Genomic DNA, 72,089 nt, shown 5'->3' on the forward strand with positions numbered 1-72,089 from the left:
CCACCTTCACAAGTGCAGTCTCAGTGCTATGATGGGGTCTAAAACCGGACTGAAGCTTTTTGTATACATTGTTTGTCTTCAGGAAGGCAGTGAGTTGCTGTGCAACAGCTTTTTCAAAAATAATTGAGAGGAATGGGAGATTCGATATAGGCCGATAGTTTTTTATATTTTCTGGGTCTTTTTCTTTTTTTTTTTTCTCTTTCAGTAGTTTAGTTGGAATAGGGTCCAGTATGCAGCTTGAAGGTTTAGAGGCCATGATTATTTCCATCATTGTGTCAAGATATATAGTACTAAAACACTTGAGTGTCTCCCTTGATCCTAGGTCCTGGCAGAGTTGTGCAAACTCGGGACAACTGAGCTTTGGAGGAATACGCAGATTTAAAGAGGAGTCTGTAATTTGCTTTGTAATGATCATGATATTTTCCTCAAAGAAGTTCATGAATTTATCACTGGGTTGGAGGTGCTTTGTTCAGACGGAAGCCACTGCCTTGTTTGTACAGCACCGAATGGACTTTACCTGTGAAATCGGAATCAACAAGTGACGTTAATTGGAAATGTATAGTATTCAATGAATAAGACCTGTTCTGTATCATATTTGCAGTGTATTATCAGTATGCTAGTAAAATACTGACCACAGTCAGCAATGAGAATTCTTCCACCCTGTAACTCCTGTGAGGGCTTTGGTATATTACTCTCCTGTCCTGTACCCTGCTCCTTCTCGTCTGAGGAGGGCAGCCCACTGTCGATAAGGCAGAATAGCGCTGTGCAACCACTCCAGCGGATCTTGGAGGTCTCGTCCTTGCCAAGCCCCAGGAGCCGGTCCATCTTCCAGAAGGCTGTGGTGAAGGCTAGGTTCACCTGTTCCACTTTAGTCAGATTCTCCAGCTGCTTAGTGCCTAGGCCTAGTGCAATGTTCTGGGCTTGGCCTGGGTAAGGTCTGTTGTAGTATTCCTGGAACAGGGCCTCAAAGCGTGACAGTAGCTTCACCTGGTCCTTCTCCAAGGAGAGCAAGGGGTCCTGTTTGGAGAGTTGCTCCAGGACTAAAACAAGCATCTCCCTGGCTGCCGTAACTGCAGAAATTTGTCTGTGGAACCTGTCAAAGAACCCGAAAATGCTGGTCCCCTCTTTGCCTCCATACCCCTCATGGAAAACGGTCACACCCGCTGTTTTCTGTCATGCGCTGACAAAGTCCACACACTGGATCCTGACTCTGAAGCGGCTCTTACCTTTTTCCAGATTGGAAGATGGGATGCCATGTATATTGCTCCCACTGTGGTGGAGGGCATGGCGTAGGGAAGGATAGGGGCCTCCTGTGTCAGGACTGGAGTCAAAGGATTCCCCAGGGAGCTCCTCTATGGGAATACTGGAGTGAGAATTATTCAAAGAATGGGAATACAAACACAAACAAATCAGGGCTGAAATGTGTTGCCCTTTCATTTTCCATTTCACAAGTTTCATTATATTAGTAACAAAGAATTACTTATTTATCAAACTAGACTAGTGAATATTTCCAGATGTAATGTGAAGAGGTGTACCATGAGTCCATTTATGCTCGCCTCAAGTAATGGCAGTACTTTAGATTGGGTTCAGCTGTTTACTGGCCTTTCCACGGAAACAGTTTCCTTGGCAACTAAAGGCACTATGACAAAATTGTGCAGCTTGTGCAAGAGCCTTCCAAAGTTTTTTTCCCCCAGGGAATAAAATGAAGAAAGATGTTTGGTAGGCTTTTGGTCATTATGGACATTTAGAGTAAAGTAGGAGTCTTATTAATAGTGTTAAGGGGAAGGGGACAACAACAAAACAACAAAAATAGTACAGGCTTGTCAATTTACTTAAAGTACTTAAAGAGCTGGCTTTGTGCACCTGTATGCCCCTCTTTTATCCAACAGATGGCAGCAGTGGTACACTATCTCAAAGGGGACCATAAACCAATAAGAGTCAGTGTGAGCCAGCCTACCTTATAGGCTACTCTTGAAATGTTGACAAAATCTATAATTTCGTACTTGGAGTTTAATGAAATAATCCTTAAACAATTAGAATGAGAATTTCGCCTCCATACCATCGCTAAAGGCACCTTAAACACACTACATGACCAAAGTATGTGGACACCTGCTCGTTGAACATCTTAATCCAAAATTATGGGCATTAATATAGATTTGGTCCCGCCTTAGGGGCTATCTTCCACTCTTCTGTGAAGGATTTCCACTAGATTGTGGAACATTGCGGTGGGGACTTGCTTCCATTCAGCCACAAGAGCATTAGTGAGGTCGGGCACTGATGTTGGGCAATTAGGCCTGGTTAACATTCGGCGTTCCAATTCATCCCAAAGGCGTTAGATGGGGTTGAGGTCAGGGCTCTGTGCAGGCCAGTCAAGTTCTTCCACACTGATCACGACAAACCATTTCTGTTCAGACCTCGCTTTGTGCACAGGGGGCAATGTCATGCTGAAACATGAAAGGGCCTTCCCCAAACTGTTGCCACAAAGTTGGAAGCACAGAATCATCTAGAATGTCATTGTATGCTGTAATGTTAAGATTTTCCTTCACTGGAACTAAGGGCCAGACCAATATTCCTCCTCCTCCACCAAACTTGACCGTTGACACTATGCATTGGGGCAGGTAGAGTTCTCCTAGGATCCGCCAAACCCAGATTTGTCTGTCAGACTGACAGATTGGGAAGCGTGATTCATCACTCCAGAGAATGCGTTTCCACTGCTCCAGAGTCCAATGGCGGCGAGCGTTACACCACTCCAGCCGTCGCTTGACATTGCGCATGGGGATCTTAGGTTTTTGTGGGCGTGCTCGGCCATAGAAAGCCATTTCATGAAGCTCCCGACGAGCAGTTCTTGTGCTGACGTTGCTTCCAGAGGCAGTTTGGAACTCGGTGGTCCGTCCGAGAACGGACGATTTTTACACGCTGCACGCTTCAGCACTTGGCGATCCCGTTCTGTGAGCTTGTGTGGCCAACCACTTCACGGTTGAGCCGTTGTTGCTCCTAGACATTTCCACTTCACAATAACAGCACTTACAGTTGACCTGGCGCACCTCTAGCAGGGCAGAAATGTTACAAACTGACTTGTTGGAAAGGTGGCATCCTATGACGGTGCCATGTTGAAAGTCACTTCAAAAAGGCCATTCTACTAACAATGTTTGTCTATGCAGATTGCATGGCTGTGTGCTTGATTATTAAACACCTGTCAGCAACGGGTGTGGCTGAAATAGCCGAATCCACTAATTTGAAGTGATGTCCACATACTTTTGTATTTATAGTGTACCTTACAGAACATTTGTGAAAATGTTGCTATAACACACTGCTGCAATGTACAGACATTACTGCATGACACAGACTCGATAGATCATTAGGGAAGCAGTGGGATGCAAGAATGTGTTCACTTCCTTCTTACCTTTAGGGGCTCCTGAGTGGCGCAGCGGTCTAAGGCACTGCATCTCAGTGCTAAAGGTGTCACTACAGACCCTGGTTTGATACCAGGCTGTATCACAACTGGCTGTTATTGGGAGTCCCATAGGGCAGTGCACAATTGGCCGGGATAGTCCATCATTGTAAATAACAATTTGTTCTTAACTGACTTGCCTAGTTAAATAAAATAAAACTGCAGTTGACATGAAACAAGGTGACACTTCCTGAAAGTCACAGCTGCTACCTGGCGTGATCTCCTTGTTTGGCGGCATGCATCACCTGTCCTAGATGTCATCACCATAGCCCTGAGATGTCACCTCCCTGACAGTTCTATTACCATGGTAACTCTCCTGGCCCTGCATACATTAGTGCTACATTTCTATGTCAGCGTTCAGGTGATGTGAATTTGACAGCAACACTGGAACTAACACAAATACCCAACGATCAGAATCAGGCAGTTGCCTGCAGAGATATGTCATCTATAGTAAGTTGTTTTTTAAAAAATGACTAAGCAAAATGTGTCATTGGTAAACAGTTTACATTATCTCCATCTCCACTTTTAATAATAGCTTGAATATTTCCTGTCCACTAAATCTTAACAGGCACTTGACATTGATAGAGAACACTGAACACACACACACACACACACACACACACACACACACACACACACACACACACACACACACACACACACACACACACACACACACACACACACACACACACACACTTATACAAGCTTTCTGCAGACCTTAAACAACCTTACACTCAGCCCAGGGGCACTTGAATTTTCTTAAGCACTCTATAAAGTGCATAACCTTGCCTTCTATATCATACCCAGCTTGGTTCTTTGGAAGTTGTGGGAACGTACATTTTTGGTTTCCCATTGGTTCTGGGAATTAAGGCATAAGTTTCCTGGCCGGTAAAACTAAACGTTTTTTAAACATTCTGAGAACAGAAGTGGGCAGCATACCACCCTGCATCCCACTGCTGGCTTGCCTCAGAAACTAACCAGGGTTGACCATGGTCAGTCCCTAGATTGGAGACCAGATGCTGCTGGAAGTGGTGTTGGAGGGCCAGTAGGAGGCACTCTTTCCTCTGGTCTGAAAAAAAGCAAATATCCCAGGGCAGTGATTGAGGATAGTCCTGTATAGGGTGATGTCTTTCGGATGGGGCGTTGTGGTCACTAAAGCTCCCATTGCACTTATGATAAGAGTAGGGGTGTTAATCTAAATTCAAAATCATAGACATGTAATTATCCCCAGCTTCCAATTGGCTCATTCATCCTCTCCTCTGTAACTATTCCCCAGGTTGTTGCTCTACATGAGAATTTGTTCTCAGTCAACGTAATGGTTAAAATAAAATGTTCCTGTTTACTCATAAAAGGTTTTACATTTTTGTCTATTCAAAAAGACCCCATTTCAAAGGAAACACGCACTCATTAATATCAGGTGTGGCCAATTAGTGGGCACATCTGAACACACTTAACAAGACAGAGGATAGAGAGAGTTTTGTTGACCCGGAGAACGGAATGTATATTCTTAATTCTGAGAACATGGCTTCAAATAGAACCACGAGGAAACCTGCAGAAAACGTTATGCTGAAGTACTGAAATTCCCACAGAAGAACGTTGTTTCTTAACATTCTCAGAACAATTTGAGTACATTATTTTGAATAGAACCATGAGGAAACCTTTAAGAAATGTTATGCTGAAGTACTGAAATTCCCTCCTAAGAAGCATATGGTTCTCAGAATATTTCGCTCTAGCTGGGTAGTTACTGGTATCCTGCACCTTTCCTAGAATGTTGTATGCAAAATAATCATAAGACAACCACGCTCTCACCAAGCTCAAAGAAACATATGGTTCTCAGAACGTTATGTGCTAGCTGGGTAGTTACTGCACACCCAGTGCCCTTTTATAGGTAGGCTACTCCTCCCATATTGCCTCAGCCTTATTAATATGTTCTATTGGAACACTTATTTGGTTCCTAGAGGAGACATGGAGCAGTATAAGCATTTATAACCTCATACTGGCTGATATATCGGCCAGTCGCTGACATGGAACCCTTTTACTAGTTCTCTGTCCTTGTAATTTACAGCACCTCTCAGATCCGTTCAGTCCCGTCCAACACGTCCTCTGTGTGTTTATGTGCAGCAGGTTATTCATTAAGGTCACAGTCTCCGTCTCACTTGAGTGACATCTGTTTGAGCCAATAATGAATGGCTCAATAATTGATGTGGCCAAGGAGAGCAAGGCAAGGGCGGGTCATATAACTGAATATACTAATTTAGTATGAGGGGTCAGCCAGTAGTAATCTGAGCTAACAGAGTAAGGGTTTCTGTATGCATGCAATGAATCCATGACAACATTAGTAATCATGTAGACTAGTATTATTTCTTTATTTGTATACTAATTGAGCCAATTTGATATTGGACACGACAAAGCCTCGGGAAGAAGGGAGATTTGGCGCCAATGGGAGACGTCAACAATAGCTATCCTGTACAATGTGGAGAGCAGAGAACTTAGGTGGACTATTCGTTTGCCTCGGTGTTGCTTGTAAATGCTTTCCTTAAATTATGTTTGGATCTCAGTTCCATTCAAACAAACTAATTCCAACACATTTGGAGAAACCTGTTTGTAATGTTGTTGTGTCTTGGTCAATCTGAACTGCATGGTAACCATAGCCGAAGCTTGTTGGCTTTGTTCTCATTTTTAAAACGTTATTGTCAAGGTCAAAGGTACTGTATAGCTCTTTAAGACAGGAAAACAAAAGGTAAACTGTACATTTTGTTCTGTGTTCTGACCTATGTTTGACATTAGGGTCGGGAGGTATACATTTGAATGGATTGCAATTGTTGTTTTGAGCACTCCAATATTTCTACCTTCTCACAAAAGTATTTGACTGGGACTTCTAATCAAATCCCTATCCTAACTTGAACCACGAAAGGCATGAAAGCAGTCTGCTGAAACATGAAGAGACTGTAAGAACCAACTGGCATGTGATGCAGGTGTTCAGTCTAAGATAACAGCAACAGGTTTCAAAACTGTATAAAACCTGATGGAAGAAATATATCAACGTTCTCATGGACGGGGAATGTTAATTGAGGCATTTATCATAATGTGGAATCCGAGGTGAACACGGACAGACACGCTGTCTGAATCTGCCCTTGTGTCCCAAGGGTATCCGACTTCAGATCCTGTTCCTACTCTGTTACTACACATCTCCCTGCCTGTACATTAGTCCTCCAGCACGGCATTGCTTTCTACAGCCTTCAAGAGAGAAAGGGAAAACAACTCAATAGAAGCGATAGTGCAATGAACTTCTGTCTTTTTTTAAGATGACAGAAAACCACCAGCTATTCGTTCAGCAGTGTGTGCTACTGCATATAAACATGCCTGCGGTTATCAATCCACAGCCCACCAGATCAATTCTTCCCCTCTTTCAATCACAAAAGGAATGTTTTCTGTCGTCAGAGAAAAAGACAGGTTAACACCCCTCTAAATGAAGAGCAAAAGATATCTGAAGTTTGGTTGGCATCAAGTATGAAGCGATTCGTCAATCCAATCTGTGGTTTTCTCAGGAGATCTAGTAAAACGGGTGATAAATGTAAGGTGATAATATTTTGGAAATAAGTCCCTCTGTATGGTACTGTGTGGTACCAAGGAACCTCAATACCCATTTGTCACACACTCAATGGGCTCAGGCACATCAACTCACCTGTACCCCCTGCACACTGACTCGGTACCCGGTGCCCCCTGTATATAGCCTTCTTATTGTTATTCTTATTGTGTTACGTTTTATTTTAGTCTACTTGGTAAATACTTTCTTAACTCTTCTTGAACTGCACTGTTTGGTTAAGGGCTTGTAAGTAAGCATTTCATGGTAAAGTTTACACTTGTTGTATTCGGAGCATGTGACAAATCAAGTTTGATTTGATTTGAGTGGCGCGGCGGTCTAAGGCACTGCATCTCAGTGCAAGAAGCGACACTACAGTCTCTGGTTCGAATCCAGGCTGAATCACATCCGGCCGTGATTGGGAGTCCCATAGGGCGGGGCACAATTGACCCAGGGTCGTCCGGGTTTGACCGGGGTAGGCCGTCATTGTAAATGAGAATTTGTTCTTAACTGGCTTGACCTATTTAAATACATTTTAAAAAATTTCTCTCTGGTCATCAGGCAGCCTGCTGTATTGTTTTTGGAGCTGGATTAGGGTTGGAAGTAAGCTCTCTCTGGCTAGAGAGGGGAGTTGTGTATGTCAGGAATGTTGTCAGGAGTCATTTGGGCAGATATACTACAGACTGGGGATTGACGCACAGCCTTATGGGTTCATGGAAAGGACCACAGACAGACTGAACAACTGGCTACAATATGTACCTGATGACTTATAATGTTTTGGTGATATCAAATTGCTAGCGCCGAAACCTGTTTGACAACGATTTTAGGGGAAGCAAGCTGCAGGTTGACGTTTATTGTCATGAGTCTTGTCCTGGAGGCAGAACTGGATGATTTCCCCTTAGATAGTCCAGCCGCAATGTCCAAATTGTCTGTATTGTAAAAAAAAAAAGCATGTTTTTTATTTTTATTTTTTTGTTGTTGCTTTTAGGTCTTCATTTAACGTTAGGGTTAGGTAAAACATCAGATTGTATTACTTTGTGGCTGTGCCAGCTAGTGATCACTCTGCAGAGCTGCCTCCAGAACAAGATTCATGACAAAAAACTCAGCAAGCAAGCTGAGAGCTTTCAATTGTGGTGTATGTCTCTATGACACTATGCCATGCAGGAGAGTGTGCATTTGACATTTGAGTCATTTAGCAGACGCCCTTATCCAGAGTGACTTACGGTAGTGCATACACTCTTCTACATGCATGTGCAACGGTACAGTCCCATTGGTGAATTGTAGGATCAAGAAAGTTAACAAAGTAAGACTCTTTTATTTGAAATGGTTCATCTTTTACACATTAACAGATATTATACACAAGCCTTAGTGGTCCCTTGAGCCCATGACGTGGTCATTCAGAATGGTTATTGGGTGTCAGCTGGGATGGCTTTAAGGTGGAGGGTAAGGTCACACACAAACACCCATATACACTCACACACATACGCACACACACAAAGAAACAAACACTTACACACTAACAGACACCTACACGTAATGCAAGAGGAACTACAACACATACTCTAGCCATCTAATGCACTGTAGACATCAACAGAGAGGGGACTTAAAGTGCAAACAGCAAAAGAGGAGATCCTTACCAGTCTTTTTTTACAAACATGAGTGATAGCTACCTCCACTGAAGCAATGATCTTAGTGCGCCACTATCTTTACAAATATGATATCCCTATAGCACAATTATAGCTCAAACGGTGCCTTGTATTAGACAGAAATGACACTGCATAGTTCACCGGTTTGTCTTATACATTATTGCAGTACAATATAAGTCCTGTTCTTGGGTATGATTCATGGGTAAGAGAATGGCACATGAACGTGGGTGGCTGTGTGGGTACTACTAAGTATTAGCTACTATAGGAGGGGATTGTGATGAGTCAATGACTCAGTGAAGATGGGCGAGTAGATTCGACAGGGTGGTCCTACAGTAATGATGAGACCGGCCTGTAGTCCAGTTAAACAGGAGATGCAGGGTTAATGCTGTAGAGCAGTAGTAATCCAAATGGAATAGAGTGGGCAGTAGTCCAGATGTAATGCTTCAGGTTGACTGTAGTCCACATCTTTTGGTGAAGATGGTAGTCTTCAGAGGATACACACCAGGACGAATATCAGAATATCGGCTATTATTTCCCCACGATTCTACATGTTGGATCGTTCACACCCAGCAGGTGATCGCTAACACACCGCGGCCATCTGTTTATTTTAGCCGTTATTCGTTCCGGTGTGGTTCTTCTCTGAATGTAGGGGGAACAGCAGAGGGAAGGGGGACGCTGATCAATTCTGGGCCATTGATGGGATCCTTGTGAAATCCATAACGGGAGGTCTGGCCAGCCCAGTAGGGTTTATCTGTCAGTATGGGTTAAACAATTCCTCTGTGCCTATTATCCCCATATTCTGGTGAAGGTGGCCTGTGGTCCAAATGTATAGAGGGACAAGCAGAGGGAAGGGGACTCTGGTTCATAATAACTTCCGTGGCATGTCCGTCATGGGAAGTCCATAGAGTCTATAGGGTTGTGAGTCAGTAGGGGGCAAACAGTAACTGTGTATGGGAGGTCCTGACAGGCCCGGGGGCGGGGCGGAGCAGGGCAGCAGGGAGGGTCTGTGTCTGAAAAAGGGTGGGGCCACGGGAGGGAGCGTGGGTGGAGCGGAGGCCGGGGAAGGCCGAGCCCATAGCTGCTGCTGCTGATGCCAATGCTGCCAGGTGAGCGGGCATTATCTGGGTTATCTGAGGTTGGCACAACTCCTTCCCCACTGTCAGCTTCACCTGGAGAGTGAGAGTGAGAGAGATAGAGAAAGAGAGAGTGCGAGAGAGAGAGACAGAGAGAGAGAGGCAGAGAGAGAGAGCGAGAGCGAGAGAGACAGAGAGAGAGAGACAGAGTGAGTGAGAGGGAGAGCGAGAGAGAGAGAACAAAAACTAAATCAGTGTCTGAGAGTATGGGTTTGAAGGTCAGTGGAGCCCTTTGAAATCGTCTTCTGTATTAGCGATAGGGTAATGGAGCTTCCTCTGAACACCAAGATGGAAATTGTTATGTGCTGTCAATCAACTGACTCATGTATTCTAACCTACTGGGAGGAATCTTTGCTCTTTCCATATAAAAGTGTCTCCTCTGGGTTAATACAGTTGAAGATGGGATTTAGAGGAGTCATTTCCCACAGATTGTCAACCCCTGGGCCTGGTCGCAAGTTATCTCTGTCTGCCACTTTATGAGACCCATGATGGAAACTTGACTTTTCCCTCACTTTTTTCTGCCATTTGGCCCCAAATGAATCCCCAATACATTACACCTTTAGCATGCTGGTCTCAGACCTTCATTTTTACTAGGCCTGTAAAGTCACAAACCGTATCAACTTCATATCCAGGGGCTATTGAATAAACAAATCATGAAGAACACTGTTTTAGATGACAAAACAAGAGAAAGAGATACCCTCAATCGTGTCTCTCACATCTTGGTGACATAGATTTGTGTAGTAGAGACTTTCTGATTGTTTAGGTGATTCCTATGATTCTGTATTTTGTCAGTATTGAGACAAGGAGGGACTTACTGGTTGTGTGGCCTGGCCTTTCGGGAGTTTACTGTAGGGACTGTATTTGGGTTTGGCCGGTTTGCCTGCCGCTCGGTCTTTGTGACGTCTGCTGCTGATGTGCTGGAGGAGTGTTGGAGAGGACAGTAAGGTTATATAGTAAGAAAGAGAGTGACTACAAGTGATTTTTCCTAGATTTATTTAAACCTCTACAGGATCGGTGGGTCCCCTGCTTGGACGGTTGAGCTAACGTAGGCTAATGTGATTAGCATTGGTTGTAAGTAACAAGAACATTTCACAGGACACAGACATATCTGATATTGTCACAAAGCTTAAATTATTATTAATCAAACTGCACTGTCCAATTTACAGTAGCTATTACAGTGAAAGAATACCATGCTGTTGTTTGAGGAGAGTGCACAGTTATGAACTTGAAAATGTATTAATAAACCAATTATGCCCATTTGGGCAGTCCTGATACAACATTTTGAACAGAAATGCAGACATATTCTCCTACATTAATTTAACATTTCCACAAACGTCAAAGTGTTTCCTTTCAAACGGTAGCAAGAATATGCATACCCTTGCTTCAGGTCCCGAGCTACAGGCAGGTAGATTTGGGTATGTAATTTTAGGGGAAATTTGAAAAAAAGGACCAGATCCTTAAGAGTTAAGGGGGCTCTAAACGACCAAGGAGGACAGAACACCACTAATTGATTTGGAAGGGTTGTCAGCCGTAGAGGTACAAGAAAATTGCCAGTAAATGCAATATGTCAAAATTGCGTGATCAATGCGGCACTCTAAAAGTCCAAATATATATATAAAAAAACTTGAAGACATGTTCCATTCATCCAGTTTTGAAAGCCTACCTACTAATTTGTTTCTATTCATTTAGTGTAATCATTGCTTGAAAACTGTTTTCTGTCATTTCAAGGTTATATTACGTAGGCTTTGTAATCATTTCCAATTAGACACTACTTCAACAAACTCAAGAGAGACAGATACAGCTATACCACTGATAAGAAACATGACATTTTAAATATAGTGAATTCAAACAATTTCCATGAACCAAATTCACAATGTTCACTCATGGAACTGTGGTAATATACCATGGCTAATGTTCATGTAACACCCTGGTGTATCCCACCTGTTTTAGCTGTGTCTCGGAGTTGACGTGCACATCGCAGATCTCACAGTGAAATGTTTTGTTCTGCAGGCCCGTGGCTGCCTTGGTGGGCGGAGCTAGCTTGCTCTTGACCCCTGGCCGGGGGAAGGACTTGATGGAGCCCACACCACTCCTGGCCTCTAGCATGGTCTTGTGCTTCGTACCTGGATGATAAAATAGGAAAAAGTGAGCCACAATAAGGTCTTTCAAGCATTTGCATCCACAGTCCTTTGCCAATATTATGAAACAGTATTGAGAGGCACTGACATTATTTGCCAATGAATAGACCCTACCAATCAATTGATGGACATGATTGGCTGTGTTATTCACATTTACAGAAGAGTGAACTCTATTTAAGAGCTGCTATACAGGGTTAGCGATCGAGCCCCTCAGGGACAGGAGACCCTGAGAGGTGGGCAGATCTCTCACCGCTGTTATGAGCCTCCAGTTGGGATGCCGAGTTGACGGCCATCTTGCAGAGCGAGCAGTAGAGCAGACGCCTGGCTTTCTCTTCCTCCGTCTCCGGGTCTGTCTCAGCCTCTTGCTCCTCCTCCATGTCTGGTTCTATAGGTGAGCTGGGTTTGGGCGAGGCCCGGTCGTCCCATCCTGTAGCTGAGGTAGTCTCTGTCCCTGTGGATGAGTTGGGACTCGATGCCAGCGTAGGTGCCAGGGGTGGTAACATTGATGTCATGGGTGCCAGGGATGATGCCAGGGATCCCAGGGTTGGAGCCAGTGTGAGCACAGGAGATAGTGGTAGCGGCGATGCACCTGGAAAGCCATCTGCAGAGGGCGATAGATATGCTTTTTCAGCAGGGAAGGTAAATTAACATGTTACAAGACGACTACTGCACCAAAAATAATTGTCTCATGTAGAGAGATCAAAGTCATCCATGGATCAATAAGATCTGATGAGAGAAACAACACAAGTCGTTATAAAAAAAATACAGTGAACTGGCTCCTCATTTACCAAAATGACATTTTAGTCTCGGCAGCATCCCCTGATCGATGTCAATTCCTCTCAGTTCTCTCTACTGCAATGACACAGAGTGAAGATCGGCAGCCAAGGGAGCGAATCAATAGTGAATTATGTCGTGCTATTTTAGCGAACCACTATGTATGGCTCTTATTTATCCCAGTAGACGTGTCAGAGAAGCACAATAATGATGGGAGTTACAACATCACTAGACACACATTTATCACAGTCCAAGAACAAGCAATTCATTCACTTTCTGCTATTAAGGTGATTTTGAGAGCAGCCGTTAGTTTTGGTATGTAATTACAAACACAAAAAATGCTTTCATTTATTAGTGTTGATGAACGTAAAAGAATGAATGTGATTTGTGACAATTTAATGTCGTTGAGTATTGATCAATCTTCCAGTGCATGAATTATAATTGCTTATTCCATAAGATCTCAATTGAATTATTCGAAGACTTTGCATGAAGTTTCACATGACCATTGCTGAATCTTTTAACCATACCACGTGGTTAAACTCTTAGACTATCGATACCGACAGAAGAAGAACAAGTCTTTGAGATTAATTACTAGTCTGCAGCTAGGAATTCAGTATCATTGAACACGAAGAACGACAACCGCCGAAACATTCATTCTATAGCGAAACTAATGAATGTCACTCTGAACAATCCACTCTAACCACAACCGAGAGGGAGAGAGACAGACAATTCTACAAAAGAAACTTTTCACCAGCGATCAAGACGACACACTGAGCGTAAATATATATATTGATTGCAATTGTTCCCGAATGAGTGAGCAAGGATTAGCATTTCAGTTGTTATAATTATCACTCTGTAGTCGACCCCCACTTCCCTTTTGTCTAACAAGCCGCAATGCCGGTTTAGCCCACTAGGGCACATTCTTCTATAATTTCTTGTAACCACATTTACCTTGTTTGTTTGTTTGTTTATGCATTTCTGTGAATTACTTAGTTAGTAATAAATAAATGATTTAAGACAATTGATGTATGGATGACTCATAGTGAAGACTGGGTTCGTGCAGATAACCACCAATTTATGACGTTTGGAATGAGACTAATGTGAGGTAAAGTAAATAATTATTGATCAGATCAAATATCTGAAAAGTTATTTTAGGAAATTATAACTTTGTAATCTGAATATTTTTCCTTGGTGCCCCGACTTCCTAGTTAATTACAGTTACATGATTAATCAGTTGATCGCGTAATACTAATTACAGAGAATCTTTGATAAAAACTAAAAGTCTTCAATTTAATGATAGTAAAGACACGACATCACCATAATTAGCATTTGGGTGAATCTTTAATTGGATAGTAATTGATGGTGGGCTTCACATTGTCACCGTTGAATACTGTTTATGCTAAGAGGAAAACAATAACAGTGCCCTCACCCCCCTGCAATTATCATCCAGCTACTCCCAGACTTCTCTTGAGTGCCAGGTATCAAAACACCCCGCAGTCACACTAAGCCAATCACTCAATCAAAGCCAACTCACTAGAGACCAAGAGCTGTCGACCTACCTCCTTCTGCGGGCAGGTTTTCAGCACAAGATAATGATTTGATTTGTCCTTGAAAAGCAGGGTTAAATGTGTTTTTGTAGTTTGTCTGTCAACATACATGTATTGTGCTTGCATGCGCACATGTGTGTCTCTATACATGTGCTTTTGAGTATGTACTCTCTCTATGTACCCTGTGTTTTTGTGGTGAGTATACACAGTATGTTATATTTACAGAATGTGTGTGATTGTGTACTGTTCACACACAAGCACGGATGTGACTCTTCGTTGCTTCATCTTTTAAACAGGAAATCCCATTTCAGTGACACACCTCCATTTCAATCAAGGGCGGCCTGTTCAAAAGGCAATGTAGGCACATGCATGTGTCTGTTCTTGTATTGCAGTGCACTCATGTTCCATAACGCCATTAAAAGCGCCATTTGCCTTTCGCGAGCAGGTGATTATAGTGTACTTGGCTGGCCTAAAACGCCCTCTACTCTGGGAAGGCTCCAGTAATCCATATCCCCACTCGCTGTGACCTAACTGGCTCTGTTAAGAACTCAATCACCTCTCATTAATGAAGGTAATGACTGTGATCAATCTAGAGAGGCGGCGGGTGGGGACTGACAGCTATGGGCTAAGAGAGGAGGGGGGGAGGGGGGGTAGTGAGGGAGAGAAAGAGAGAAAAGGGAAGATAAAGGGTAATAGAGTAAATAAGGAAAGGAGTAAGGAGACGGAACAAGAGTGTGAAGAGGGAAAGAGAGATTGGAGAGGAAGCAACAGTGAGAGAGAAGGAGGGAATGAAAAATACAGTATGTGAAAGAAAGGAAGAGGAGGGAGTGCAAGGGCCCTAGAAGGAAAGGGGGAGGAGAGGAGATCAAATCAAAAGAGGGACACAATTAAAGAGAGAGAGAGAGAGAGAGAGGGAAAGAGAGTGGATGCCACAAAGAAAGAGGGAATTCGATTGGGGAAAAGAGACAGCTATCATGACCCTCTTGGAGAGCTCCCCATCTTTTTCGTCATCTGTTTCTGTTTACCCCCCAATTTTGATCTTGTCTCATCGCTGCAGCTCCCCAACGGGTTTGGGAGAAGCAAAGGTGGAGTCATGCGTCCTCCAAACATGACCCGCCTAACCGCGCTCCTTAACATCCGCACCAATGTGTCAGAGGAAACACCGTTCAACTGACGACCGGGGTCAGCCTGCAGGCACTCGGCCCACCACAAGGAATCGCTAGGGCGCGATGAGCCAAGTAAGCCCCCTTGGCCAAACCCTCCCCTAACCTGGATGACGCTGTGCATCGTCCTATGTGACTCCTGGCCACGGCCAGTTGTGGAACAGCCCGGGAACTAACCAGGGTCTGTAGTAATGCCTTGCCTTAGACGCCACTCGGGAGGCCCACGTCACCTGTTTCTATACCTCTATAGCTCTCAGTTTGCCAAGGGATTTCCTTTGGCGATAGAGCAGAAATGCTCTTCTCAAATCCTTACACTCTCGTTAGGCTTCCAGGCAATCACAGAGCGCCCCATGATATCTGATTACCTTTCTCAATGATGCTGGATTAAGCGCTTTAATTAAAATGATTGAGCCCCATTATATGCCACCATGATTTAAAGGACAGAAACCCCTCAAGGCCCTGCAGTTGTGAGGCATTCTTTCCTTTGATACAGAAGTGTATTTATAATGGTAGTGATTATCATTTGGATAACAGAGCAAAATTATCTTTGAGATATTTCACAGCAAGGGTCAAAGATCTTACGTTGACTCATTCAGCCCCTCCTTCCTCATTGGAATTCATTCTCCAGACAAAATCCTTTTGAAAAGTTTCTACAGCTTTAAACCTCCTCAGAACTTCTCATAAATGAGGGTATTTACAGTAAATCATAGTTCCACGCAAGTGAAAAGCAGGTTTCATGCACAGAGTCATCAGCTTTGCCACTTTGTGATGCATGTCTGTGTGTAAGGGCGTTTTCCAACTCAGTGCGTACAGATTTGGATCTTTGAATTCCTCGTTGGTTAGGAGACGTGCATGGGGAGCTTTAGTGGTTAACTGATGGCTGAACAAGCCTAAGCTAGCCCCCATGTCCCATGCCTTTTCTATTGTGCAGCTGCTGTCAGTGCAGGCATGGCTCCCCTGACAATCTGCTCCTTAATAGCTAATATCAGGGTACATTTCCTCAGGCACTGGACTGGAACAGAGAGATGGTGACTGCGTTATGGGCAACTCTTCTCTTTCTTAGCCACGTGCATGCACACACATGCACACATACGCAGACAGACACCCCCACACACAGCTTGACAAGCAGTGGCTAAGTCATTGGCTAATCTATACAATCTCACTGTGGTCAGCTGTCAATTCGAAGCCACACACAAGTTCACAAGTCTAAAACACACACACACACACACACACACACACACACACACACACACACACACACACATCCTCAAAATGCATACAGAAAATACATGAACTCACATGTACACAGAATGTGTGTTATAATGGCTCTTTGGCAGAAGTGTTGCATCAACACTGAGAGCCCACTATCAAGAGAGACTGCAGTTCCTCTCCCCATTCCTCATATCTGCTCTCCGTAGCCATTTCTCTTCCCTGACCTCTGCTTTTCATTAGAGGAGCTCAAGGGCACTGATATACCGCTAAATACTTCAGCCCTAAAGATAATGTGGCGTTTACCCGCCTCGCCAATTAATTTCCCTGACATCTGAGCACATTAATATTCATTACCCAACGCCACTTTTGACAAACGGATGCTCCCACGCTTTGTAGACACGACAGTGAGGTGGAGGAGAAACCTGCTTGTTTTGTTTTGGGAGGTCAGTGATGAAAATGATTTATGGCTATTTGTTCCTTTCCCGGTACAGTGTTTAATGGTCTGTCTTTGAGACCTTTCAGGGTCTTATTTTTAAACATTATTTTGTGAACAATATTTTCCACATAGTGAGATGTGGGCTTGCTCTTGAAACACACCTATGAGTGAGCTCTGGACTGCATTTCTTTAACAAATGCAAAAATATTAAAAGATATACTGGCTGAATAAACTAAAGCTTGTTTTGGAATTCACTAGGTGTGTACCAGACTGAAGGGTGATATCACTATCGCTCTCGCTAAAGGGGGTTTCAATGAAGAAAACATGAGGAGGACCAACACATACATTGACGAAATCCCCCATTGTGGAGCAAACGTTATATTAAAAAGTTACCTGGTATACTCTACCTTCACAACTCCAATCAAACTTTATTTGTCACATGCGCCGAATACAACCGGTGCAGACCTTACTGTGAAATGCTTACCTACAAGCCCTTAACCAACAATGCAGTTCAAGAAAGAGTTAAGAAAATATTTACCAAATAAGCTAAAGTAAAAAATGATAAAAAGTAACACAATGAGGAATTACGTGACCCTTGAACGAGAAGGCCGCATGAACTAAGAGCTCAGCACAAATAGATTCCAATTCCTAATCTTACCTCCACTTCCTGTTTAAACTCATTTAGCTTTAGTCAAAAAGTCATGGCGGCTACAAAAGGCAACATTACAGGTAACATTTTAACCCGGACTCGAGTATTAGCGGCGGAAAAAGCCTCCAAGAAGCAGCTAGCTTCAGAAAAAGCTAGCGCCATTAGCCAGGAGCAAGAGGACCCTTTCCCCCTCGAGGCCCAACGAATGCCAACCTCGCACTCTGTCGAAGACATCCTTTCTGAGTTGGGATCCCAACGTACAGAACTCAACATTAAATTAGATGCCATTAACTCTCAGCTCAGTGCAATAGGAGGCAAGGTGTCAATCCTGGAAAATGCTTTGCCTGACATCAACAACAAGATAACCATAAACGTGGGGCGCCTGGACGAGGCAGAGAGGCGAATCCTATCCATGGAAAACTTATTGACCGACGCCATGGAAACAATAGCATATGCTAAAAAGAAAATAGAGCATCTGGAAGAGAAAACAGAGGACCTGGAAAACAGGGGGCGAAGGAATAATTGTGTTCTATTAAATCTGGGCGAAAAAGAAGAGGGAAACATGCCACTGATCCGCTACCTGCAAGACAAACTTCCCGAGTGGCTCCAGCTGTCCACTGACAGGCCCATAGAACTCAAGAGAGCTCACCGAGCACTGAGGCCCCCACCAGCAACCAGACAACCACCGCGCCCAATCACCATACGTTTCCTGAGATTCACCGACAAGGAACGAGCCCTACAGGCAGCGAAAATCAACACCATTACAGTGGGAAAAGCCAAACTCACTTTACACCAGGACCTGTCAGCTGGAATACGCCGGAAGTGCTGAGAGTTTGACGAGTTGAAGAAATACTCCATTGACCGAGGCATCCTTAGGAGATTCAAATACCCAAACGAGCTCAGGATTCTTCAGCAAGGAGCCCTGCGACACTTCAAAACTCCCGAAGAGGCAAAACGTTTTTTGAAAGACAATCCTGGTCAATGAGAAATGGACCAATGACTAAATACGACTACTGAGGGGGTAAGACAACATATAGCCGATATCCAAAGACCCACCCGCCCCGCTAAATGTCATTATAGCCGTCTAATCTATATTTATTTTCCTTTAGCTGAGAGGGATGGGCTCTATAGCCTAACCTAGGCCTATTCTATAGCCTAACCTAGGCCTATTCTATAGCCTAACCTCGGCCTATTCTATAGCCTAACCTAGGCCTATTCTATAGCCTAACCTAGGCCTATTCTATAGCCTAACCTAGGCCTATTCTATAGCCTAACCTAGGCCTACTAACGTTTCAGCCTACTTTTATTTCCCTTTTTTCCGTTGCTATTATTACTTGTGGTTCCCTATGTCCCTTGGGGGAGGTATATGTAGGCTGGGCTATTGATTTTATTTTCTCCCTCTTTTAATGTGGTCTGGACGGGGGCTACGTTGTCACTTACTCAATGTGGGCGGAGAGGAGAGGATGAGGCATTTCTTTGTTGGGGAGGGGGAGACGTTGTGTGTTGCTAACTGTTCCCGTTTTTTTTTTTTTTTTTTTTTTTTCGGAACACAGAAATTGAGACTGAGCGGGGGGGGGGGGGGGGACATGCCGAACATGCCAAACTCCGCAGAGCTTGGGTGGGACAGGTGTATTTCTCATATTTCATATCAAACAGTAGAGGTACAGCCATACTTATCCATAAGAATGTTCAATTCATAATTGACAAAACATATCTGATCCGGAGGGGAGATTTATTTTGATAACTGGGTCACTGTATGGACAACCAATTACTATCTTAAACATATACGCCCCTAACACAGATACTCCTGCTTTAATGCCAAAAAATGATAACCCTGTTCAAAGAGTATTGTGTTTCCTTTGGCGTGGTGGCCGGAGATTTTAATTGTATCCTTAACCCAACCCTAGACAAATCATCTCAAGTCCCCACCACAAATCCTAGATCTGCAAAGATGTTGAACTCTCTTACTAAAGAGATGGGACTGATAGATATCTGGAGAGAGAATAATAGCTCATCTATGGACTATACATACTACTCTAATGTCCATAACACCTACTCCCGTATAGATTACATTTTTATCCCAAACAGTATCATATATTCAGCCACGTGTACAATCGGACCCATAGCACTTTCAGATCACGCCTTTGTCCACCTCTGCTTTGACCTCTGCAAAAACATCCCGAGATCAAAGAGCTGGAAATTCAACACCTCCATGTTATCAAACGAAGCGTTTCATACATTGGTAACTACATGGATAGACGACTACACACAAGACAACAAAGATTGTCCTGTTTCTCCGGCCACAATGTGGGATGCTGCCAAAGCCACACTAAGAGGTAATCTAATAGCATATGCTTCCTCTAAGAAAAAAGCAATGGAAGCACACAGGCTAGATCTTGAGAGGGAGCTAGAATGCTGTGAAAGAGTACATAAACAATCCCCAGACAGCATCTCCTGGAGTCAACTTAAAGCAGCCAAAGCCAAACTGAATTTGGACTATACTTGGGAGATTTAAAATAAGTTTTCTTTACTAAACAGAAATACCATGAGTATAGCAATAGGCCGAGTAGATTGCTTGCTTGCCGATTTAAAAAAGAGCAGTCAGAGCGTACAATCACGGCTATCCGAGGACGAGGTCACATATGACCCAAAAAATATCAATTTAACTTTTCATGATTTTTACTGCAAACTATACACCTCTTAGAGAAAACACACAGAGGCAGAACTCCACTTCTTCCTAGAGGGACTCTCGCTACCTAAACTATCAGATACCGACCAAGAAGATCTCAACTCCCCCTTCACTCCTGAGGAGATCCTGGAGGCAATTACCTCCATGCCACCTAACAAATCCCCAGGCCCAGATGGATTCCCCAGAGAGTTCTGCAAAGCTTTTTGGCCCCAGCTCAGCCCTATTTTCATGCCAATGCTGGATGATTTTTGCAAAAACTGAGTTCTCCCAGACTCAATGCACACAGCTCGCATTACAGTGTTGCTCAAAAAAGACAAGGACCCTCTATCCTGCTCGTCCTTCTGGCCCATAAGCGTGTTGGATTTCGACTACAAAATAATTACCAAATTGCTCGCAAAAGACTAAACACTCTTCTTAACAAAATAATAAAAGCATACCAAACTGGATTTATTAGAGACAGATACTCTTCTGATAACATTTGCCATCTTTTTGATATTACTGATCAAGTAAATGCACAGAAGACCCTGTCCTGCTGGCTTCACTGGATGCTGAGAAGGAGTTCGACAGGATGGAGTGGAGCTTTCTGTTCTCACTCTTAGAAAAGTTCAATATGGGCCCAAACTTTATTAAATGGATCAAATCACTATACTCTCATCTAAATGCCATGGTGACTAATAACGGACTGAATTCTGACAGATTCCCTTTGGAACAGGGCACAAGACAAGGGTGCTCGCTGTCCCCCCTGCTATACTTGTTGGGGGAGGAGCCGCTAGCAGAGTTGATAAGGAGCAATTCAAGTATTACGGGTGTTTCTACAGGCGGCCTGCAGCACAAGATTTCGCTTTACGCGGATGATGTCTTGCTCTACATATTCAACCCTGAGAAATCCCTCCCTCCCATTTTAGACACAATTGCTCAGTATGGCAAGTTTTCAGGTTATAAGATACATTTTAACAAATCCACTGTCTGCCCTCTCAATATTACACTCACCAGCTCTATGAAGACACTATGTCCTTTCCAATGTAAAACACAGCGGTTTCAATACCTCAGGATCTTCATAACACCAGATCTGAATAGCCGTTTCAAGGAAAACTATCTTCCACTCCTGGACCGAATCAAGAACGATCTCCAAACCTGGATCTCCCCCCCCAATTAGCTTAGTAGGAAGAATTAATGTCATCCGTATGAACATCCTCCCTAGACTGAACTATTTATTTCAGATGCTCCCATGCTATCTCCAAGTTTCCTTTTTCAAAACAACTAACCAAAGCATCACCAAATTTATATGGGGCAATAAAAAACCTAGGATCAAGTTCTCCACTCTATCGAAACCTGAATCTAAGGGTGGTCTTGCCCTGCCCTCCCTTCAATTGTACTACTGGTCTGCCCAAATCCGCAACATGCTAACATGGATCACAAACAGACAAGAGTCAGCGTGGATTCAGATAGAAGCCCAATCCTGTGGTTCATTGCCACTAAGCTCAATTATGTTCATGAATAACTTTAGTGAAGTGGGCAATATAGCCAAAACCTTTGTGATTTACAGCACCCTACTAGCGTGGAGGGACTGTAAGAAATACCTGGGCATTTCCTCCCAAATATGTTCACTCGCCCATAGTAGGCAACCCACACTTGCCAAAAAGTCCTGAAGGATGCCAACTTTAATCTTTGGCATACTCTAGGAATCCGGACCTTTTCAGACCTATTTCATCAGAAGACCACCACACTGAAATCTTTTCAAGAGCTCTGCAGTGAATTCAATGTGCCAAGATCCCATTTTGTTTTAAAATATCTTCAAATTAGACATGTCATTTCCTCATTTACTTCCAAGAGGAGGTTTAGAACTTGAATTAAGTTGAATGAAGTTGAAACCCTTCTTGTCACAGCACAATCCATTAAATGAAAAATCTCTTATATCTATAGACTCCTTTCTGAGAAAGGAGGCTCCTCCTTTACTCCTTTGAAAATAATCTGGGAAAAGGACCTTGGTCTGACTATCAGTGATGAGTTATGGGCGGAGGTTTGCGACAGGGCATACTGCTCCTCTACTAATGTAAAAATGAAAGAATCTAATTTAATGTAATGTACACATTTTTGTACAAATTTTATTACATAGAATGAAAACGGACATCTCTCCTAACTGTTAAAAATGTACCTCTGAAAGTGGAACCTATATGCATGTATTTTGGAACTGTAGAGAGATTGCCAGATTTTGGCAATCTATACATACTGCTGCACAGAAAATACTAGATGTACAGTTTGAAATGACCCCGTGTATCTATCTTAATGCCCAGCAGGACTTTGTTATTGATCCTGACAGAGAAAATTTGCTTATGACTATTACATACTTTGCTAAGAAATTTATTATTCTATTGTGGGCCTCTAATACCCCTCCTACATTTAAAATGTGGAATGACCAGATTGTTGACCAGTTTGTTGACTAACGAGGCTATATACAGGGTGTACCGGTACAGAGTCAATGTATGGGGGTACAGGTTAGTCGATGTAATTCGTACATGTAGGTAGGGGTAAAGTAACTACAATGTGTGGACAAAACATTGTCCCATTGGAATAAATATCTGATGACTTTTGAAATATGTTGATACCCTCTCTGTAAATTGTGAATGATCCTATTCTGCAGGTGTGAGCATGTGGGACCAGAGGGTTCACAATGCAGTGCCTTACAGAGTGTAAAGAGGAATCGCAGAACCTGAGCTCAATTATGGGGCGGCAGGTAGCCTAGTGGTTAGAGCGTCGGACTAGTAACCGAAAGATCGAATCCCTGAGCTAACAAGGTAAAAATCTGTCGTACTGCCCCTGAACAAGGCAGTTAACCCACTGTTCCTAGGCCATCATTGAAAATAAGATTTTGTTCTTAACTGACTTGCCTAGTTAAATAAAGGTAAAATAAAATAAAAAAATATGGATGCTTGTATGTGCTCCAGAAATGTGCTCCTGGTTTAAAATCGTTTACTCATGGAACATTGGATTGTAGGCCCTATACTGAGGCACTCAGACCTAATCCTGGAGAGCCATGGTCCAAGGTTTCATTGGTGCTGTTTTATTAGGCAATTAAAGATGGATACAGGAAGACTTCACTAGTGGACAGAGGTTACCCAGAGAGTACTCTGGTTCTCCAGGTCCAATGGGTTTAGCTGTAAGACTAATGGAATTGACAGAAGGTCACCCTCCACGGACTACATTTTAGAAAGATTAAAAGACAGTGAAGCTTATCTGGTCCTGGTGCCTGTCTCCTGTAGTAAATATACATCATCAAGATGTCTCCTGTATCTACTTCCTCCTGCTCCCAACTTCCTCTATTGTGACACCATGATCAGATATACAACATGTACAGTAATGTTATCCAGGTGAAAACAAATGGATGTGGAGAAAGAGAACTATCAGCACACTGTTTCTGTACTGTTTTCATTTGCAACCTTTACACCAAAGGGACCTGGTCAGGTATTTCGGCAGACTCGGCACCTTTTGAAATTTGTTGGATGGATGTGACAAAGGAAAGAGTGACAGACAGAGAGAGTGGATGGGGATTGGAAGGAAAGTAAAGGAAATTGACCAACCTTTCCTGTCAGTGCCGTAGCACATTGCTGGAGGGTTGATGCTCTTAGGGGTTTCATGGTTGGTGGTTTCCTTGGTGACCACTGAACCTCTGAGCTTACATTTGGTAGCGTCCAGAGATTTCAGCTTCTTGGCGTGTTTTGTTCCTTTGTAGTGGGCTAAGGCTTGGCTCTGTGAGAAGAACAAATAGCAGGCTCGATTTAAACCTGGCCAAACTGTGACCAAAAACTAACTCAAATCAGTGGCTCATGAAATATACATAACACAGTGAGCAGGTATTACAAAGCTTTGCCTTTTATAGTGCTGAGTAGACACAAACTTTAAAGGGGTTCAGCATCAAAAAAACATTCATGACATTAACAAGGACAATGCGCTGCAGAGTTTGTCCCAGTTTAATTTACAATGTTATCCATGCTCCTTTGCCTGTTATGTGATTTTTTGTCTCACATGTCAGTATAGTATCAGGGGCCATGTGATGGTGAATATGTGATAGTCTGATGTTTCATTAATGTAGCTGTTTGAGTTTAGAGTCCAGACACGATTCTTCCAAGATTCACCTTCACAACGGATTTACCCAGACGCATGGACTGGGCCACATGCAAGAACTTTCAGTCGTCCTTGTTTACCTCCATCTACTTTCTGGCTGACTTTGCCCGTGACAAGAATTCTTACTTGCTGTTTGCAATTTTTAGGAGAAAATTTCTCCATGCCATTACAGCAAATCAACAAAATGGAAATTTCCAGAATAAAAACCTTTTCTCTACACTCAACGTAAATTGATTTAGTCTGTGGAGGACATAGACAATAATTGGCATTGGAAAATGCATTAAATACTAAATCCTCTAATGCAAGGAACCAAAATAAAAGCCAAGCATGGCACTAGCTAGGTTTCCATCCAATTGGCAACAGATTTTCATGCAAATATTCTGAAATCAGAAGAAATGATGCGTTACATAGCGAATTTCTGGCCTTGGCACGTGCCTTCTAACCAACATCTCGCAGATACAGTGCGGGTAGGCTACCTACATGACAAGAGCAAGATCATTTAGATTTTTCCGAATGGCAGCCAAGCCTCAATAATCATGTCATCAGAATAAGACCCAAGATATTTTTTGGAAAGGAGTATCAAGCTCATCAACTTGCACTTTCACCACCCTGTGAAGTTCATCATAACTTATTTCATCTGTAGCTTAATATACAGCCTGCTAAACGAGTCGTAGTGGAAGGGCCACACAATATCATCGCATGACTTCAAATTTACTTCGATATGATGATGGTCATTCTATCAATATTTGCGCATAAAGGCATTTCCACCGCCCTTTCTTGCATCATTCATTTTACAGAGACAAAAAGATCCCACCTTGTCTAGCGTATTTTGTTTGGTTGAAATTTGGAACGTTTTCTGACAGATTTGCTGTTTCCATCAGGCCTGTCACGCCATTTTTTATCCCACATATTCTTTACACCCATAAAAAGGTTGGATGGAAACCTGGTTAATGTCTATGTTATCTTTTTTCCAATATATTGCTTCCTTATGTCATGCTCCAGTTATCCAAGCCATCAGTGGATCTTTGCCAGAAGACAAGTGATATGGATGAGTGTTTAGTGTAATCAAGACCATAATTCATCTTTCATTAGAGCAATGATGTGGAAGAATTGCCTTAACGATACTTGAGATTTGACACAGACCAGATTAAGGTGGGGAAGGAGGCAATCCGTTTTTGGATGGTCTATAAGTGAGAAAGACATCTTATCAAATAAGACTGTCAATTAGCCATTTAGTCAGTCAATCATCGCACAGAAAGATTTAAGTGGATTCCCACGTGTGATATTTCATGTTCTGTGCATTCTTTAAGTCATTCTTAAAATATACTCTAAACATATAGATCAGCCAAACCGGGGACATTTTTTGGTTGGGTTATAGTCACTATTCAGTATATGGGTGGCTGTATGGAAATATATTGCTGGCGGTGTAATTAGATCAATAAAACCACATGTCTGTTTCTTGAACTCTGTGAAGCATTTATTTGGGCTGCAATTTCTGAGGCTGGTAACTCTATTGAACTTATCCTCTGCAGCAGAGGTAACTCTGGGTCTTCCTTTCCTGTGGCGGTCCTCAGAGCCAGTTTCATCACAGCGCTTGATGGTTTTTGCGACTGCACTTCAAGAAACTTTTCAACTTTAACTTCAGGATTGACTAACGTTCATGTCTTAAAGTAATGATGGACTGTGGTTTCTCTTTGTTTATGGTAGCTGTTCTTGCCATAATATGGACTTTATCTTTTACCAAATAGGGATATCTTCTGTATACCACCCCTACCTTGTAACAATAGCTCCAACACAACCCAGGAAGCCAAATACCATGATGACTCCAATGACCAAGTGCAGGTTTAGAGCTGGGACTGCTTCATCTGCAATACTGCTTCCATCCAAATACACTTTGGTAGATGGAGACACCCATAAGGATGCATCCATCGATCCAGGGCAGCAAGTTGAAGAAAGAAGCAGATACTTCAGACCCTTTTTATAGACTGACATTGTCTGTCAACAGCCAAGCAAGAGATGGTAAGAATCAGTGTGAAGTTCTCCACAGTGTGAGACTGGTTTGGTGGTAGTGAGTGTGTTTGTGGCTTGTGTTTTACCGGTCACCAATCAGAACATCAGTAGTTCTCTCCTCAGGTTGAAATGTGAGGAGACGTCCTCCTCTACAGAATGACTCAAGGTAAAAAAAATTGTTCTACTGTTTCAGCAAGATATTTGAGAGCGGTGTCAGCTTATTGAGGCATTTTTTACTTAGCGCAGAGGAAAACTGGGTGGGAAGATCCCAATTATATGGTACAATGGAAAGATCGCTTTAATTCAATCATATTATATGTATTTTAGTTGTTTTTCACCACTCAAATTTTCAGGTATTCCGTTCGTCACCAAAGTCAGCTAAGCTACACGCACCATCCACCACCCAAACAACCTCCAAGTCCCCCAGGTTTCTCCATCCAATTTAAACTCCTATATAGTCAATCTGCAAAGATGATAAAGTATTTTTGATGCCCAAGTGACATCAAACTGAAATGTATTCTCCCTATCTCGGCACCACGGAGATTTGATAGGTAAACACCATCTTTATCTGTTTGCTCAGGAGTTGTGATTGATGGCTGGGATGGATGATGATTATCCTGAGCTAGACCTCAATGCTGAAGAAATAATAACCGTCGCATTGAGTAATCACTAGCACATTGGGGCCCTGAATAGATAGCTAGCTTCCTTAGAGGAGGAAGTATGACGATGCCATTTTGTAATGCTACTGAATTAACTACCCTTGGCTCAAAAAATGTGTTTTCAATTGTAGGAAAATGCGTATTGATGGTAAGAATAAGGAAATTGTACATTCAGCTTCTATGCATTTTAGTAATGAGGGTTATACCAGAACTACTTTGTTTATTATTAAACAACTGCTGTAATTTAATGCAAGATAACAGTTGCTTACTCCAACTTTAAAGCCGTTACAAGAAAGTTGCCCTAGATTACAGAGATGGCATGTTGTGCTGGATATATTATTCAGGACACATCCTCATTTGAGATGAGTGACATCATGTGCTATTCCACAACTGACTTAAGGATGCAATGTGTCCTCTTTTATAACAAATTACATATACTTTCCAAGATTCATGAGCCCATTATGTCTTCTGTTTCAAGCAAGACGTTGCTTGAAGTATGACCTCATCACCATCTTCTGCGATCCTGTAAATATGGGTCGAACATGTAGGAGTGGACCGTCGTGCTTTGTTATTCAGGTCAGTACGACTCAACACAACGCAGGATTCATCGAGGGCATTTGGTACCCCGTGTGATCTCCAGAAGCTCACTCACCTGTGAGTTGAATCTCAGTTGGCACACGCTGCACGAGACGTGTCTTCTCTTGGTCAAGGGAGGAACTCCAAACGTGTGATGCATAACAGCCTTCTGAACTGGGTCCATCTGGGGGGGGGGGGGGGGGGGAGAAGAGTATAGAATCTAAGTGAGATACAGTGTTAGAGCGGACCTCTAAATCAACCACCTTACATCCCTTGGTGTGGTGGAAAGAGAAAATGATTTGCTTTAGAGCAGGGTTCCCTAACTTGCAACAGGTGATTTATTTGTATTATTATTTATTATTCTATTGCTGGACACAAAAGACTGTAAAAACACCAGCAAATCAGCTACAAGTGATTTTACTTTTGGAAATCTGTTCCATAGTAGAGAGATATATGTGATCGTATACAAAGCAAGGTTTGAAATGATTATGTTTTAGTCAAATATTATATATGTTTGGGCTTCTTGCGGTCAATTTGCAGTCTACAAATTATTTGTAATTATGTTCCCGGCCCCCTGACCATCCGCTCAAGAAAAGATTGGCCCGCGGCTGAATATAGTTGATGAGCCCTGCTTTAGAGCTTCTTCGGGGGTTAGACGTTTAATATTAGCTACAGCAGCTGTCTTCCAACTCAGACACAGACATATTGCACATTAATCTTAGTCAGTAGACACAATAAAATGTAATTGTTCACTCTCTCTTTGGTCTTTCATTGTTCAAATCAAGTTGAATAGTCATCAGCCAACAATGCATGATCATTTCAAAACAACGTTGTGCTGTACCCCAAAACAAAAGTCTATAGATCAAATTCTATAAGTTTAGGGCAGGAAGAAGGTGTAAAAGATACTTCTGTTGAAGCATTTACTTCCTTTCTCATGTGTTGCTGCACCCTCTTTCTCTCCGTTTGATATTGTTTGCACCTCAATCTGTCTAATGACCGAGTTTAAAGGAGTGAACAGCCATCTAACAGAGAAAAGTTCCATTGTTAGAGCTGGATTAGGGGAGCTATCTGCTGTTGGCTTTCTATACCAAATACATAAAACACTTCATACATATTTTTTTTTATGTGCATTAGATCAGTAAACTCAAATTAATTGGGTAAAATTGGATTGAAACCTTGAATTTTGAATTAAAATGACAGTAATCAGGCGGGGTAGCAATGGCTTTGAATATGTCCGTGTAAAAAAAGAGGTCAGATATACACTACCGTTCACAAGTTTGGGGTCACTTAGAAATGTCCTTGTTTTTGGAAGAAAAGCTGTTTTTTTTGTCCATTAAAATAACATCAAATTGATCAAAAATACAGTGTAGACATTGTTAATGTTGGCTAATTGATCATTAGAAAACCCTTTTGCAATTATGTTTGCACAGCTGAAAACTGTTGTTCTGATTAAAGAAGCAATAAAACTGGCCTTCTTTAGACTAGTTGAGTATCTGGAGCATCAGCATTTGTGGGTTTGATTACAGGCTCAAAATGGCCAGAAACAAAGAACTTTCTTCTGAAACTCGTCAATCGAGGAATTGCCAAGAAACTAAAGATCTCGTACAACGCTGTGTACTACTCCCTTCACAGAACAGAGCAAAATGGCTCTAACCAGAATAGAAAAAGGAGTGGGAGGCCCCGGTGCACAACTGAGCAAGAGCACAAGTACATTAGAGTGTCTAGTTTGAGAAACAGACGCCTCACAAGTCCTCAACTGGCAGCTTCATTAAATAGTACCCGCAAAACACCAGTCTCAATGTCAACAGTGAAGAGGCGACTCCGGGATGCTGGCCTTCTATGCAGAGTTGCAAAGAAAAAGCCATCTCTCAGACTGGCCAATAAATAGAAAATATTAAGATGGGCAAAAGAACACAGACACTGGACAGAGGAACTAAATTTGGATTAGCTAACAGAATGTGCCATTGGATCACAGGAGTGATGATTGCTGATAATGGGCCTCTGTACGCCAATGTTGATATCGTTTCCAGCTACAATAGTCATTTACAACATTAACAATGTCTACACTGTATTTCTGATCAATTTGATGCTATTTTAAATGCTTTTCTTTCAAAAACAAGCACATTTCTCAGTGACCTCAAACTTTTGAACAGTAGTGTATATAGACGGGTTAGATGACAATGTCACAAAACGATGCACGAGCGTCCACAGCAGAAGTCTGTGTGTTGTTTTGATTCCGGACCGTCAAATCGCTATAGCAACAATGACAAGAAGCTGCCATGTGGGGAATCATAGGTGGATCGTTTCAGCTTGTTGCATCTTGTTATTGATAACTTGGTTTTGAGGTGTTTTTGACTCTTGCCACGTCTATGCTAATGTGACAAACATTTGCTAGCTAGCTAACCAACTACAGTAACAATGTATTTGAGAGACAATAAGTGCTCATTGTGCTAATGTATTTATGTTTCCAATAAAGATTTGGAGAAGAAATATCGTTGACATGTCAACAATCCTTTGATTTTAAGCCAACCCTGCCTGTTGTGCTCCACAGTTACGCACGCATCGGTTCATTGCTAAATAACCCACCTGTCCATAGATCTAGATCTACAGGGCTATAACTATACTGTTAAAAGAGAACATTCTACAAGAACATAACTGGATTAACACAATCATAAAATGTCGACACAAGTTTGTGAGTAGTGCTATACTGTGGGCGAATTGACGAAACGTGTGTTACGCAACATTCTTCCGTTGTAAATCTCACCCAGGTTTTGGAGAGAAGATGACATGAATCTGGCACAGGTCCCTGGCAGGGAGAGCTTCAGTACCGATACATTAGCTACAGCCTGCTGGGAAATAGGCTAATATGGAGGGCTGGAAACATATCGAGTGTGAGAAACATCTGTGCCACGGAAAAAAGGATGACCTTCGACTTAAAACACGCACTGGGCTCGAGTGTCAGAAATACCATCACAATCAGTGTCAAATTAATGTTGGGACAGGGCTATGTAGACTTAGAATAATAAACACACGATACACCAAAGTTACTAGGGAAGCACTTCACACAAGTAACCTTGGTGTGTTTCGGTGTATATTCAGTGTGTGTTCACATAGCCTCATCACATAACGTTCACAGAACTCTCTTCTAGATCTACTGTATAAAATCTGTCCATTACACAGTCCTCCACCACTCAGCTGCGGTCTAAGGCCCCGTACACACTCCGGTTGTACAACTGATGTACAACGTATTTGACACGATGGTGATACAACCTGATAGAGCTTGTCTGCAAAAATTTTTTTTTGCGGTATCTCTACAGCACTTGTGTAATTATTTTGGAAAAGCTCTGTTGTATCACAACCGTTTAAACAAATGTGTTGTAAATCAGTTCACACTTGAGTGTGAACAGGGCCTTAGCCAGCACAGCTGCATTCCAAGCGACACATTATTCCTCCACCATACTCTCCCATCAGCCACCCACTGCGCCACATACTCCACAGAGAACCTCCTGCTGGGAGCCGGCTTCAATTGAGATATCTCCCCATCCACACTCACATCTTTATGCTAAGTCACACGCCTGTTATCAAAGCCCACGTACATGTAGTTTTCCCTATTTTATTCTCTCTGTCCGTGCGAGTGTCTCCTTTCATTCATGTGTCCTCTGTGATTCATGCTGATGTGCTGGGGAGATGTCAGGGGACCATCGCCCCTGACGATAGAGAAATAATCAGGCCGTTTAATGGATACTATCCGACAGCCGACAGCAGCCTGTCTGTCGGACAGCTCAGCACGTCGGCCGTGAGACCGGTTCACTCAGAGCAGGAGATAATGCAACAAGACTAGACAGTGATGAGACGCAGTGGCAGTGTGTGTGTGGGTGACGTTCCCTTCCTAACTGTGATAAACTGGACAAACAAAACACTGAGCACTATGTTTGTTAATTTATCAACATTATATTTTCTATATGCCCATATATCACTGAATAAAACATTAGGTCAAATTAATCCATAGATCAGCCTTTTTGCATATTGTCATAATTATTTTCAAAGTAATAGTATTTTGTGTTCTTATACATTTAGTAAAATACTGTGGCCAGCAGCTCAAATGCTGCCCAATAACATACTTATGCTTTATGTGTCCTCGTAGTCTACTGTTTAGGATTCCACCACTGCAGTAATGTGACGGCATCAGAGAGAGAGAGAGAGAATGAGAATGAGAGAGAGAGGGAGAATGACTGGTCAACAAACTGAGCCAGCCCCAACCGTGAGGTCTGAATGTTCCATTCACGGCCGCCAGGCACGCTTACCATTAACTAAAGTGGGATGAATGACCTGTCAAAAGTAATCCTCCGTCCTATGCGTTTCCCAATTACCTCGCTGCCTAGGCCAGTCAGTTAGTTATCATCAGCCATGCCGCTATAGATTGTTGCCACACCAAAACATTTGCAAGTCAAATGCGGGGGACGCTCATAACTTATGAGAAACAACAAGCTTCCCAGGTGTTAATAAAAACGCACACCCTTATCACATGAGAGGAACTTGAGAGGGGAAGAGAGGAAGCAATGAGGTCTGGGGGGTGAAGAGAAGAGAGTCTGCTGTAAACTGAGCGCACAGACTAGTGGATTTATCCCCTGAAGATGCTGAAAGACAGAGGTAGAGAAAGATCAATCCATTTTCCCCCACTGTCTTAGTACAACTGTTAAACTTTGAGTACTTTTTCGTAATCATGTACTGTGAGAAGTTAATATGTTTGGTGTAGTATGGATTTGTTTGCAACAGGAGGAGAGATAGGGAGAATGAGGGAGAAGAGAGAGAGAGAGAGACGAGAAGGAATTTCCCCATAATGTACTTGAGTGGGTCACGGGATAGGAACATTCACAGTGACCGTGAGTAGAATGAAACTCATAGAATCTTGATTCAATTTAATATTCTAATAGCAATATTATTCCGTTAGTGCGCGGATCAATTTGATCTTCTTCAAAGTGTTAACTTGGCTCAAAAAGCCCCAGGGAACAGTCTGTTTTCTTTCTATTGTTGCACTTGTTTATCTCTCCTCCTTAGGGTTGAAGCATCTCAAATTGAAAATGATTCAAGTGTGTTTCTTCATCATGTGTAGAGGAAAATAGGTCTAGTGGATCTCAGTGGAATTTGTGTGTATGTGTCTATCATTACTATGCAAAGGGGCAGTGGCACTGTTGAGCTCTTCAATTGGGCTTCTTATTCAATATGCCGCACAGAAGGCTGGGGTGGGGGTTCATTATGCATATTGCTCCTGTGCATATTACTGCTTTTTAAGGGGTTTTAAGAGGTTTTGGATTCCATAAAAGGATGTACGTTTTATGCTGTTGTTCCCCTTGATACAGGCACTTACTGTCAGTAACGCTAAATAAGAGTGTTATATGATTCAAATGTAAGTAGAGAGCGAGAGAAAGAGCGAGAGAGAGAACCTGAATGGACTACTTTTGATGAATACAGAGCAAGCATAATGATAATTTTCTCTCTCCCTCTCTATTTCTCCAATCTCTCCTTATAACCCATTCTTTCTCCCGCCCTCTCTCTCTGCTCTTTTTCTCCATTGCGCCTCTCGTTCCACGTATCTATACCTCGGCTTTCTGGTTCTTGTCTCAGATTGTATTTTCTCCAGAAGGAGCGGTACTTTAGCACTTTCCCATCGGTCTTCACCGCTGACCCCTCTCACCGCCATCAAGATCGCTCAGGATGAAATATTCAACTAGGGTGTCTCCTCTGCTCCCCAGAGTCACCTGGCTGCCTCACACTATCCCTCGACCTGCTCAGATGAAAATGTAACACCTTAACCCCTTAACCCCTGCCCCACCCACCCCTTGCCTCAGAACAAAGCACATCTGAGCTCCATCAAATTGTCTTTATCCATAGACCTGTCACGCATTACATGATATAAAAACCCTAACTAACACCTAAAAAAAGTAGCCTTGAACATTATGAAACAAAGCTTAAAAAGGGTATTTAACTGCACCCGCCCCCCACCCCCCCCCCCGCAACAAATCAACTTAATTGAATGCATCTACAGCAATACAATATCTTCCCAGGTCTTGAGCCAAACTCACCACAATAAAAAAGTGATTTCATCTTTCACATATACATCACAATTCATTGGTGTACCATAGATCAAGTTGATGTGGTTCGGTAGTGTTTTGCTAATTTCCTTCATAACCCAATTTCTATTCTATCAATCTATCAAACCTCTCTGGCAACACCCCACTGGATCGAGGGGAGTTATTCTCTCGTGACATGGCTCAATGAAATCTAAGATGAAACAATTTATCTTCTCATAATATTCTCCATGAATATCAAACAAGGCCAATATTCATGATGAAAGAAATGTAATGAAAGAAAAACCTACATTGCTATTGAATCCCTCTTTTCCAAATCAATGCCTTGAAATAGAGAAATGCATGGCTTACCTGCAAATACACTTTAATATCAATGAATTCAAGGGTTTTACACACATGCCTACACTGCTTGAACCAGGGCCAGCCCTTGGTATACTGTAAGCTGCGTAGGTGGTCACCTAAGCAATTGTTTTCCAAACTTGGTCCTGGGGCCCCTCTGGATGCACGTATTGGTTTTTGCCCTAGTAAGTTTGCTGACGACACAACAGTGGTAGGCCTGATCACCAACAATGAGGAAACGGCCTATAGGGAGGAGGTCAGAGAACTGGCCATGTGGTGCCAGGACAACAACCTCTCCCTCAATGTGAGCAAGACTAAGGAGCTGATCATGGATTACATTGACGGGGCTGTAGTGGAGCGTGTCGATAGTTTCAAGTTCCTTGGTGTCCACATCACCAACGAACTATCATGGTCCAAACATATCAAGACAGTCGGGAAAGAGAGCACAACAAAACCTTTTCCCCCTCAGGAGACTGAAAAGATTTGGCATGGGTCCCCAGATCCTCAAAAGGTTCTACAGCTGCACCATCGAGAGCATCCTGACCAGTTGCATCACCGCCTGGTATGGCAACTGCTCGGCATCTGACCGTAAGGCGCTACAGAGGGTAGTGTGTAAGGCCCAGTACATCACTGGGGCCAAGCTTCCTGCCATCCAGTGTCAGAGGAAAGCCCATAAAATTGTCAGAGACTCCAGCCACCCAAGTTATAGATTGTTTTCTCTGCTACCGCACGACAAGCGGTACCGGAGCGCCAAGTCTAGGACCAAAAGGCTCCTCAACAGCTTCTACCCCCAAGCCAAAAGACTCCCTCTTTTGTACATTGCTGCTACTCGCTGTTGTTTGTTACCTATGCATAATCACTTCGCCCCCACCTACATGTACAGATTACCTCAACTAGCCTGTACCCCCTGCACACTGACTCGGTACTGGTGCCCCCTGTATATAGCCTTGTTATTGTTATTCTTATTGTGTTTCTTTTTATTTTAGCCTACTTGGTAAATATAGTCTTATTCTTGAACTGCACTGTTGGTTTATAAGGGCTTGTAAGTAAGCATTTCACGGTAAAGTCTACACTTGTTGTATTCGGCGCATGTGACAAATAAAGTTTGACTTGACTAGTACTATACATCTAATTCAAATAATCCAAGCTTGATGATGAGTTGGTTATTTTAATCAGCTGTATAGAGCTAGGACAAAAACCTAAATGTGCACCCAGAGGGGGCCCCAGGACCGATTTTGGAAAACTCTTTCCTAGGCCCCGACCAACATTTTCTAAATGTTTTTTTGTGAACTTACTGTTGAGAATAGTAGAATACACCATTTCTACATTTGGTGGTGCAGCAGCAGTTTTCCCTTTTCTTACTGACAGTCAAATCAAATGTATTGGTTACATACACATGGTTAGCAGATGTTGTAGTGAATGTAGCGAAATGCTTGTGCTTCTAGTTCTGACAGTGCAGCAATATCTAACAAGTAATATCTAACAATTCCACAACAAAAACCTAATTCACACAAATCTAAGTAAGGAATGGAATAAGAATGTATAAATATATGGATGAGCAATGTCAGAGCGACACAGGTTAAGATGCAATAGATAGTATAGAATACAGTATATACATATATGAGATGAGTAATGCAAGATATGTAAACATTATTAAAGTGGCATTATGAAAAGTGACTAGTGTTCCATTTATTAAAGTGGCCAATGATTTCAAGTCTGTATACTGTATAAGCATCAGCCTCTCTGTGCTAGTGATGGCTGTTTAACAGTCTGATGGCCTTGAGACAGAAGCTGTTTTCAGTCTCTCGGTCCCAGCTTTGATGCACCTGTACTTGCCTTTTGGATAATAACGGGGTGAACAATCAGTGGCTCGGGTGGTTGTTGTCCTTGATGATCTTTTTGGCCTTCCTGTGACATCGGGTGCTATAGGTGTCCTGGAGGGCAGGTAGTTTGCCCCCGGTGATGCGTTATGCAGACCGCACAACCCTCTGGAGAGCCCTGTGGTTGTGGGTGGTACAGTTGCCGTACCAGGCGGTGATACAGCCCGACAGGACGGTCTCAATTCTGCATAAAAAGTTTGTGGGTTTTTGGGCAACAAGCCACATTTCTTCAGCCTCCTGAGGTTGAAGAGGCATTGTGGACCGTTTCAGTTTGTTAGTGATGTGTATGCAGAGGAACTTAAAACGTTTCACTTTCTCCACTGCTGTTGATAGGGGGTGCTCCCTCTGCTGTTTCCTGAAGTCAACGATCATCTCCTTTGTTTTGTTGACGTTGAGTGAGAGGTCATTTTCCTGACACCACACTCTCCGAGAGCCCTCATCTCCTCCCTGTAGGCTGTCTCATCGTTGTTGGTAATCAAGCCTACTACTGTTGTGTCGTCTGCAAACTTGATGATTGAGTTGTGCATGGCCACACAGTCATGGGTGAACAGGGACTACAGGAGGGGGCTGAGCACGCACCTTTGTGGGGCCCCAGTGTTGATGATCAGCGAAGTGGAGATGTTGTTTCCTACCTTCACCACCTGGGGGCGGCCCATCAGGAAGTCCAGGACCCAATTGCACAGGGCGGGTTTGAGACCCAGGGCCTCAAGCTTAATGATGAGAATGAAGGGTCCTATGGTGTGGAATGCTGAGCTGTAGTCAATGAACAGCATTCTTACATAGGTATTCCTCTTGTCCAGATGGGATAGGGCAGTGTGCAGTGTGATGGCGATTACATCGTCTGTGGACCTATTGGGGAGGTATGCAAATTGAAGTGTCTCTAGAGTGACAGGTAAGGTGGAGATACTATGTTCCTTGACTAGTCTCTCAAAGAATTTCATGTTGACAGAAGTGAGTGCTACGGGGCGATAGTCATTTAGTTCAGTTACCCCTTTGCATTCTTGGGTACAGGAATAAACATGGCCATCTTGAAGCTTGTGGGGACAGCAGACTGGGATAGGGAGAGATTTAATATGTCCGTAAACACACCAGCCAGCTGGTCTGTGCATGCTCTGAGAATGTGACTAGGGATGCCGTCTGGGCCGGCAGCCTTGCGAGGGTTAACACGTTTAAATGTTTTACTCACATCAGCCACGGAGAAGGAGAGCCCACATTCCTTGGTAGCTGGCCGCATCGGTGGCACTGAGTTGTCCTCAAAGCGGGCAAAGAACGTGTTTAGCTTGTCTGGCAGCAAGACATCGGTGTCCGCGACATGGCTGGTTTTCCTTTTGTAGTCCGCGATTGTCTGTAAACCCTGCCACTTACGTCTTGTGTCTGAGCCGTTGAATTGCGACTCCACTTTGTCTCGATATTGACATTTTGCCTGTTTGATTGCCTTGCGGAGGGAACGACTACTCTGTTTGTATTCTGCGATATTCCCCTACACCTTGCCATGGTTAAATACAGTGTTTCGTGCTTTCAGTTTTATGCGAATGCTGCAATCTATCCACAGTTTCTGGTTAGGGTAGGTTTGAATAGTCACAGTGGGTACAATATCTCCTATCCACTTCTTGATAAACTCAGTGACCGTTTTGTTTGCCCATGTCAGCTAATGTTTTTTAGATTGGTAAATTAGCTGGGAAGACTATCTAAATTTATAGTAATCCTGGCCAAGTTACCAATTAATTTTTCAAACCAAGCAAAATACCATGAAGGCACCACTGATCTCGACAAGAGAAGCACGTTTTGTAGGGGGCAGAGAAATTCACAAATTCATAATTCAGAGTAATGTTAAGCAGTTTACTTCTGTTAGATAACCATTTTTCAACAATCATGCTCCGTCTAGCTAGTTGGTCATCTACTGTACATGTTGCTAGCAATACATGTAGTTAGTTATATGTCTGTCATATTGAGGTATCTAGCTATAATTAACCCGGATCAATCAAATAGATAGGTGTGAGCAATTATGATAATTCCAACTGCACTTAACTATGTGTCTTTGCTAGACAGACATATACAGTACATACAGACAGACAGACAGACAGAGGGGGGGGGGGGACATTTTAAAGAAAGGATGAAAGTGAGAGAGGGAAAGAGTGGAAGACAGAGAGAGAGAGATGGAGAGAGAAACAGAGAAAGACAGCACTGCAAATTGACTTAGACATCACTATTTCAACAACTCTTCTCTTCCAACTTGTTAGGCAATTACATGTACCTACGAGGGAAGAATGGCCAGCCACACAGGAGGGTTCTTTTTTATTAAGGAGGCTGTGCTGACCGAAAGCATTTGGCCAATTCAGAATGAAGCGCATGATTGCCAAAATAAACCTACGCTTCTTCTGGCGTGGGCTTGTCAAGGATGTGGACAGCTTGGAAAGTGAAATAACCTTTTGTTTATCAATCACATTCTATTATATCTGAAATGATTGTGATTTCAACGAATGTCATATCAGAGAGCACACGGTGTTTCAATGTGACTTTGTGCTAAAAGGTCAGTACTTGTCTAGCCTGCCAGAAGTTAAGTTTGAGAGGGTGAAGACTGTGGCGCCAGAGTTGAAGCCCATCAAAGTTGTTTCACCATGATCGGTAAGTGTAACAATACCATTTTTGCCCTGATAAGTTGTTTTGTAATGGTTGCTTTATTTATTTTAGAATGTGTCTGTGTGTGTGTATGTGTGTGTGTGTGTGTGCATGTGTGTTAGTATCCTTACAAATATGAAAATCTGCATACTGCATGACACAGATACGGGTAAGAATAAAATAATCTTCTCTCTAACACTTTAAAATGTTAGGGGTGGACTTCATCGGACCCTTCACTAAATCCAGGAATGGCAACCGCTAGTGTCTGTCACTTTACCAAGTGGGTGGAAGCAATATCCATTAAGGTCAGTAAAGGAAGAGAATGTGCTTTAAATTCTAAATTCTCTTCTGTAACCTATTAAAAAGGGAGCTTGGAACCTAAAATTGATTTTTGTTTTGTATGATGCCAATCAAGGACAAGACTGGCGAGGCCACCTCCCAAGGTGATGGACATCTTCAACACCCACAGTTCTCCTGAGGCCATCTTGAGTGAAACAAGGTACGGATGTAATTGGTTTTATTCTGTTTCTTTCTTTATTTTATTTTATGGTACATAAGACATATTTCAATATTTTACATTGTCAATAGATGTCCTTTTCCTACCCCCTCCTTCAGGTTATGGATGAACGGACCAACCAGACCCTCAAGACTGCCATGGGCAAGTCCCTTGACGGGTACCAGGAACGGTGAGAGGACAACCTGAAGGTCATTCTCTTTGCACACAACAGCAGCGTCCAGGCCTCCACAGAGTACTCGCCGATCGCCTGATATGCGGACGGGAGCTGCAGCAGACTGAAGTAAACAATGCAATTGTACTGTATATACAATAATTGCATATACTGTAGTCTTTCAAATGTGTGATTGACTTAGTGTTGTTTGTCTATTGATATGTTTGTATAACGTCCTTTCAGATCACAGAAACCCCACCTGATGTGGTGGAAGTTGTCGAACCAGATCAGAAAGCTTTCGAGGACCACCTTCAGGCACGGGCTGAGAAGGATGTGGTGGTTTTTGACCAGGTAAAAATTATTGTCCGCTGTTCATTTATTTTCTGGCCCTCCAAAAGATATGTAAGAAATTTATTTGAAATAATATGAAACATAATTGCATTTATTTCTATTATCAATCAAGGTCAGACTGTACATCGACAAAGTGCAGGAGAAACAGAAGGAGAGCAACTGGAGGAGATTCAGGAAGGGGACCAAGTGCTTCGACATCCGGGTAAATGACTTGGTTTGGTAGAAGGACGAAAGGACTGGCGAGACCTGGGAAACCTCGCTGCTCTTTCGCTCCTAGCTGGGGTCACCATCTGTTAAGGTGAATATAAACATCTCGGATAATAACTAGTTGCATTTGCACACAAAACAACCTGAAGTTGTAGTTTCCCCGACACTGATTATTTTGTCTTCGTCTTCCTAGGGTTAACTCGGCGGAAGCCAGCAATCTTCTCCAGTTGGAGTGGATGGACGGTCGACCACTGAAAGCCCTGACGCCCTACACTTCGGGCGAAGCCCATGAGACAAAATATGTTAAGCTTTGCTTGACATTTGAGAAAGCTTTAAAAATGTCACTCCTTAATTTACCTCTCCAAATGACTTTAGGGCAATCGATTATCAATACCCAGGAGGTATCTCAACCAACAGAGCCATTTAGTTTGTATCAGTCTGATTCTCTGTGCTCTGAGCAGGCGGGGAACCAGCTTGAGGTAGGACATACCTTCAAAAAGGGTTAAAGATTACATATCTTCCATTTGTAACACTACACTAATCCATCACATTAAATGTAACCTGTGTGTTTGCTTGTTTATGTCTCTGTCTCCTACTCTGTTCCTTTTACTCTGCTCCTGTTCTCCAGGACCTAGGGGTTCTGCCTAACGCCCAGACGTGGATCCAGCTGATGTCCTTCATTACCAACCACCCTACAACTTTTCATTACATCCACAGCTACCGTTGTCATTACCTGCTAAGAAAGTTTTCTTGCTCCATCATACTGGGCACATAATATGTGAGATACACAGATGAACTCAAAACACTAGCACTGCAAACACTCAGTGCCTGGACTTTGTAGTCTCCCTTTTCAAGTCCCCCTTCTGAGACTGGATGCCTGTTGAGAACAAGTGACAGGCAGAACCTCCCACCCACACAGCACCCACCTCCTCTCTATTCCACACACCAGAATTCACTATTTCAGTCTATGACTGCCATGTGAGTGTTCCAAAAAATGTGGTGAAAATAAATGAATGACAGCTGTACCCAAAAAATATCAGCATTTTTATATTTAAATCTTAAAAATGGCCAGGTTGGTTTTCGCAGCTGTTTCACAAGGTGTTTGTTGTTATAAATTGTAAGGTATCCCTTGATGGTATTTATTTGTTCTACATTATTCATTGTTGTATCCTAGGACCTACAATAGCTACATATATATATTCAACCACAAGGGTGTACTATTGAACTATGCGAGATAGATATATATATCTATATTTTATCATAATAGAGGACTACTGAAATAATATTAATATAATGTTAACAAGGTACACAAAAGTAGCTAGAAGTAATGTTTGCATCTTATTGGCTAAACAAAACAAGTTTAAACGGCAATTGTCTTGTGGAAATCAACTTTGTTTGTATAGCGTGCCGAAAATAACGCCATTTAGGCGGTAATGATCTAAAAAAAAATGAAGCATTAGGTCATCATACCATTGATATAGCAACGGACGCTAATAGTTTATCGAATCCCATTGTGATGCAGGGGATGACAACACTTTTTTTGTCTGGGGGACATTGTTTAGCGTGACAGGCCCCAATTGATTTTGTTAGTCACTCTCACTCAGATATCATATCAACATGGCATAAGTCATGGTAAAATATGTAGAACTGCAGGAAATGATCTGTAAAACTGCACATTTGTCCCTCCACCTGATGGCAAAACGAGTAGAATTGCATGAAATGTGCTATAATTGCAAAATCTTCTCTCAGCTCCATGGCAAAGGCCCCCAAAAGGTTAGGGCCGGCCCTGGCCCGAAGTGATATGACACTTAAAAAAAAATGTGAATGCAAGGAATTATATCTTTTGAAGTTTGTAATACTACTGAGCTCTAGAAATTGTAGTTTGTGTACAAATCAGAGGATGTTTCAGGAGTCTCAGGTGGACAAGCGTGGAGGAAGACTTATATACATATCATAAACCTTTCACACAAGCACAAGGGAAGTAGAAATGTTCACAGAATCCCAGCTCAAAGTAGGGTGTGGCAAAACACCACAAAAGATCTTCTACGGTAGGAACGTTCAGCCCTCTAGCCGCTCTAGGCTAACAATCTAAACAATGATGTAGTCTTGAAAGTTTGTCAGTCTTGTAAATCCACTGAGTCAACCTTGCCTCGGTGCGAAGATCTTTCTTCCACTAAATCTTTCCCCGGGGACCGTACATGGCAAGTGTGCTTTTCATTAGGGAACAATCGGTGCTGCAGGTGCAAACTGCTAGGTTGACTCGCCAGCTGTTTCTGGTTTAGCAGTGAAACATGGAACCGTGCAGACCTGAACCTCACGCACACATCCCCACAATGGACAGATGCCTCTACCAGGGGTGTGAGAAAGAGCAGTTGAGTAATATACAGAAAACAGGCGAACGTCTTAAAATTGCCAGAGGAACAGTTTAAGGTTAATACATTGTCACTTTTTCTTATTAATCTTGGCCCACTTTGAGAGCAACTAATAATGCAACAGAATCATGTTTCCTTCTTATGAAAGATTTTAAACTCAAGGGTTCATTGGTTGATCCAGTATAAATCAATCTGTATATCATAGACTTTGGGGCTACATAGACCCTTGAATGCACTGTAACATATCTAGTACAGTATGATTTATTGTCAACTTTTCACACAACATTTTACAACATATATAACTGTCCCATCTAAATCAATTTTGTAAATATTCTACTTTGGAGAGGGCTTACTGCAAATCTTGAGATGAGAGAAAGCACTACAAAATATACGTGCACAAGTATTGACAATACTTTGCCAGGCAAGCTGCTGGCACATAGCATCCCCATAAAAAAATGGCTTTAGCTCCACAGTTTATCTCTGCATTCCTACTGAGAGAGCTTTGCAGGCCGCTACCCAGGAGAGTGAAATGTTATCGTGGGAGAAACCATTAAGAGAGTGCCGGCCACGTAAAGCAACTGTTAGGGGAAGAGTTTAAAAAGTACAGAGTGCTAACTGATAGCAACCATTGCATTAATCATTTAGTCTCTATTGCGTTTTTACGTCAGGTGTAATTTGCAAGGGCGCACCACAAGGGTGGTCCATATCCCCACTGTGTTCTCCTCTTTGGTGGTTCAGCTGCTATCCTTCTGGGAAGACAATTTATAGAATCCATTAGCTGTTACGAGACTTGCGTAAATCAAATAAAAAATCTGCAAATAGTCTCTGGCCCTTTGTTCTTTTTTTCAAATCACGCAGCGCTCCTCCGCTATCATTTATCATCCAAAGAAAAAACAGACAAAGCTGTATGCTTATACGCAAGTGCATTTGAAACCTACATTTCCATTACTGGTATTGATAGAATAACTGACTTTTAGAGGGGGGGTTGAAATGGGTTGTGATGCTTGAGGGACTCCGGGCTGAAACCCATGTGTCATTCTCAGTCCGGAACTACAAAGCAATTTTCCAGCGTACAGACCGGTGAGAAGGAATCAATAACTCACATTCCTGATTACTCTACAGAGGAAATAGAGTGTGTATTGTTTCTTGAAGACAAATGTAGGCCCCTAGAAAGATAAATGGTATTTTCAGGGGAGAAGAAAGCCCCCTTAACTGAAAACTACTTTTCCCATTCACTCCTTTCATTACACCCCCAAACCAACACCTGCCTGTGCTGAGTGTTGAGCTCTCATTCTTTTTATTTGGTTTGTTTCTGTTCTTTCACTCTGGTCATCTCAATATCACTACTGCAGAGTTGCTGTAATCTAAAGTTCTACACCTATTTCACGGTTGGTTTCACCTTAGCCGCGAACGGCCTTCCTGCACTGTTGTTCCTTTGTCTACAAAAACTTTCTTTCTCATCCTGACAAATAAACCTAATGTTTTCTAAGAAATGTGAAGAGGAGATTCTACAAACCAATTCCTTCTAACATGAAATACTGCAGCATAATGCCCAGAATGTAATATGCAAAGAATTGAAGGGGGGGGGGGGGGGGGGGGGGGGGGGGGGGTTGCACAGCTTTTATAGAGCAAATTAGTAAAAAAACATGTTTATTACATTATATATTATATATACACATTACATAATGACACATTTCTATTTTATAAGAAGTATCGCACCCCAGGAAGAAGGAATAGCACAACAAAACATTGAGAAAAGTTCCCTGCTATCCTTTCTGGCAAGACATATCCAGTCACATTCTGTATTACAAAACATCATTGGCTGAGAGCTGCAAGGAGACTTGGAATCTATCTCATCAGATGCAGGTGTGGTCATGCAAGTGACTCCCCGGCTCTGGAAAGAAGGTGGGAAACGTGTCTGCTGAATATCACGCCAGAACTCTGACACTTTATTACACCGGAGTAGATTAACGGAAAACTGTAGTCATCATCGTAGTCTATATAATTATTTTGTATATTGCGAATCAGAGTGCATAAATGTTTATTGTGCCTTAGAGGCGCATTAGCAAAACTGACCTCATATCTGATAGAACAGCGACCTTTCCAATAGCTCATAATGGTAAGAAGCTTTAGCTAAACCTTGTATAGTACATTTAATAATACCTAATGCCTCTGTATCTACACTGGAAAATAACGCAGGATTACCACACATGTTATTGACCCACTTCATCAATCATTTGATGGAATTGATCCCTTCTTTCTGATGAAGGGCATTGACGGTTGAAACGTCACGATTTGAACTCAAATTAAATCTGCTGTGAAACCTCTTCACACACAACTAACCATGGATCCTTTCAAATGGACACACACACATAAAAAAAGAGCTCCATCCCACATGCAAGAAACAGACATCACCACTTTGTTATGTCCCTGAAACCAAACCAATACAATGATACGCAAGTGTAAGCAGCATAACCAAACATGGAACAATAACTCGCGCATAAACACTTTTATAGCACTGTTGATCGTTCCAAAGCTAGCTTTTACAATCACCTTATTCATTCTGCCAGTGATTAAACGTCAAGGGCACAGAGAAAGGAGAGAGAGAGAGAGAGAGAGCATGTGAGAGAGAGAGATGGAGAGAGAGAGAAAATAGCGTATGGGAGAGGTAATTACCCCATGTTAATCCAGTATCAGCTTCCCGTGATTTGGAGGCTTCCCAAATCACGGAAAGTGAACTCATTATTTGCCGAAAGGTCTGTTAAATGCAGATTAGAAGGTGAGAAGAGGAATGGAGGCAAGACTTGAACTTTCTCTTGAAATCCATTCCTGATACTATCTGGCTTTCAACTGGACTATCCAAGCCTTGTTCCGTGATGATGTCCCCACTTGTCTCCTCTGTTTTCCTGCAGCTGTGCTCCATATTTATGGTTCTGTTTGAAGCAGGCTTTAAATTGAGCTATCCCCTGTAATTCAAAGGCAAAAAGCTCAAGCCGTAGACTTTTTATCTGTCACATTTGCTGAATTCAAACCTGATGAGGCCACATACAGTATTTGCCTATCATTTATATCTGCGTACAAAGAAAACAGTGCAAGAGAATACAGTCAACTTCTACAATAAGTGCACATTGGATATGTGGGAAGTCTGTTCACATGCAACGTATTTAACTAGTCCCAATCCCAATATATTCTTTTAAATGACCCCGGTTGACTGCCTGCTCTGGTTTAGTGCACACATTTACGACTGTCCTAAATCATTGTTTACATCAGCAGCTGAAAGTATTGGAAATGTATGGTCAAATGTTTGAAAGTGGCTCACACTTCAACAGACAAATCACATGCCCTCTGACATGACTGTCATCATACTAAATCGAAACCATTACACCAACGATATCAGATACCATACTTTATGACCTTAGCCAGACCTAACCAGGATTGTAATGCCCTGAGCTGACCCTTATCACATGACCCGGGACTTACCGTGCCGAAGCCGGGGAAAAGGCTGACTGCTGAGGCCGTATCCAGGGGAAACGGGAGCTGGAACTGCTTCATGCCCAGAGACTGCTGGATGGTGGGCAGAGCAGGACGTATCAGCGTCGGCAGGAGGCCATTTTGACATGCATTACCTGTAGAGGAGAAGAAAGAGAATATGCCATGTTAGATGGTCTGTGCTGTGGTGGTTCTCGGTTAAAAAGGATTATGATATGATGAGCAAACTGTAAAACGTCTCATAGACCAAACCACCCAAAAAATTCAGATTCAAATAAGATGAAATATGAGGGCACTTGTATCTGGGGGGCTTCCGAGTGTATTTTGGCCCAGCGGTCTAAGGCACTGCATCTTAGTGCAAGAGGCGTCACTACTGTCCCTGGTTCGAATCCAGGCTGTATCACATCTGGCCGTAATTGGGAGTCCCACAGGGTGCTGCACAGTTGTCAGGGGTTTGGCTGGGGTAAGCCGTCATTTTAAATAAGAATTTGTTCTTAACTGACTTGGCTAGTTATATAAAGGTTTAAAAAATCTGATATTGTTCTGCCTTCCCTGACTATGATGACCTCTCTGCTAATGAAAACAAGACCTCCAGACTGAGTCTGAACAAGTTGTAGATAAATTGAGACAATTGAGACATAGCCTACAGAGACAAATACAGTATGATGTTAATTGGATCATGGGAATGCCATGTCAGTGGTACCCAGTTCTATTTGACTATATAATAATCCTTCTCATAAGCACTGTTTAAAGCTGCAATCAATATGTGTAACTTTTTGGGTGACCCGACCAAATTCACATAGAAGTGTATGTTATAAATCTGTCATTCTTATTGAAACCAAGCCTAAAAAGCGGCAGATATGTTCTGTGTGCTATTTCTATGATTTCTAAGATTTGTTTTTGCATCTTCTACTTCAGTTTTGTACACCAGCTTCAAACAGATGAAAATACTATATTTTGGGGTATTGAAACTATATTTCACAGCGGTTAAGATGGTACAATACTTCTCTCCACTATAGTTCCTTGTTTGTCAGATAAACTGAAATTAGGCAAACTTTTTGAATTTTAGCAACCAGGAAATAGTGGAGAGATTTCTGCATAGTCCTAATGTCCTAATGCTGAAACCATCCTCTAAATTACAAATGTGAAATGAGTGAACCATGCCAGACAGATCCATAACTAAGAAGATTCAATAGCAAGGGGTGCAAAACTCCCTGGAAAAACCGATGTAAATAATTGTATTGTCATCTACATAAAACAAGCCAGAGCGGGCTTTATAAGCCAACAATTACAACCAGCAGAGCCTTTCTTCAACACCGGAGGATTAGATAGCAGCTTTCCAAAACATTAGGAATTAAAGAAAGCCATTCCGTACCCATTAATTAGAACCAGGGATGACTTTTAACACAGCACATTTAACAACATGACGAACTCGGAGCCAGCATGACTAAAAGCGCAGATACCATATCAAAACACCGGTTTGAGGCAAATAAAAACTATGTTTGCCACATCAAGTCCCCAGGCGATGGTAAGGCTGAATAAAAAGAAGCAGTTGTAAAAAAGAAAGAGGGAGAGAGAGAGGGAGGGAAACCAAACGTATTTTTTTCCCTCCGCTCAGAGGAGCGCTGCCATCTGTTGGAAAGCAGCAAATGCCGATGCTCATGCGGAGACGCGTCCCAGTTCTCCTTTAACAAAGCATGTCCTTCTGCAGCCATCATCCCTGCAGGATCCTCCACTGACATGTTGCCTGACGTCACCCTGGAAACACGCTGCCGACAAGCCAGATTGCCGACCAGAAATGTAACGTGCAGTCAAAACAGCCAATTCAAACAACCAGAACTGTACTCTGGTTGAGGAGTGAGGAGTGAGCTACAGTATCCATTGGGTGGTTTTTCAAATATAAACGTGTCCATAGAAAAAAAGAGGGAATGTATCTGGTTGTGATGGAATTGTTATACAGTACATGTTTGCACTTACCAGAATGCACATAGGAGTCCAGCATCTCAGCTCTACTGAATGACAAAAAGCGAACAAAATACATACAGTTGAAGTCGGAAGTTTACATACACTTAGGTTGGAGTCATTAAAACTCGTTTTTCAACCACTCCACAAATTTCTTGTTAACAAACTAGAGTTTTGGGAAGTCAGTTAGGACATCTTCTTTGTGCTTGAATCAAGTAATTTTTCCAACAATTGTTTACAGACAGATTATTTCACTTATAATTCACTGTATCACAATTCCAGTGGGTCAGAAGTTTACTGTGAAGTTGACTGTGCCTTTAAACAGCTTGGAAAATTCCAGATGTTGGGCGTTAGAAGCTTCTGGTAGGCTAATTCACATCATTTGAGTCAATTGGAGGTGTACCTGTAGATGTATTTCAAGGCCTACCTTCAAAAGAAGTGCCTCTTTGCTTGACATCATGGGAAAATAAAAATAAATCAGCCAAGAACTCAGAAAAAAACATTGTAGACCTCCACAAGTCTGGTTCATCCTTGGGAGCAATTTCCAAACGACTGAAGGTACCATGTTCATCTGTACAAACAATAGTACGCAAGTATAAACACCATGGAACCACGCAGCCATCATACCGCTCAGGAAGGAGACGCATTCTGTCTTCTAGAGTTTATCTTACTTTGGTGCGAAAAGGGCAAATCTATCTCAGGACAACAGCAAAGAACCTTGTGAAGATGCTGGAGGAAACAGGTACAAAAGTTTCTATATCCACAGTAAAACGAGTCATATATCAACATAACCTGAAAGGCCGCTCAGCAAGGAAGAAGCCACTGCTCCAAAACTGCCATAAAAAAGCCAGACTACAGTTTGCAACTGCACATGGGGACAAATGATCGTACTTTTTGGATAAATGTCCTCTGGTCTGATGAAACAAAAATAGAACTGTTTGGCCATAATGACCATCATTATGTTTGGAGGAAAAAGGGGGAGGCTTGCAAGGCGAACAACACCATCCCAACCGTGAAGCATGGGGGTGTTGTGGGGCGCTTTGCTGCAGGAGGGACTGGTGTACTTCACAAAATAGATCATGAGCGAGGAAAATTATGTGGATATATTGAAGCAACATCTCAAGACATCAGTCAGGAAGTTAAAGCTTGGTCGCAAATTGGTCTTCCAAATGGACAATGACCCCAAGCATACTTCCAAAGTTGTAGCAAAATGGCTTAAGGACAACAATGTCAAGGTATTGGAGTGGCCATCACAAAGTCTGACCTCAATCCTATAGAACATTTGTGGGTAGAACTGAAAAAGCATGTGTGAGCAAGGAGGCCTACAAACCTGACTCATTTACACCATACACCTTATTGTGGGAAGCTTATGGAAGGCTACCCAAAACGTTTGACCCAAGTTAAGCAATTTAAAGGCAATGCTACCAAATACTAATTAATTGTATGTAAACTTCTGACCAACTGGGAATGTGTTGAAAGAAATAAAAGCTGAAAGAAATCATTCTCTCTACTAATATTCTGAAATTTCACATTCTTAAAATAAAGTGGTGATCCTACTGACCTAAGACATGGAATTTTTACTAGGCTTAAATGTCAGGAATTGTGAAAAACTGAGTTCAAATGTATTTGGGTAAGCTGTATGTAAAACCTCCGAATTCAACTGTAGGTCAATATTTTAGCCAATCTTTTAGTCTCCGCTAACAGAGTGCAGTAACTCAAAAAACAATTTCCCCATTTCAGGATGGAGTACTGAGACAAGACTCTTTAATCTCATGCGTTCATTTTCACATTTTCCTTCGTTCCGAAGGATAACAAAGCAACACTGATCTCCCAACATGCACGAACACACAAGGAGACGTTCCATCTTTTAACATTGCCTCGTGTAAGGCTAGTGTTTCAAGTCCCTGACCTGAACGTTAAATTGGCTCATGGCTCATTGTAGTATTAAGAGTGGAGCTTGTAGACTTGAGTAAGTCCTGTCTCTAGGTATGAGACTCTCTAGCTGTGGATAGTGCACTTTTAGAAAAAAGGGTTCTACAGCTGTCATCATTGGAGAACCCTTTTTGGTTCCAGGTAGAACCCTTTTTGATTCCAGGTAGAACTCTTTCTGAAAAGGGTCCTACATTTAACCCCAAAATTATTTGCTACCTGGAACCAAAGGGTTCTCCTATGGGGAGTGTGCAAGGGTGTTTTTTGAAACACATGTAAAATAGACGTGTGCTGCTCGTAAATGCATGTAAACGTGTCCTCGTAAGTTTGTTTAATGTGTACCTGTCAATGTCTTGTGCGTCACGCGTCTTTTCATGCATGTCTGTGCGTGTGGGCGCCTTGCACATCGGCCCTCTTAAAAATGTCTTTATCTGGGACTAAAATCCTGCGGCAGTGTGTCGAGTGAGAGTTAAGATGTCTGAAGGACACAGACTAACGTGAATAATTAATCGTCTTCCACTGCTCTCTCCCACCTCCGCCTCTCCTGGTCTTGATCCCGACTGCTCTCCGATAAGATCTGTCCAATTGGCCCGAGATTCCACACAGCCATAAAACTGCTGTCATGGAATATAGAATCTACGAAGCAACAGTCTACTATTTCACGGAGCAAATATAAATCCAATTATTGGGAAATATGAGTTCAACTGCGTGTGAAAAACATTCATATCCCGTGATGTCTATTCAGATGTGTTTCACAGCATTGTGTTCTCATGGGCTGTATGACTGTATTCCATGACCCTAAAATGACACTCAGGATCAATCACTGTAATTAAGATGCAGTGGTTACAGTGGTTTCACCCCATTTACAAAAACAACAAAGCACGTAGAAACATAAAAATCTCTTATTAATCAATAACATTTGAAGATTGATCAGTTAGAAAACAGATTTATGCCAATGTACCCCTAGGCTACATGTTTGTATCCATTTCACTATGCTCTCCGCATTTAGCTCCGGGCTCAGACTTGAGTAGCCTGGCTAACACCAGAACCCCACCCTCCCAGCGTAACCCACTCTGTTGTCATGACTGTCGCGGTGTAACCTCTAATAAACACAGCTGTCTCACAGTTTGATCCAACAATTACTTCCCCTGTGCTCTGTAATCTGAGGTTAACCAATGAGACGTTGACGTGCTCTTAAACTCCAACCGCCAGACCAGACACACCAGATACGTCCAATTCAACACTAATCCCTCGTATGATTACAGCTCACACATTACTCCTGCTGAGTTACTGTCCTTCCTCTGGCCTTCTTCATCCATTTGGTTCATGAGGAGGGTTATTTGTGTAGGGGACAGGGGTATTTTCCCCCTTGATTTTTGTTTCTTTTTTTCCCCATCGGAAATTGTAAGGGATCAAATTCATAGGAATTTGTAGAAGTACTATGTGACATGAGAATTTATATTATTCAAAATGCGTATTTTAAAAAGTTTTAAAAGCGAAAACGTCTTTGAGGAAAACCACAAACTCCAAGTATTCTATCACTGACACAACAAGCTAATTTAGCTTGTTTAGAGTCTAACATATTATGCAAACTATATTAATATCTTCATCCACAAATGCTTAAGAAACGCACGTTCTCCACAACCAAAACCTAACAAGATTCCTTCCTCCCATTTCCTCCATTATGCGATGACGGCATTAGACATTGGTACAAAAACAAAATAATCCCATTATTTTATTCACAATGCACTTCTCGTACATTTGACAAAAGTGACAAAATAGAGTTTCACCACCTTATCATCACTAGGGCTACCCGTCACCAGGTGGGTCTGTGTGTTGGCTAAAGCTGATGAGTCATGAGGCTGAGCCAGAACCAGGAAGGTGACTCCACAAACCAAAGACACCAGACCAGTCACGTCCCCACTACATCAACACTCCTTGCCCTTCAATGTACACAGAGGGCTAATGTCAACAGTATTCATATCAGTACAGAAGAGATTGACTGCATCAATTCTTGTTTTTGTGAAATATTATTGTGTAGAAAATTCCAAATGGTCAGTATAATCAACTTACATACAGATCTGACGGAAATACTTACCCCTCCAGACATGCCACCAGGGGTCTCTTCACAGTCCCCAAATCCAGAATGAATTCAAGGCAACACACAGTATTACATAGAGCCATAAACTCCCTTCAATCAAATTATTCAAGCAAGCAAATAAAACAACACGCACAACACTTAGGCTTTTAGGCATATGTATATGTTACTGATGTGTGTGTAACTGTCAGTAATGTGGGTAACTGCGAGTAATGTGGGTACCTGTCAGTAATGTGTGTACCTGTCAGTAATGTGTGTACCTGTCAGTAATGTGTGTAACTGTCAGTAATGTGTGTAACTGTCAGTAATGTGGGTAACTGTCAGTAATGTGGGTAACTGCGAGTAATGTGGGTACCTGTCAGTAATGTGTGTAACTGTCAGTAATGTGGGTAACTGTCAGTAATGTGGGTAACTGTCAGTAATGTGTGTAACTGTCAGTAATGTGGGTAACTGTCAGTAATGTGTGTAACTGTCAGTAATGTGTGTAACTGTCAGTAATGTGGGTAACTGTCAGTAATGTGTGTAACTGTCAGTAATGTGGGTAACTGTCAGTAATGTGGGTAACTGTCAGTAATGTGTGTAACTGTCAGTAATGTGGGTAACTGTCAGTAATGTGTGTAACTGTCAGTAATGTGGGTAACTGTCAGTAATGTGGGTAACTGTCAATAATGTGTGTAACTGCCAGTAGGACCTTTCTTTGGGTCTATTCTTTTCCTTATCAAAGTGTGTAGCTCAGTTCTTGAGCTATTCTTTTCTATTGATATTCTGTTATATGTCAGGTTTCATGTTTTGTGTGGACCCCAGCAAGAGTAGCTGCTGCTTTCAGCAACAGATCTGAATAAAATACAACAACAAAAATAGTCCTGTGGATGAACATCTGCCAGGCAACCAACAGTCACAGGTCCCTGAGAGCTAATACATGAACACCTGCCAGGCAACCAACAGTCACAGGTCTCTGAGAGCTAATACATGAACATCTGCCAGGCAACCAACAGTCACAGGTCTCTGAGAGCTAATACATGAACATCTGCCAGGCAACCAACAGTCACAGGTCTCTGAGAGCTAATACATGAACATCTGCCAGGCAACCAACAGTCACAGGTCTCTGAGAGCTAATACATGAACATCTGCCAGGCAACCAACAGTCACAGGTCTCTGAGAGCTAATACATGGACATCTGCCAGGCAACCAACAGTCACAGGTCTCTGAGAGCTAATACATGAACACCTGCCAGGCAACCAACAGTCACAGGTCTCTGAGAGCTAATACATGAACACCTGCCAGGCAACCAACAGTCACAGGTCCCTGAGAGCTAATACATGAACACCTGCCAGGCAACCAACAGTCACAGGTCCCTGAGAGCTAATACATGAACATCTGCCAGGCAACCAACAGTCACAGGTCTCTGAGAGCTAATACATGAACACCTGCCAGGCAACCAACAGTCACAGGTCTCTGAGAGCTAATACATGAACATCTGCCAGGCAACCAACAGTCACAGGTCTCTGAGAGCTAATACATGGACACCTGCCAGGCAACCAACAGTCACAGGTCCCTGAGAGCTAATACATGGACACCTGCCAGGCAACCAACAGTCACAGGTCTCTGAGAGCTAATACATGGACACCTGCCAGGCAACCAACAGTCACAGGTCTCTGAGAGCTAATACATGGACACCTGCCAGGCAACCAACAGTCACAGGTCTCTGAGAGCTAATACATGGACACCTGCCAGGCAACCAACAGTCACAGGTCTCTGAGAGCTAATACATGAACACCTGCCAGGCAACCAACAGTCACAGGTCCCTGAGAGCTAATACATGAACACCTGCCAGGCAACCAACAGTCACAGGTCTCTGAGAGCTAATACATGAACATCTGCCAGGCAACCAACAGTCACAGGTCTCTGAGAGCTAATACATGAACACCTGCCAGGCAACCAACAGTCACAGGTCTCTGAGAGCTAATACATGAACACCTGCCAGGCAACCAACAGTCACAGGTCTCTGAGAGCTAATACATGAACACCTGCCAGGCAACCAACAGTCACAGGTCTCTGAGAGCTAATACATGAACACCTGCCAGGCAACCAACAGTCACAGGTCTCTGAGAGCTAATACATGAACACCTGCCAGGCAACCAACAGTCACAGGTTTTTGAGAGCTAATACATGAACACCTGCCAGGCAACCAACAGTCACAGGTCTTGAGAGCTAGTATATCACACCTGACACGCATCCTACATCATAACCTCTTTCCTAAAGGACACAGTCTACTCACAATGTCACCTGGCTCCAAAACAAAAACTCTCTGTGACACTTTACTTAAAGCCTGCAGGTGTAATGCATTATAATGCAGTTATAATGCATTACAAGTCTTGTCATGAGCATGATCTATAATGAACACCGTATAATGTCAGAATCTCACTCTATAAGGCTGCAGTGTAATTTGAGATGATTTTAATCCCACAAAAAAGACAGGGCCCTTTTCCGAAGCTTTGCTGCGGAAGAATCTGTGTAATTAACGTGAGAATGTAAGCCAGCGATGTGAAGAGCACTTGAAAGGAAAGCACTCCTGCTTTAAGTCTGTCTAAGCCTCTCATCAAACACAAATCTAATGGAACAAGTCAAAATCTTTCATTTCTCAAACTATTCTACACAGCATATCAAGTGGCTCTCAAAGCCGACAGTGAGCTAATTTTGTCCTTCTTTGAATTCCTTCGCTATAAACACATCGGAGAGACTCTATAAAACATGTGAGATGAAATCCGAACCTTGGACTTTCAACCCCACACATGGATCTAGTCTGGCAGGATGGATAATGGCTAGGGGGGATAGACATAGTGCCTAGGGCTTATGTGAACCTCACACTTTCCTTCCTTTTACGTTAACCAAACCATCCGCTCCATCTCTGACGATGATGTATGTACTGCTAATACCACACAAACACACAAACACACGCACACACATCAACTCACCGAAAAACATGCTGCTCTCCATGACTCCTTAGACATAGGGGTCTGTATGTCCTCTCGGATGCCCTGCCAGGTTGTGTGTGTGTGTGTCCATGGGCAGCAGCCTGGGCATGTCTCACACACTCTTTACGCGTGTTTGTGTGTGTGTGTGCAGCGCTGGAGTCCGTCTCTCTGTCTGCGTGTCTTGTCTGCAGCCGTTACCGTTCACAGCCGGCACCCTCCTTTAACAGTGGTCTGTGTCCCCCTCCTTCGTCTCTCACTCTCTTTCTCTCTACACACTGCTCTCTCTCTCTTTCTCTCCACACACGTCTCTCTCTCTCTCTCTCTCTCTCTGTCTCTCTCTCGCTCTCTCTCTCTCTCTCTCTCTACACACTTTGCTCTCTCCCACTCTCTCTTGCTCCCTCTCTCTCGACACACTGCTCTCTCTACACACTGTTCTCTCTCTCTCTCCACACACTTCTCTCTCTCTCTTTCTCTCCACACACCACACTCTCTCTCTCCACACACTTCTCTCTCTCTCCCTCCCTCCTTGCTGGTTCTGCCGGTCTCTCCTCCCCTCTTTTCTCCTCCCCTCCTCCTGTACACTCTCCTCTCTACTCTACTTGAGTGCTGGTCCCTCTGCGTGCTTCTCTTCTCTCCAAGGTGTCAATCTACATTTTCCAGCTACAGCTTCTCTTCTGATCTTTTGCTCCTCTCTCTCTCTCTCTCTCTCTCTCTGGGTTTCTTCTCTGTCCGTCTCTTCTTTGTTAAATGTGTAAAACTCTCCCCGTCGCCTCACACTTTCTATATATCTTTCCCTCCCTTCCCCCTTTCCCTTTCCCTTTTTCTCTCCTTTGAATATCTTTCATTCTTTACTTCTTTCTTTAACTACCTATCTTCCTCTGTTCTCTCTTTCTCTGTCTGTTTTCTTACTCCCTTTATTCTTCCCTTGTTACTCGCTTTTAATCTGCCTCTCCTACCTCTCTCGCCATGCTCTCTCTACCTCTCTCTCCATGCTCTCTCTACCGCTCTCTCATGCTCTCTCTACCTCTCTCGCCATGCTCTCTCTACCTCTCTCTCATGCTCTCTCTACATCTCTCTCATGCTCTCTTTACCTCTCTCGCCATGCTCTCTCTACCTCTCTCTCATGCTCTCTCTACATCTCTCTCATGCTCTCTTTACCTCTCTCTCATGCTCTCTCTAATGCTCTCTCTCATGCTCTCTCTACCTCTCTCTCATGCTCTCTCTACTTCTCTCGCCATGCTCTCTCTACCTCTCTCATGCTCTCTCTACCTCTCTCTCATGCTCTCTCTACCTCTCTCATCATGCTCTCTCTACCTCTCTCTCATGCTCTCTCTACATCTTTCTCATGCTCTCTCTACCTCTCTCGCCATGCTCTCTCTACCTCTCTCTCATGCTCTCTCTACCTCTCTCACTCAATCTCTCGCTACCTCTCTCTCCATCTCTCTCTACCTCTCTCTCCATCTCTCTCTACCTCTCTCTCCATCTCTCTCTACCTCTCTCTCCATCTCTCTCTACCTCTCTCCATCTCTCTCTACCTCTCTCTCTATCTACCTCTCTCTCCATCTCTCTCTACATCTCTCTCATGCTCTCTCTCCCTCTCACTCCATCTCTCTCTCTCTCCATCTCTCTCTACCTCTCACTCCATCTCTCTCCATCTCTCTCTCTCATGCTCTCTCTCATGCTCTCACTTCATCTCTCTCCATCTCTCTCTCTCTCATGCTCTCTTTACCTCTCACTCCATCTCTCTCCATCTCTCTCTACCTCTCTCTCATGCTCTCTTTACCTCTCACTCCATCTCTCTCCATCTCTCTCGACCTCTCTCTACATCTCTCTCTACCTCTCTTTCATGCTCTCTTTACCTCTCACTCCATCTCTCTCCATCTCTCTCTACCTCTCTCTCCATCTCTCTCTCCATGCTCTCTCTCCCTCTCTATTTCTCTCTCTCTCACTGTCTGTAATCTGACTCCTGGAGCTGGGCTGATATCAGTGCTGTGCTGTTGGTGTGAGCGCCACTGCTCTTCTCTGTCTCTTTCTGGTGGCTCCTCAGGCACAACACACCACAACACAACACAACACAACACACCACATCACAACACACCACAACACAACACAAAACACCACAACACAACACAACACACCACAACACAACACCATGTACAAGGGACAGCCACCGGCCACACAGAGACGGCTGGTCGCTGTTACCCATAAATATCAACTATCTTTTGTGATGCACAACAATGGTTCGCCTGTATATATATATATATATATATATATATATATATATATATATATATATATATATATATATATATATATGTGTGTGTGTGTGTGTGTGTGTGTGTGTGTGTGTGTGTGTGTGTGTGTGTGTGTGTGTGTGTGTGTGTCAGCATCCACCCACTTAACCTCCACCGCCCTTGGCTCTGTTTTCACACAATCACTTTGATTGGTTCACTGTAATGCCTCTGAAGGTCAGACAGCAGCATTGACCACTCCAAAGCCTGGCCACAGCTATCGACTACAAATGAGACAGTCCTGATTAGAGTGATGTCTGTCCACACACACCCCGAGATAGCCAGCCCAGCAGTTAGTGACATCATAACTGTCTCCTTAAGACCCAAAAAGAAATCAATGTTCTGAAGTGTTGTGATTCCTCTCCTCCTATCCCCTCAGGCTCAGCTATGGCGGCCATCTCGCGCCGCACAGATGTTTTCAATTAATCCTGAATTCCCATTCTGTCTCGCCCAACCCCCGAGCCCACTTCCAGTAAAGACGTTTATTCCATATCTGAAACGGCAGCCTCTCCTTCTCTCCCTCCTCTCTTGGTCATTCTCTCTCTCTCTCTCTCTCTTTCACTGGCAGTGGCTGTGGTGGCTGGGCGAATGTGTTTTTAACCTTGACTCGCAGGTGTCAGTGGCGGGATGGTGTATTATTTGTCACCATGAATAGCGGTTAAAGCAGCGATGCAGCCCGTAGGAGCACCACTGCACCACATGCAAGTGCAGCCTGGGCTACTTCATTAATCTGGCTGTCACTTTCATGACGCTTTCCATTAGTTATATGGCTATCTGATCAACAGGCAGACTCCCCGGCTTTTCAAAGCCTGTCTGGGAAAGAGCCAGGAGAGAGAGAGAGAGAGACGCACATGAACAAATACTACAGTTTACTATAGAATACTACAGCACTTACTATAGAATTCTATAGTAAACTGTAGTAAGTATACTGTAGAATACTATACTTCACACTGTAGTATCCCTCGATCCTGTGTAGTACTTACTATAGAATGTTGTAGTACACAGTAGAAACCTACAGTAATGTCTGCAAAAACACTACAGTCCACAGAAACACTACACTTTAACCATAGTATATACTAAAGTATTTCATTTGCATATACCCTGCCCATTCTTCTCCTACATGCCAAGTATACAACATTGTTGTGTTCCCTACAAGTTATAGACAGAGCAGAAGCTCTGAACTATCCATTCAGACCCCAGTCCTACCTACCTACAAGTTATAGACAGAGCAGAAGCTCTGAACTATCCATTCAGACCCCAGTCCTACCTACCTACAAGTTATAGACAGAGCAGAAGCTCTGAACTATCCATTCAGACCCCAGTCCTACCTACCTACAGGTTATAGAAAAGAGCATAAGCTCTGAACTATCCGTTCAGACCCCAGTCCTACCTACCTACAGGTTATAGACAGAGCAGAAGCTCTGAACTATCCATTCAGACCCCAGTCCTACCTACCTACAGGTTATAGAAAAGAGCATAAGCTCTGAACTATCCGTTCAGACCCCAGTCCTACCTACCTACAGGTTATAGAAAATGAGCTCTCTTAGTATTTCTTCAGTAGGTTTCCTGAAGGAGAAAGCCTCCACTTCTATGTCAAAGATAATAAAGCAAAAACACCATAGTAAATACTACAGTAATGTCCGCAAGAACACTACAGTAAATACTACTGTAAAGTACAGTCCGCAAGAACACTACAGTAAATACTACTGTAAAGTACAGTCCGCAAAAACACTATAGTACATTAAAAAAAAAAGTAATTTAGCAGACACTCTAATTCAGAGCGATTTACAGGAGTGAATACGTGCCTTGCTCAAGGGCACATCAACAGTTTTTTTCTGCAAAAACACTGCAGTGAATGCTATAGTATTTATACCATATTATAAACTGGGTGGGTTGAGCTCTGAATTGGCTGAAAGCCGTGGTATATCAGACCATATACCACGGGTATGGCAAAAACATACTTTTTACTGGTCTACTTACGTTGGTAACCAATTTATAATAGCAATAAAGTATCTTGGGTGTTTGTGATTTATGGCCAATATACCACACCTTCTCGGGGCTTATTGCTTAAGTACACTATTGTGGATGTTCTCTTGATAAGTGTGTGAATTAGAACATTTTCCTGTCCTGCTAAGCGTTCAAAATGTAATGAGTACTTTTGGGTGTCAGGGAAAATGATTTTCTTTAAGAATGTAGTGAAGTAAAAGTCATCAAAAATACAAATAGTAAAGTACAGATACCCCCCCAAAAAAATATTCAAGTAGTACTGTAAAGTATTTTTACTTAAGTACTTTACTGTCACTCTGTTTCACCTGTTCCTGTGATTGTCTCCATCCCCTCCAGGTGTCGCTTATTTCCCCCAGTGTATCTCTGTGTTTCCTGTCTTTCTGTGTCAGTTCATCTTGTATGTTGCCAAGTCAACCATTGTTTTTCCCGTTCTCCTGCTTTTTGGATTCTCCTTTTTCTAGTCCTCCCGGTTTTGACCCTTGCCTGTTTCTGGACTTTGTACCCCTCTGCCTGACCATTCTGCCTGCCTTGACCACGAGCCTGTCTGCCACTCTGAACCTCCAGGACTCTGATCTGGTATTGACCTTTTTGCCTGTCCACAACCATTCTCTTGCCCACCCCTTTGGATTAATAAACATTGTAAGACTCCAACCATCTGCCTCCTGTGTCTGCATCTGGGTCTCACCTTGTGCCTTGATACTTTACGCCACTGCATTTTGATAAACAAATTGAATAAGTGAATAAACCCACCAGAGAGAAATGACCTTCAGGCATGTCATTCTGGTTCTGTCCTTTATTAGGCCATACTGTTTGGTACTCAAGCCCTCGTCTCAGCGTTAGTCAAACCCCCAAAATTCTCTGAAAACAATGTATGCAAGGCATTGTGTGAATATTCATAGATGTTGTCTATACTGACAAACTTGGTGCAATGCAAGATTTTGTAATATACTGTTGGAACTGTGTTGTGGGTACAGAGTCGAACTGTCATGACAACCGCAGAAGACGTAGAAACAGTACTAGGTCAAACTCTTTCAAGAACATGAGTCATTTAAAGACAGAAAATATCACAACCACAGCACTGGAAACTTAACATTGGCCATGTTAACTTAACCTCAAGCTCAGTAGGTAAACTGCATATTACGCTGATGATAGTTGACAGTTACAGATAATTTATGAAATGAAACATCACATGCAAACAGGACCATAAGTTGTGTGTAATCCCTCCATGTGTGAGGACGGCAATTTGGCCCACTTCCCTCCTGCAGTGCCTTCTGGGAGTAAAACTTGGGTTCCCACCATTTCCTCAGCATGTGTTTTACATCATCAGGTCAATAGTGTACAGCAGGGAGATACCATTCATATACCTAGAGGGTAGACTGCTCGCAAAGTAGCATTTCAAACCACCTACAAAAATATGCAGAAACACCTTTTACATGATAGAGATGGTTTTGGTGCCCTATATGCTCTATATTTTCTATTTGAGTCTCAGCCAAGCCCAACAGCAGTAGGAGGCCATTTAAACAAAACTGGCGCACAATATATTTCAACTATTTTTCTAATCATATTTTAGCAATCTGCTTCAGTTATCAATCAATGATGTTATCATCCAGTAATTTATTTTCTCAGCAGTGAAGAACAAAGAAACCACATCACGGTCCCATCATCTGCACCACGTGTGTGCACTATAGCTCTGTACCCAGTTGGGTGATTTGAAGCACATCACTTTGCTGGGATAAAGTACCCCGATGGACATAGTTAGATAGAGTTTGGGGAAAGTTCCCTCATCCACCCACTCTTCACTTTATCACTGAACATCACAGAGCCAACAGAATACAGGCAAGACAGGCTCCGGCATTCAAAACAATTCCATATTCTTTAATGTACTTGTTCTCTCTCCCTATCTCCATCCCCCTCTTTTTCTCTCTCTTTTTCCTTTCTTCTCTCCTTTATCTGCTTTTACCGCTTGTAAGAGGAGCAGTTGGAAGGAAAGGAGGGAAGTATTGATCTCCAGAGGACAGAGAATTACTGCAGTCTAACACACATTGGTGTCAAGAGCTTATCACGCCACTAAAAACAACATCTCCTCAGACAAATGTTTCCCACTACAAATAGATCTGACTGGTTTGAATCAAAGGAAAACTTGAGAAATAGAGAGAGAAATGAATAGATGGTGGGGGTGATGTTGTCAAGGGAATACTCCAAGGGGAAAGGCATGATTATGTGTGCAGAAAAGAATAAGACGCAGTGCAGTTGGAAAGTATTCCCCTTTTCCAGATTTTGTTACGTTACAGCTTTATTATAAATGGATTAAATAAAAACATTTTCACAATCTACACACAATACCCCATAACGACAAAGTGAAAACAGGTTTTCAGAAATGTTTGCAAATTAATTCAAGTATTCAGCCCCTTTGCTATGAGCCTTGAAATTGAACTCAGGTGCATCTTGTTTCCATTGATCATCCTAGAGATGATTGGAGTCCACCTGTGGTACATTCAATTGATTGGACATGATTTGGAAATACACACACCTGTCTATATAAGGTCCTACAGTTGACAGTGCACGCCAGAGCAAAAACCAAGCCATGAGGTCAATGAAATTGTCTGTAGAGCTCCGAGACAGGATTGTGTCGAGGCTCAGAATATTTCTGCAGCATGGAAGGTCCCCAAGAACACAGTGGCCTCCATCATTCTTAAATAGAAGAAGGTTGGAACCACAAAAACTATTCTTAAAGCTGGCCGCCCGGGCCAAACCAAGCAATTGGGGGAGAAAGGCATTGGCCAGGGAGGTGACAAAGACCTGATGGTCACTTTGACAGAATTCCACTGGGGAGATGGCAGAACCTTCCAGAAGGACAACCATCTCTGCAGCACTCCACCAATCAGGCCTTTAAGGTGGAGTGGCCAGACAGAAGCCATGACAACTTGGAGTTTGTCAAAAGGCTCCTAAAGGACTCTCAGACCATGAGAAACAAGATTCTCAACATTAAAGTCTTTAGCCTCAATGCCAAGCGTCATTTCTGGAGGAAACCTGGCACCATCTCTACGGTTTAGCATGGTGGTGGCAGCATCATTTTGTGGGAATGTTTTTCAGCGGCAGGGACTGGAAGACTAGTCAGGATTGAGGGTAAGATGAACGGAGCAAAGTACAGAGAGATCCTTGATGAAAACCTGCTCCAGAGCGTTCAGGACCTCGGACTGGGGTGAAGGTTCACCTTCTAACAGGACAAAGACCCTAAGCACACACCCAAGATAACGCAGGAGTGGCTCTGAATGTCCTTGAGTGGCCCAGCCAGAGCCCAGACCTGAACCTGACATAACATTTCTGGAGAGACCTGAAAATAGATATGCAGCGATGCTCCCCATACAACCTGACAGAGCTTGAGAGGATATGCAGAGAAGAATGGGAGAAACTCCCCAATTACAGGTGTGCCAAGCTTGTAGCGTCATTCCCAAGACGACTCGAGGCTGTAACCACTGCCAAAGGTGCTTCAACAAAGTACTGAGTAAAGGGTCTGAATACTTATGTCAATGTGATATTTCAGTTGTTTCTTTATATACATTTGAAAAAATGTCTAAAAGCCTGTTTTTACTTCATCATTATGGGGTATTGTGTGTAGACTGATGAGGGAAAAACATTTTAAAATCCATTTTAGAATAAAGGCTGTAGCGTAACTAAATGTGTGAAAAGTCAAGGGGTCTGAATACTTTCCGAATGCATTGTATGTTCAAATGGCTATGGCTAAATCTATTATACATATGTAGCCTTAGACCATTTTGTGTATTGCTCTATTCAAATACCTGCGATTGCATATACTGTACATACAGTGTCGTGAAAAAGTATTCGCCCCCTTTCTAATTTTCTCTACTTTTGCATATTTTTGATACTGAATGTTATCAGATCTTCTACCAAAACCTAATATTAGATAAAGAGAATCCGAGTGAACAAATAACACCACCACCACATACTTATTTCCTTTATTTCATAAACCAAGTTATGCAACACCCAATGCCCCACAGTGAACAAGTATTGCCCCCTTACACTCAATAACTGGTTGTGCCACCTTTAGCTGCAAGGACTCCAACCAAATGCTTACTGTAGTTGTCGATCAGACTCTCTCATCACTGTGGAGGAATTTTGTCCCTCTCTTGCATGCAGAACTGCTTTAACTCAGCGACATTTGTGGGATTTCAAGCCTGAACTGCTCATTTGGACGACACGGTTCCATTATGCCTGGCGAAAACCAAACACTGCATTCCACAGTAAGAACCTTATGCCAACGGTCAAGCATGGTGGTGGTAGTGTGATGGTTTGGGGATGCTTTGCTGCCTCAGGACCTGGATGACTTGCCTTGATTGAAGGAACCATGAATTCTGCTCTGTATCAGAGATTTCGACAGGAGAATGTCAGGCCATCCGTCTGTGAGCTAAAGCGCAACTGGGTCATGCAGCAAGACAATGATCCTCAACACACAATCAAGTCTACATGAAAATGTAGAAAAGGGAACAAATTTGAAGTTTTGGAAAGGCCTAGTTAAATTCCAGACATAATCCCAATTGAGATGTTGTGGCAGGACTAGAAATGAGCAGTTCATGTTTGAAAACCCACAAATGTCGCTGAGTTACAACTCAGCATCCTCCATAGCAAATGGAAAGCATTTGGTTGCAGTCATTGTGGCTAAAGGTGGCACAACCAGTTATTGAGTGTAAGGGGGCAATTACTTTCTCACCCAGGGGAATCGGGGGTTGCATAACTTTGTTAATCAAATAAATATAAGTTAAACAAATGGTTTGTTATTGTAAACTCATGTTCCCTTTATCTAATATTAGGTTTCGGTTGAAGATCTGATAACATTCAGTATCAAAAATATGCAAAAATGTGAAAATCAGACAGAGGGCAAATACTATTTCACAGCACTCACTGTACAACACTATACAGAGTTATGAAGTCACTCCATAGCAGGAGAAATATGGCAAAAGAATGCATCTTACATATTATTGTTCCCTTGTAACATGGGAATTAAACATCCAGAGGTTTGGGGATGATGTGATCTCTGAAAACAGGCGTTTCAAACAAATGTAATCTCGTTTGAGCTTTGTCTGCCAACTCTTTTACTGCTGGACTAACAGGGGAATGTTCTTCTCCTCTTGACATTGGACGAGAAAAAGCAACGGCTCTGAACTTTTAGCCGAGCCAAACTCGACGGGAGAGGTTCCAAGCTTTAACAGCTTCTAATTGGATACTGATGTGGACTTGACATCGTCGGATTCCAACCGGTTGTGAGCTCTTGTTAGAAACTCACGCAAATCTAGGGCCGAGAGAACGGCCTAAAAGACAAAGTACATGCTGTGGAAGATGGCTTTGCTATTTAAACATCGACTTTATGAGGACCAGAAAATGTAAACTGGGCTAAACTGGGTGGAAGTTAGCAACGTTGGGTAGAAACAGAAACCAAACAAAAAACACACACGTTTATTATATTACTCAGGACAAGTACCGCAAATAGGATAAATTGGTTGGATGGGTCCTGTGTGTGGTTGCCCATGATGAATTATGATTGGCTAGGGATGTAGCCAATCACCTGATCATGGTTATTTCAGGGAAAGTGTCTTACAAGAAAAATCTCCCTCCTTAACTGATTGGATCTTATCTCAACATCTATTTTTCTCTATTACAGTTGGCACAGCCAGAGCTTAATTGCTGCTGACATGAGTGGGGAGTTTTAGCTGCTATGAATCACAGAGGTAGTGGGGTGACGGACAGATGGCGTCTCGGTGCTAAAGCCGATCTGAGCTGTGGGGGTTATCGATTGGCAGCCTCCTCAGCTCACCAAGCCTTCAGGACGCCGGGTCAATATGGATTTGATTTGCGCCACACAGAAATGAGTTGGATCTTAGCTGAAATGTGCAGACGTATTCTGAGGAGGTTGCTGAGTGTGCAGGCAAGTAATTAAAGAGACATTGTGGATTTGATCAGCAGAACCTAACCAAGCCTCAGTTATCTAGCTTCTCCTGCAGGGAACACTTCCTTCAACTTTTACTCCCATCAGAAACCAGAGCCAACTGTATTAGAATCAAATCGTCGATTCCACTTTTGCTTACTCATGAAAAACTGATGTGAGTAGGACTTTGAACAATCGATCTCCATCTTGGATCCCCCACTGTTAGTATTTTTCCATAACACCGCTTGGCTGAGGGAAGTACAAAACGAAGGTATTCAGTCTCTCCAGTCAAGCACGTCATCGACGACACCCAATATTGTTAGCCCAATACAAACTTTCCAGGCAGGTCCGTAAAGGTTGCTATTGTAAAATATGTGAGACAATGGTTGTTGTGCTTATTTAATCCATTTGAATCATTCCTGGATTTGAGTACTACAAGAGGAAATTCTCCAATGTAGAACTAATGCAACCCCCCAATATTATACCCTATTTGGCTAACTTGATCACGCTAGTGCAACATTCAATCATGAGGTCATTAATATCCTTACAAAGGATGAGTTCTGCAGATATCTCATTATCGCTATAGTCACATCCCATAGCTGCACGGCTCATCACTAAATGTGTTATACCGTTAATATTTTATTCATAGATAGCGTGAACATACATTAGTTATTTCGATCCAGTGTGAGTGCACATAATTTAACTCAAAACGAATTTGTTCTGACACGTCCAGGTACTGCCATGAATTGATTCATAACATTATGATACATGATGCAGGCCAAACAAGAACCACTCCTGGAAAACAGATATTTTTCTACACATCCTTATACATTCCATTGGGTATTGTAGTTGTATCGTTTTCTCTGTGGGCCTCGTCCCAATCGTAAATTCGACAATGTTTAACTCAATAAAATACATAACCTCGAGGTTATTAACTGTTTTCGAACCACTATCATCCAACCCATAATGAACGGAAAGAATGTGTACCTTGTCATCGAGTGACACGTAAATCCTAATAAATGCCCTGGCCCGCCAAGGAGCTGCAAGATAAATGGACGCATCCTCCATCCTCCCCCTGCCTCTGTCAAGGTTAGCGAGGAAAGATGCACTTTATTGGATATTCAAACCTATTTTCCATTGCCAACTCGATCACCAAGATATCTGTGGAAACATCCTGTGGAAACATCCTGATGTGTCTTCCCTGGCAGGGTGAAGGAGGATAGCACCTGGCAGGAGAATCATGGAATCAGGGAGGGTGCGTGAACGGCGGTGAACCGGGACCGACAGTTGAGCAATGGCAGCGGACAGGGTGGGCTGCCCGGTCGCCCTTGAGCTGGCCAATCATGAGCGGTGGGCTGTTTGTTAGGCGGACACACAGATCACAATGCTGTAATTACCAGTCAGGGAACTAACTGAATGGAGGAGAGCTTGTAGTCGACACTGACTCGACTGTCGTTGAGTAATGGCAAAGGGTTGGAAACAGTGCTGACACCTTGGCTTTGAGGTGAGCCCGTGTCCTAGACTGTAATACCGACATCAGGCAAGCAAATACATTCCACATCAGATGGAGAGCGGAGGAGGAAAACATTAGTCTACACTGAAGAAGAAGAAAAAGCCTAACTGCAATATCCAAGACATGTACACCAACCACACTAGAAAAAAAATGACTCTTTGGGTAAAAAAAAAAAATAATGTGTCAACTGTACAAGCAAATAAGTTAGGATTTCTCCATTTAAAAAAAAACAACATTTGTTTAAACCAATGTGATTCAATGCCAACTGTTATATTTGAATAATAACATACCTATATTTCAAATTGAAAGCTACTTCTTCAACACTCAACTTACTTTTCCCTTCCCCATCCTAAAACTAAAATGGAAACTAATGTTAAAATGTCTGCACCATTTGACTCAGCACAGTATAGAAAGCAACTAGGACTAACTGTATAGTTACAAAGATTCCTTGATGCCCTTCCAGACTCCCTCTGCCTACCCAAGGACGTCAGAGGACAAAAATCAGTTAACCACCTAACTGAGGAACTCAATTTAACCTTGCGCAATACCCTAGATGCAGTTGCACCCCTAAAAACTAGAAACATTTCTCATAAGAAACGGAAGTCTTCCGACTAGCTTGGAAAGACAGTACTGTGCAGTATCGAAGAGCCCTTACTGCTGCTCGATCATCCTATTTTTCCAACTTAATTGAGGAAAATAAGAACAATCAGAAATTTATTTTTGATACTGTCGCAACGCTAACTAAAAAGCATTATTCCCCAAGTGAGGATGGCTTTCACTTCAGCAGTAATAAATTCATGAGGAAAAGATTATGATTATTAGAAAGCAAATTACGGACTCCATTTTAAATCTGCGTATTCCTTCAAAGCTCAGTTGTCCTGAGTCTGCACAACTCTGCCAGGACCGAGAATCAAGAGAGACACTCAAGTGTTTTAGTACTATATCTCTTGACACAATGATGAAAATAATCATGGCCTCTAAACCTTCAAGCTGCATACTGGACTCTACTCCAACTAAACTACTGAAAGAGCTGCTTCCTGTGCTTGGCCCTCCTATGTTGAACATAATAAACAGCTCTCTATCCACCGGATGTGTACCAAACTCACCAAAAGTGGCAGTAATAAAGCCTCTCTTGAAAAAGCCAAACTTTGACCCAGAAAATATTAAAAACTATCGGGCTATATCGAATCTTCCATTCCTCTAATTTTTTTTAGAAAAGGCTGTTTTTGATACCATTGATCACCACATTCTTTTGGAGAGATTGGAAACCCAAATTGGTCTACATGGACAAGTTCTGGCCTGGTTTAGATCTTATCTGTCGGAAAGATATCAGTTTGTCTCTGTGAATGGCTTGTCCTCTGACAAATCAACTGTAAATTTTGGTGTTCCTCAAGGTTCCATTTTAGGACCACTACTGTTCTGTTTTCACTATATATTTTACCTCTTGGTGATGTCATCCGGAAACATAATGTTAACTTTCACTGCTATGCGGATGACACAGAGCTGTATATTTCAATGAAACATGGTGAAGCCCCAAAATTGCCCTCGCTAGAAGCCTGTGTTTCAGACATAAGGAAGTGGATGTGGCTGCAAATGTTCTACTTTTAAACTCGGACAAAACAGAGATGCTTGTTCTAGGTCCCAAGAAACAAAGTGATCTTCTGTTGAATATTACAATTAATCTTAATGGTTGTACAGTCGTCTCAAATAAAACTGTGAAGGACCTCGGCGTTACTCTGGACCCTGATCTCTCTTTTGACGAACATATCAAGACTGTTTCAAGGACAGCTTTTTTCCATCTACGTAACATTGCAAAAATCAGAAACTTTCTGTCCAAAAATGATGCAGAAAAATTAATCCATGCTTTTGTTACTTCTAGGTTAGACTACTGCAATGCTACTTTCCGGCTACCCGGATAAAGCACTAAATAAACTTTGGTTAGTGCTAAATACCGCTGCTAGAATCCTGACTAGAACCCCAAAATTTGATCATATTACTCCAGTGCTAGCCTCCCTACACTGGCTTCCTGTCAAGGCTAGGGCTGATTTCAAGGTTTTACTGCTAACCCACAAAGCATTACATGGGCTTGCTCCTACCTATCTCTCTGATTTGGTCCTGCCGTACATACCTACACGTACGCTACATACCTACACGTACGGTCACAAGACAAAGGCCTCCTAATTGTCCCTAGAATTTCTAAGCAAACAGCTGGAGGCAGGGCTTTCTCCTATAGAGCTCCATTTTTATGGAATGGTCTGCCTACCCATATGAAAGATGCAAATTCGGTCTCAACCTTTAAGTCTTTACTGAAGACTCATCTCTTCAGTGGGTCATATGATTGAGTGTAGTCTGGCCCAGGAGTGTGAAGGTGAACGGAATGGCTCTGGAGCAACGAACCGGACCTTGCTGTCTCTGCCTGGCCGGTTCCCCTCTTTCCACTGGGATTCTCTGCCTCTAACCCTATTACAGGGGCTGAGTCACTGGCTTACTGGTGCTCTTTCATGCCGTCCCTAGGAGGGGTGCGTCACTTGAGTGGGTTGAGTCACTGATGTGATTTTCCTGTCTGGGTTGGCGCCCCCCCTCCCCTTGGGTTGTGCCGTGGCGGAGATCTTTGTGGGCTATACTCAGCCTTGTCTCAGGATGGTAAGTTGGTGGTTGAAGATATCCTTCTACTGGTGTGGGGGATGTGCTTTGGCAAAGTGGGTGGGGTTATATCCTTCCTGTTTGGCCCTGTCCGGGGATATCATTGGATGGGGCCACAGTGTCTTCTGACCCCTCCTGTCTCAGCCTCCAGTATTTATGCTGCAGTAGTTTATGTGTCAGGGGGCTAGGGTCTGTTTGTTATATCTGGAGTACTTCTCCTGTCTTATCCGGTGTCCTGTGTGAATTTAAGTATGCTCTCTCTAATTCTCTCTTTCTCTCTTTCTTTCTCTCTCTCGGAGGACCTGAGCCCTAGGACCATGCCTCAGGACTACCTGGCACGATGACTCCTTTCTGTCCCCAGTCCACCTGGCCGTGCTGCTGCTCCAGTTTCAACTGTTCTGCCTGCGGCTATGGAATCCTGACCTGTTCACCGGACGTGCTACCTGTCCCAGACCTATTATTTGACCATGCTGGTCATTTATGAACATTTGAACATCTTGGCCATGTTCTGTTATAATCTCCACCCGGCACAGCCAGAAGAGGACTGGCCACCCCTCATAGCCTGGTTCCTCTCTAGGTTTCTTCCTAGGTTTTGGCCTTTCTAGGGAGTTTTTCCTAGCCAACGTGCTTCAACACCTGCATTGCTTGCTGTTTGGGGTTTTAGGCTTGGTTTCTGTACAGCACTTTGAGATATCAGCTGATGTACGAAGGGCTATATAAATCAATTTGATTTGATTTTGATTTGATAGTGAGATCTATTCTACGAGACACCAGGACTGTGTCAATGTATGAAACGCTTGTGTGAACAATAGACAGTTGCTACTTCCCTGTATCACTGTCACACTAGCAGAAGACAACAGGACGAAGAAGAAAAGAGAAAGAGAGAGAAAAAGAAGCCAGGCAGACAGAGGAGAAAGCTAAAGGAGGAATGCGAAGAAGATGGAAGGAGAGAGGATTGGAAGAGTGGAAGGCAAATGGAGTGAGCGAGAGAGAGAGAGAGAGAGAGAGAGAGAGAGAGAGAGAGAGAGAGAGAGAGAGAGAGGCAGAGAGATTAACACAGTGATGAGAGGGGGAGGGTTTTGCTATAGATATTGAAAGCTCTCAGAACACTGATCTTTCTGCTTTGATGAGATCTGCACTGGCCAATGAGACATCTAATTTCATCCACTTCAATGTGATGAACCCCGCATTTCATTGAGCCCTTATTTAACACAGTGACATACACTAAACAGTGAGGCTCAACTTCAGTATCTTCAAACATCCAACCAGCATCCAGAACTCAATATGATGTCTGTCTCCCAGTTGATTGCCTTTATGGTTCCCTCAACTTCCCTGACTACACGAAGCAGTGCATAACAACACCATCACTACTTCAATGTTGACTCTGTGACATCCATCCAATGAATATGCAAACAGAAACCTGATATACACCTAAGTAATGCTTGCATATGAATAATGGAGAACTTAAAATGCATTCCACTTTTACATATGTATCGGTTGCCGTGCTCATTCCACACCTAACAAATGGGAACTGACACCAGCTGTGAGAATCAAAGTTAAAACGTGGTTATTTTTCTATTGGACAAAAGACTGACAACCATATTAAGTTAAATAAAAAATAACTTTAAAAGTGGAAAAGTGGAAGTGACAGCATTTTAGCAACATGAAATCTTATTGAAGTCTGTTCATATACAGTGCATTCGGAAAGTATTTAGACCCCTTGACTTTTCCCACATGTTGTTATTCTAAAATTGATTAAATTGTTTTTTCCCCTTCACCAATCTACATAATGACAAAGCATAAAACAGGTTTAGATTTTTTTAGCAAATCTATTACAAATAAAAACGGAAATATCACATTTACATAAGTATTCAGACCCATACTTTGTTGAAGCACATTTGGCAGCGATTACAGCCACGAGTCTTCTTGGGTATTTGGGAAAGTTTCTCTCATTCTTCTCTGTAGATTCTCTGGTGCTCTGTCAAGTTGGTTGGGGAGCGTTGCTGCACAGCTATTTTCAGAACTCTTTTTAACACCCTTTTCTATCCAATTGTTTTAGTAGCTACTATCTTGTCTCATCGCTACAACTCCCGTACGGGCTCAGGAGAGACGAAGGTTGAAAGTCATGCGTCCTGCGCCTGCGCCATGCGTCCTCAGATACACAACCCAACCAAGCCGCACTGCTTCTTAACACAGCGCCATCCAACCCGGAAGCCAGCCACACCAATGTGTCGGAGGAAACACCGTGCACCCTGGCAACCTTGGTTAGCGCGCACTGCGCCCGGCCCGCCACAGGAGACGCTGGTGCGCAATGAGACAAGGATTTCCATACCGGCCAAACCCTCCCCAACGACACTAGGCCAATTGTGCGTCGCCCCACGGACCTCCCGGCCGGTTACGACAGAGCCTGGGCGCGAACCCAGCATCTCTGGTGGCACAGCTGGCGCTGCAGTACAGCGCCCTTAACCACTGTGCCACCCGGGAGGCTCTCCAGAGATGTTCTATCGGGTTGAAGTCTGGGCTTTGGCTGGGCCACTCATAGACATTCAGAGACTTATCCCAATGCTACTCCTGCGTTGTCTTGACTGTGTGCTTAGGGTCGTTGTCCTGTTGGAAGGTAAGCCCCAGTCTGAGGTCCTTAGCGCTCTGGAGCAGGTTTTCATCAAGGATCTCTATGTACTTTTCCCTGTTCATATTTCCCTCTATCCTGACTAGTCTCCCAGTCCCTTCTGCTGAAAACATCCCCTCAGCATGATGCTGCCACTACCATGCTTCACCATAGGGATGGTGCCAGGTTTCCTCCAGACGTGACACTTGGCATTCAGGCCAAAGGTTTAATCGGACCAGATAATCTGGTTTCTCATAGGGATGGTGCCAGGTTTCCTCCAGACGTGACACTTGGCATTCAGGCCAAAGGTTTAATCG

At 42.8% G+C, this 72,089-nt stretch overlaps 2 protein-coding genes across 3 annotated transcripts in view; both read right to left on the reverse strand.

The window, feature by feature from the left end:
* LOC110503974 (protein phosphatase 2C-like domain-containing protein 1) overlaps positions 1-1,053 on the reverse strand; it is a 5,484-nt gene extending 4,431 nt beyond the window's left edge. The window contains exons 1-2 of the mRNA XM_036964726.1: positions 633-1,053; positions 504-517 (exon numbers count right to left, since the gene is read on the reverse strand). Coding sequence (XP_036820621.1) covers positions 504-517; positions 633-1,053 — 435 coding nt within the window. The remainder of the gene's footprint in view (positions 1-503; positions 518-632) is intronic.
* Positions 1,054-8,332: 7,279 nt separating this feature from the next.
* Positions 8,333-55,127, reverse strand: LOC110515569 (zinc finger protein 385D). Of its 2 annotated transcripts, none has more exons than XM_036973300.1 (8): positions 54,770-55,127; positions 45,797-45,942; positions 27,868-27,975; positions 24,003-24,171; positions 12,205-12,555; positions 11,758-11,939; positions 10,632-10,733; positions 8,333-9,852 (listed from the first exon to the last, which is right to left on the reverse strand). In XM_036973300.1, the coding sequence occupies exons 1-8, from the start codon at positions 54,789-54,791 to the stop codon at positions 9,607-9,609; spliced, it is 1,326 nt and encodes a 441-aa protein (XP_036829195.1). In that variant the 5' UTR covers positions 54,792-55,127; the 3' UTR covers positions 8,333-9,606. The 2 variants fall into 2 exon arrangements, with proteins under 2 accessions (XP_036829195.1, XP_036829204.1); XM_036973309.1 differs by lacking the exon at positions 54,770-55,127 and adding an exon at positions 47,181-47,521.
* Between the last annotated feature and the right edge of the window lie 16,962 nt (positions 55,128-72,089).

Source organism: Oncorhynchus mykiss, chromosome 3 (genome assembly GCF_013265735.2).
Source record: "Oncorhynchus mykiss isolate Arlee chromosome 3, USDA_OmykA_1.1, whole genome shotgun sequence".
Classification (NCBI taxonomy): Eukaryota; Metazoa; Chordata; class Actinopteri; order Salmoniformes; family Salmonidae; genus Oncorhynchus; species Oncorhynchus mykiss.

Excerpts from the sequence above, each read along its gene's own strand:
- LOC110515569 (XM_036973300.1), bottom strand. The coding sequence starts at position 54,791 with ATGGAGAGCAGCATGTTTTTCG. Across the intron at positions 27,976-45,796 it reads TTTTCCCCGGCTTCGGCACG|ATGGACCCAGTTCAGAAGGC; the intron begins GTAAGTCCCGGG and ends CCCCCCCCCCAG. Across the intron at positions 9,853-10,631 it reads AAGGCCAGGCCACACAACCA|GTGAAGCTGACAGTGGGGAA; the intron begins GTAAGTCCCTCC and ends CTCACTCTCCAG.